The 72,089-nt window shown below is 47.4% G+C and overlaps 1 protein-coding gene across 1 annotated transcript; it reads right to left on the bottom strand.

Annotated features, from left to right (window-relative positions):
• Window positions 1-26,709: 26,709 nt before the first annotated feature.
• On the bottom strand, window positions 26,710-37,615 carry MMP13 (matrix metallopeptidase 13). Its single transcript, XM_042905298.1, has 10 exons — window positions 37,499-37,615; window positions 37,170-37,411; window positions 36,088-36,236; window positions 35,802-35,927; window positions 33,492-33,653; window positions 31,634-31,751; window positions 30,508-30,641; window positions 29,416-29,575; window positions 27,659-27,762; window positions 26,710-26,995 (listed from the first exon to the last, which is right to left on the bottom strand). The coding sequence occupies exons 1-10, from the start codon at window positions 37,613-37,615 to the stop codon at window positions 26,895-26,897; spliced, it is 1,413 nt and encodes a 470-aa protein (XP_042761232.1). The 3' UTR covers window positions 26,710-26,894.
• Window positions 37,616-72,089: the final 34,474 nt, after the last annotated feature.

The following is a 72,089-nucleotide window of genomic DNA, read 5'->3' on the forward strand; positions in this document are numbered from 1 at the left end:
AGCCTCCCAGGCTTCCTGTTCTCCCTCCCTCCACGGGAAAGACCCCCCGCAATGTAACTACTACCTGATTGGTATCAGTAAATATTTGTTTTGCCTCAATATCAATAGAATCATAATATGTACTATCTTGTGTCTGACTTCTTTCACTCATGTTGTCGCGCAGAGCTGAAATTTATTCTTTATGTTGTGTGGTATCCCATTTTATGAACATGTCATCAGTTTTTTAATCTATTCTAGATATGTCATTATGTCCAGTTTGGGGATATGGGGAATAAAGGTGGTATGGACGTTCTTCTAAATGTGTATGGGTGATCATATAACTCATCTCATTTCTCTGAACTCAGGAATGGATTGGGCTGGTTCAATTATACATACGGTATATTGATATATACAGTCAGTTATATATAGTCAATTATACATACTATCTATATAGTATCATCTATAATATGATGTCTTGGTGTCTTTTATTATCCTGAACACCAAAAATTTTGGGGGGATGTATGATGGTATCTGTCCACCTTTTCTCTTTTGGCTTTTAGGTTTCCTGTGTTGCTTATAAATCTATCTGTATGTTTGTATATATAATAAATGTACACATGTGTTACATAAATGACAAAGAATTCATATACAAAGTACATAAAAAACTCCTACCGATCAATAAGAAATTGGTAAGACAATTCAGTTTTTTAAAAAATAGGCAAAAACCTAGGACACTTCATAAAATAGAGACTATCTAAGTGGTCAATAAGCATATGAAAACCTAGCAGTCGGGAAATGCAAATTAAGATCACAGTGAAAGACGAGTACCCAAGCTACCAGGATGGTTAAGATGAAAAAATAAAAAAAAAAATAAAAGAGATAAAGTCTGTATCATACTTGGTTAGAGAATTATACCTTCTAGCATAACACCTTACACTCAGCAGGCCATCAGAAAATATTTTGTATTTAGAAGTACTTATCCTGCTTTCCTCAAAAGTTGGTTGTAAGAATTGAGATATTATATGTGAAAGTGCTCTAAATATTAAAAATTATATAATTGAAAAAAAAAAAAAAAAAAAAAAAAAAAAAAAAAATGTCTCAACACACTGCCCAAAGCCAGCTAGAGATTTGGAGCACCCCCCATCAAAGCACCACCAGCACTGTTCACAGAGGTAGAACAATGAAATTTGTATGCAATCATTAAAGTCCTCAAATAGCCAAAGCAATCCTGAAAAAGGAAAACTGGAGACATCACAGTTCCAGATTTCAAGTTATATTATGCAGTGGTAGTGATTAAAACAGTACAGTACTGACAAAAAAAAAAAAACAAAAAACGGACACATAGATCAATGGAATGGAAAAGAAACGCAGAAATGGACCCATAACTGTATGGTCAATTAATCTTTGACGAATAAGAAAGAATAACCAATGGGAAAAAGACAGTCTCTTCAACAAATGGTGCTGGGAAAACTGGACAGCAACGTGCAGAAGAATGAAACTGGACCCCTTTCTTATACCATACCCCAAATAAACTGAAAATGGATTAAAGACCTAAAAGTGAGACCTGAGGCCATAAAAATCTTAGAAGAGAACACAGGCAGTAATTTCTCTAACATCAGCTGTAGCAACATTTTTCTATATAAGTCTCCGGAGGAAAGGGAAACAAAAGCAAACATGAACTATTGAGACCTCATCAAGATAAAAAGCTTCTGCACAGTGAAGGAAACCTACGGACTACGAGAAGATATTTGCAAATGACATAGCTGATGAAGGGTCAGTATGAAAATCTATAAAGAACTGATACAACTCAATACCCAAAAAACAAATAATCCAATTACAACAATGGGCAGAAGACATGAATAGACACTTCTCCAAAGGAGACATCCAGATGCCTAACAGACACATGAAAAGATGCTCCACATCACTCATCATCAGGGAAATACACATCAAAACCACAATGAGATACCATCTCACCCCTGTCAGAATGGCTCACATTAACAACTCAGGCAACCACAGGTGTTGGCGATGATGTGGAGAAAGGGGAGCCCTCTTGCACTGTTGGTGGGAATGCAAACTGGTGCAGTCACTCTGGAAAACAGTATGGAGGTTACTCAAAAAATTAAAAATAGAACTACCCTACGACCCAGCAATTGCACTACTAGTTATTTACCCAAAGGATACAAAAATATAGATTCAAAGGGTTCCATGCCGTCCAATGTTTATAGTAGTGTTGTCAACAACAGCCAAATTATGCAAATAGCCCAGTGTCCACCGACTGATGAATGGATAAAGGAGATGTGGTATGTATACACACACACACACACACACACACACACACACACTGGAATATTACTCAGCCATCAAAAAGAATGTAATCTTGCCATTTGCAACAACATGAAAGGAGCTAGAGACTATAATGCTAAGTAAATAAATCAGTCAGATAAAGACAAATACCATATGATTTCATTCATATGTGGAATTTAAGGAACAAAACAAATGAGCAAAGGGGAAAAAAAAAGAGAGAGAGAAACCAAAAAATAGACTCTTAACTATAGAGAACACACTGATGGTGGGATGCCTGGTGCCTCAGTTGGCTAAGCGTTCAACTCTTGCTTTCGGCTCAGGTCATGAGCTCATGGTTTGTGGGACTGAGTCCCGCATTGGGCTCTGCACTGACGCGTGGAGCTTGCTTGGGGTTCTCTCTCGCTCTCTCTCTGTCCCTCCTCTGCTCTCGCTCTCTCTCAAATAAATAAACATTTAAAAAGAGAGAGAGAACACACTACCAGGGGTAGTGGGAGGGGAGGCGTATGGGGAAAATAGGGTATGGGAATTAAAGAGTACACTTTAAAAAAATTTTCAAAAGAAGAAAAAGAAAATAACCTCATAGCTCCAAAGGTTGGATATGGTTTGGAATAGTCAGAATCTCCTACTTGCCTGGGAGCTGCGTCAACAGGTACAACCATTCTGGGAACAAAATTGGTAATATCTATTAAAGCTGAACATGCCTTACGGCTGAATCATCAATAGAATTTTTCAAATTTAAAAAATACAGTGTATAGTGTATTTGACGTTTACATACCAGGAAGAAAAACAAAGCAGTGACAAAGAGCAGAGAGGACAGGGAGAAGTCTGAGATGTATTTTCAGTGACACGGCATTTGCCGCGTGGCAGGTCTCATGTAAGTAACTGGGTCTATAACAGAGGGACAGGATGAGTCACCTGTTGCTCATGCATTCCCAAGAAGAGACGGCCCGTTAACTACCCCTTGCAGCATCGTGGGACGAGTGCTCCTCTCCACCTGGCATGGCTATAAGAAGGGGCATCACGAAGGTCTGGAAAATTCAGTCCAGTCTCCAGTCTGAAACCGTGCAGGAAGGCAGAGCTTTGGAAGGAAAACTGAAAATATGAAGCCAGAGGCAACGTCACGGAGCCCGTGGAAATGTGACAGGCCACGTCCAATGCTCCCAGGCGAATTTTGACTTTTTCTCGAGGCAGAACTGACACAGTATTATGCTAGAAAACATACACAATCTTTCTTTCCAAAAGAGGGAAGGATGAAGAAGGGAATCAGTCTTGTCACAAAAGATTAGGGTCCGATGGCCCTGAGTCATGTGCCAGCCTTTCTAACGTGACAGTGTCGGTCTCCAGGTCTGCTGAGAGCGGCCAAATGCGTCTTGGAGCTGGGTGTCATGCAAAATCTGAGCTGTATCAGCCCTCCCCGGATTGAGGAGCCAGAGAGCGAGCCTTCTGCTAGGCCAGCCTCAAAGGAAGAGAGAACAGGAGCATCCTAGGCTGATCTCCAAACCATACTCTTCGGGAGCTTAAATGTTACCAAGGAATTTTCAGTCAGGCACACCATTACCCTAGAGCAGTGAGTCAACTTCTGGTTCAAACAGAAAACTCTGGATCCCTGGGACGTGGGGAGCTTCAGTGATATCTGTAATATTTTCTTTCTACCATAAATAGACTAACTATTTAGGGTAGACATAAAATTATAGAAATAACGAATGCAACGAATTATTACAATATACATTAAATATACGCATCATAATACATATCATATATAAATATATAATAGATTAGTTTTTAGAAAAATAAAGAAAACAAGAGCGTGAGGCAAATACCACCAACTCAGAGTATCTAACAACATGCCCACTGCCTGGGTTTGCAGGATATGAACTGGAGCTTGCCTTTTGTGACAGTGGATCGCGGGTGGCAGAGGCGAGGTCCGTGACTGGACAGTGGATGGTGGTGGGACGGAGACCCACGAGGAGGAAGTCGAGACTGCAGAGCGGAGGCTGGAACCAGAAGCCACCGCCCAGAGGTACAAGCACTGGCGAAGCATGAGGAAACTAAGCCACAAGCGAAGTACGATACAAACAGATGGCAGGACACTCCTCCACCAGGGCTCCGCTCTCATGTGCCGCACGGGCACCTGGTCGGCCAGGGAGAGAGCTTGGCAAACATGGAAAGCAAGGGCCATAAACTCCTGATTACAGGAGATTTATTGAAGGTTCCTGTTTGTATCTAGTTCATGTTAGGCACTGCCAGGCTGTAGCAAACCATGGACAGTAGAAATGAGTGATGCAATTAGGTTGGGGGGAGAAGGACAAAGTGTCGAAAACACCAGTCTAGTCGGCATTTCAAGCATCCCGAATGTGGATTGGAATCGACACAAATGCTCAGTCATCAGCCAGATAAGATTGTCGGGTGAGAAGAACCAATGGGAATTCTTGTCCAGGTGACAACACTCAGACGATGGAAAGCTGTCTTTTTTCTTTAGCTCTTTCGAAGCTCACTTTACGAGTTGCTGGATTATCATCATCCCTGGTGACACGGGGGGTAGACGAGGCTGAGACCGTCTGAGACCGCACCGCCCCTAACTGGCAAAATCAAGGATCTGACTGTAAGGTCTGGTTTTCTTCACTCTTTTGACAGTGGATTATCAAAGAAGAAAACTACATCCGTTCATTCAAAGAAATGTTAACGAATGTCCACTACGTATCAGACGTTTGTTTAGGCACTGAGCAGTGGTACATGTAGGATTCAACCCACTTTTTATTTAGAAATGGTGATCCCTACGTGACTTCCTCACCGTCCTGAAAAAGAGAGTGTGGCTGGAATCAATTTTGAGAATAAAGAGAAAAAAAAAAAAAAAAAGAACAGTAAAAGCAAGTATAGCCTATATATCAGAAAATTTTGTCTATGCAAGGCTATTTTCTAAGTGGAATTGAATGACAGATATATAAATTGTTTGGTGCTGAAGGACGGTTTCTAGGAGCAGTTTACAACATACTGCTGGTTTACAAATTTTTTGTGACATTAAATTTTTACAAACTTATTTTCGTCTCATTTACTGATGTATAATTTTTATACGGTAACATGTGTATTTTGGTGAATTTTGGGAAATGGACACAGAGCAGAACCACAACGAGGACGTAAACCGCGTGTGCGGCAATATCAGCCGGACGGCAGCGGGGGCACCCCCACACTCGCCCTCCCCACCTGCAGACACGGATCCAACACCACCTCCCGGGCCAGGTCCATTCGTGAGAAATCCGGAAGGCAGCTGAGTGGCTCCTGCATCCCAATGAGGGCAAAATTGGCAGGTACTCCCCAGAGGACCCCCCTCCCCGGATCGGCACGGCGGGTAAGCAGAAAAGTGCCAGCTCCCAGCGCCTCTCTTGGGAGAAAAAGACTAGACACTGTTCAGGGGGCCGCCAAGGAGCTGGTCTCTGTCTGGCTCCACTCCAAGCACTGGCAGGAAGGGGCACAGGTGTGGGGGCCCCTGAGAAGGAAGGGTGCGGTTGGGACGCTCATCACTCCGCCCACCTCTGGCTCAGTGCCCTCACATCGCAGTACTGGTGCACAAAAGACACTGATAACTGATGCCCCCCAAAGCAAACGCGACACCTGGGCAGCAGAAGCCGTCCTGAGCCACAAGCGGGTTCGGAGGGAACTCGTATCTGAAGTCAGGCGGACTTTGCTGAATGAGTCTGTCTGCTGACTCCAGACACTCTTCCTTGCCTGTCTCTGGTGGACAGAGCCCGGTCCTCTCCGAGCCCAGGTCCTTCCCCCACAAGACGGGAACGGCCGCAATGTGTGCACCTGCGACCTAGGGAAACACGGTTTGCGCTCCTGGCTGGAGTGCGGAACAAGAGCAAATATAAGCGTCTCATCCGAATCACTGGCTTCAACCCTGCCTGAGCCGGAACACGACCACTAGAATCTGAGAACACGAGCACTCGCCCGTCCTTGCCCCTGACTTTGGCCTCAGAACCTCCAGGTTTGTGCTAGAGTGTGGGCATCTAAAACACGGCGGTTGGCCCCAGGGAATAACCAGAGTTGAGAATCCCATGTTGAAATTCTCGGTTCTGAGAACTTGAATTCTCTAGTGACAGGAGACCCAAGCTTCATCTCTTCTCAGCTGTTTCTGCCTCTTTTCCCAAGATAAGGCAAAGACTTGGGGACAGGTAGCCCGTGGAGAGGCGGGTGACATCCACATCCACACTCCGTGGAAGTGGCTGCAGGGAGCCAGGAACCACGACCCTGGAGGGTCCCGGGGGGCCCATGACCCGATCCCGCTGCCCCCATGGAGGTGGGGGGCAGTCAGGAGCCAGTGACAAGCACGAAGAAAGACCGAGGTCAACTTACTGGCTTACTCTTACGCACGGCACAGGACTCACAGTGGTACGAGCCCCACGGCATTACGAAGGATGGTTAGGTCTTTGTGACCAAACTGCTGGGCTGAAAACTGGGCAGACGAGTTTGTGGGCAGCTTAATGAGCGGATTATAGAAGCTCTGTAACTCACATTATGTATGAATTCTACAAAAATAGTCACTACAAGTGCCCCAAACTATTGTGTCATGCAAAGGAATTAATCTGTTGTCTATATATAGACATGGATTTTATCCCCCGTCTTAATTTTATGGTGACCATTGGAGAGGAAGTGAAGCCATTCCCGGACACATGAGCCATTGCTGATAACAGAGTGAATTTACAGTGAAAAAGCTGACCACATCTTCCTAAATCATCTGAAACACTCTACAGCGGGTACTGAAGTTTGAAGAGTTCTTATTTTTCCTTCCTCTTTTGCAGAAGACTCCGAATGATCTAATTTAGACTCTCACACCTTTGCTTAGCTGGCGTGGTTTAGGTGGGGATGAGAATAACTGCATACATGACTTAAAGCAAGTGAGCCTTCAGCGGGCGAAGGGAGGCCGCAGGTACGGGCTGGGCGCTCTGAATGCCCAGCTCGCAGCCCCTGTGCAGCCAGCGCCCAGCATGGTTTTCTCAGCCAAGGCCGCCATGCTGCTGTGGACAACTGACCTGCCCTTGTGGCCACAGAGGTGCCACGACGCTCGCGGGCTGGCAGATGGTCTGGAGACACGGGCACTGGAGGTCTGCCCCAGCGGGGCTCCGGACGCGGGGTGCCCGGCCAACCGGCAGGATCCCCTTGGAGGCACCTTGGACGTGAGCAGCTCAGGCGGGAGTGGAATCTACAGAAGCACATGTCCAAAGGCGAGTGACTCCCTGAACAGCAGGTGACACGGAGTAATGATGCCCAGTGGCCTCCAAGGAGCCAACCAGCACAGAGTCCTGGGCTATGAAGTGAAATCCTGAGGGGGGAGCACCAGGGAGGATCCAGTGGACGCCCACCTACTCCTCGTCTAAACACTGAGAGGTTATAAATCCGCTCTGATCCCTACCCGACAGCCCGCGGCAGAGGTGGGCTCACGGGCCGTGGCCCCCCAGGTGCCAGCGGTCTGTTGGCACGAATGTGGCACACGCCTGCTGGGGCAGGATGGAAGCCGGGCTCTGGCCAGGACCCTGGGAGCCGCGGGCCCTGTCCAGACCTGCGATGGGGGCTCATGCGGCCGAGCACTTCGGGCCCCACCCCCCCAGTGCCTCACTTTCCCGACTCAAGATTTCCAGACTATGTGACACCAACAGAGGAGCAAAGGAGAGAAGGTATCTGGGGGCCATCTGCAGAGATGCACGCGTCAGAGACGAGGGGTCTCCCCACCACACTCACACACACAGCCACACCCCAGCCGTGCCTCTCCCAACGCGGGGGCCGCGTCCATGTGAGCGTTCCTCTTCAAGATGGGCTCACTCAGGGGGTAAGAGACTTTCGAAACACCTTCTAGGGATCTCATGTAGAAAGAAAGCTTCTCTATTTCAGTGTTTCCATATTCAAGACTCCCGACAGCACGGGGCCCAGTTTGGGGCCCAGACGGTGGCACTGGCTGTGTGCCCGTCTCCTCCAGCCCACAGCAAACTCCCCATGAACTAACTCCCTCTCTGGGGCACCCCAGGCTTTCCTGCACCCAGCACTCGGAGGGACCTAAGGACAGGGCACCGGATCATGAGAAGTGACACAAATCAGTTTACCTCTTTCCTGTTCAATTTGTGCACATATGTGTGTGCACACGTGTGTGTGTGAGCATATACACGGCTCTCACCTCCCTGCCATGATCCAAGTTTACGATCTTAGCTGAGAATACGGAATAGAAAACAGGCAATTATATGGGAATGCAAGCTGGCGCGGCCACTCTGGAAAACAGTATGGAGGTTCCTCAAGAAACTTAAAACAGAACTACCTACGCCCCAGCAATTGCACTACTAGGCATTTATCCAAGGGATACAGGTCTGCTGTTTCGAAGGGACACATGCACCCCCATGTTTATAGCAGCACTATCGACAATAGCCAAAGTACGGAAAGAGCCCAAATGTCCATCGATGGATGACTGGATAAAGAAGGTGTGGTATATATACAATGGAGTATTACTCAAGCAATCAAAAAGAATGAAATCTTGCCATTTGCAACTATGTGGATGGAACTGGAGGGTGTTATGCTCAGTGAAATTAGTCAGAGAAAGACAAATATCATATGACTTCACTCATGTGAGGACTTTGAGACACAGAACAGAAGAACATAAGGGAAGGGAAACAAAAATGATATAAAAACAGGGAGGGGGACAAAGCATAAGAGACTCATAAATATGGAGAACAGAGGCTTACTGGAGTGGGTGTGGGAGGGGGGATGGGCTAAATGGGGAAGGGGCATTAAGGAATCTACTCCTGAAATCATGGTTGCACTATATGCTAACTAATTTGGATGTAAATTTAAAAAATTAAATTTTAAAAAATGCAAAAAAAAAAAACCATCAGAAAACAGGCAATTATAATGAAAAAAGGAGTCACACCCTTAGCCCAGACCTAAGGTCAGGCGAGGCTTCCCAGATTAAGTGACATTGAAAGTGAGATCCGGGGGCACCTGGGGGGCTCAGTCGGTTGAGTGTCCGACTTCGGCTCAGGTCATGATCTCATGGTTCATGGGTTCCAGCCCCGCGTCAGGCTCTGTGCTGACACCTCGGAGCCTGGAACCTGCTTCGGATTCTGTGTCTCCCTCTCTCTCTGCCCCTCCCCTGCTCATGCTTGCTCACTTGCTCTCTTTCTCTCAGAAATAAACATTTAAAAACTTTTAACAAAAAAAAGAATAAAGTGAGATTGAAGGTTGAAGAGGGAGTTGAAGGTTGAAGAGGGAGAAGGTTGAAGAGGGAGTTAGCTGGGACAGAAAGAATGGCAAGTAGGGGACAGGTGTGGAGTCTTCAGGAAACTCAAGCAAGAATCAGAGAAGCATGGAGGGCGCTGGGAAGGGGGAGGGACGTTAGGGGATGGAGCGCACGGAGCCAGAGACGGCGGCAGGTGCACGGGGTCAGACCCCGTTTGTAAGCCACACGGGCGAGTGTGCCTCTAGTCCCGACAGCTGACTGGAACCACCGGTGGGTTTTAAGCAAGGGAGTGACACATCATTCAAGAAGGAGGAAGTGCCCGGACCTCCCCTCTCCTCCCTGAACAAAAGCTATGACTAGTGCCTGACTTTGGCCTCTGGTGTTTGCACTCCTGACTAACTTGGAGCTGATTTGAAATTTTGCTTTTCTGTGAATTATTAATAAAAGAAAGCAATGGATAGGCCCTCATTTTAAAGTAGAAGGAAGCAATAGTTTCACCTCTTTAGATCATGTTCTAAGTAGAATTAACTGAGCAAAACTATGCCTGAGAAAACAAAAGGTTTTAAAATTCTGTTTTATGGGGGGTTTTTTCCCAGTGTGTTTTGAATAATCTATATAAACTTGGAAAACCTTCTCCATTTTTCTGAAAGGTTCTTTCAACCTAGAAGGTACTTCCGTCTCATTCACACCCAGCCCTGACATTCACGTGACGAGCACGAAGGAACAGATTCTACCGACTTGTGGCCGATCGGGACCCCTCCGGCATACGTGTGCACATGTGAGGTCTACCTTCAGGACTCTAAGCATGTCCTGACATCGGAGATTACGATGTCATCGGAGGAAAGAAGGGCAGAGGAAGGAAGCCCGGCCAGGAAAGCACCCTCCGGGCAGGAAGCCCCATCTCACACCGCAGGAGTTGTTGCCTCTTGCTGTGAGGCCCGTGGGCGTCCACCGGACGCGAGCTCCTGGGGTGTCACCTACAATCTGCATTCCCGGTAAGGACCCCGTGTAAGACACACGCTGCCTTTCGAAAGCCACTAGCAAGTGTTACAGGAAACAAAAAGGAAGGAGTGAAGATTTCATTTTCCCATGGTCAAAGCGGAGCGCGGGGTCAGGTCGGGACGAGAGAGGGATGAGTCAGACTGTGGAGGAACCCACAGTCTTCCATGGAACCTCTCCCTTCCCTCGGATCGTCCCCTGTTTTAGATGTGGGTCAACCTGTCACGAAGGAAACCCTGATCAAGGAAATTTTCTACATTTAAAAAAAAATTTTTTTTTGTACATTTAGTTGAGAGACATAGAGAGACAGAGCACAAGTTGGGGAGGGGCACAGAGAGAAGGAGACACAGAATCCGAAGCAGGCTCCAAGCACAGAGCCTGATGCGGGGCTCGAACTCACAAACCGTGAGATCGTGATCTGAGCCGAAGTCGGATGCTTAAGTGACTGAGCCACCCAGGCGCCCCGGAAATTTTCTACTTTTGATGTCTGTGGCCCTGCTCCTGGGCTCCCACGGAAGCCCTACGTTAACATTTGACATTTTCCAATTTTTTACGTTAACATTTAACATTTACCAAGGTCAAAATGATTCCGTGAAACCTCACAGCACGGGCTCTGTTTCTGCCCCGAGCACACATTGCAGATCTGCTTTTTTATTATTTAAAAAATATTATTATTATTATTAGTTAAAAAAAATAAATAACCAAAAAGCAGCATTCTAAACACAAAGGTGAGAAAAACCAAACCCTCCCTGGCTCCCCTAAGATGACACTTGAACATACTTGCACGTATTGAAAACGTAACATAAAGTGTGTAACTTTCTGGAATGTCCCTCGTGAGGATGGTTTGTAAGTCTTTATGTAAGAGCCATACATAACCCTGTGCCAAATGTCCCCTCCCGGGGGCCTCTCCTCTTTGTGAAAACCGTGTAACCCAGGCACCTGTCCCTACCGTGGCTCGAATAACGCTCTGTTCCATTCTCTGTGACATTTTTAGAAGGTTTGTCCCCCGCGGGGATGCAGCCAGGAGCGAGACCACGGCTGTTAGTTGTGAAGGCCAGCGCACAGGGCAGGGTCGCCTGGATTCCCAAATGACCTGGATTCTGTCCGTTTCCGACTGGTTCTACCCGGATGCCTCTGGCCCCTCCCCAGGCCCGCCTTCTAGGAACACGAGTGACACGCGAGGTGTCCCTGAGGTGGGCATGTCCAGCCCGGCAGTGTCACCTCCCGGGAAGGAGTCACAGTCTCGTGGCGAGAGGCAGGTTCCGAGTTCCTCCAGCCCGGCCAGGTGGCGTCGAGGCTGGGACCGGGACTCCACCACCTTCGACCCGCAAAGGGACAGACAGCCCCCGAGGGCCTTATCTTCATGTGAACCCCAGATCCGTCTAAAACGTGTTGCTTTTACTTAACATTTCCGTCTGTTCTATGTCCGAGAGTCAAAATAACCCAGTCTTCTCTGTGCACGGAGACTTGCTGTCTACAGAAGGGCCCCACGCACAGCCCAGGTGTTTTTCACAACCTGGGACGTCCCTTAGTCCACAGACATGGGGTCCACCGGACCAGCCACCGAGGGGATTCACCTGAGGGTCATTTTGCTTTTCAGACTTCCTTTCCGCGACCGTTTGCTTCCTTGCCGCCGTCGGTAGCCTGTCCTCCCTCACATCTTGGCCAGCGCGCCTATAACCTGTGTCAGCTGCGGTTTTCTCCAGGGTAAGGGGGCTTAGTAACACAACTACCGCCAAAGTCAGACGACACGCGGGACGTAGGACGGACCCTCGGCCGGTTCGCAGCTTGCTGTGTGCTAAGTGTTCTCCAGAAACAGGAATCTTGTGAAGGTTGAAAGGTCAAACAGACTTGGTGAACGGACCCTGCCCTGGAGGGGGGGGTGCGTGCTACCCGCCTCCGTGGGGCAGATGCGAAGACACCCCTGCCAGCAGTCGCGGGCAGAGGACGGCGCTCCGGTTCGATGTTCTGTGTTTGCCTGCATACATCCTTCCCCTTCCAGAAGCAAAACGCAGCCTTCCTTCGTACAGAGCACCTCTGCTCCCTGCTCCCCGGGATCACCCAGCTGTGGAACTGAGCGTCGGTTCGGGCCCTGGGTGGCCGAGGGGTTCAGGCCAGGAGAACTGGACTCTTCCTGGCCTGTGACTCCCTGGTGGGGCAACGGAGGCTGGAAGCGGTGGGTGGAATCGTCCCTTTGCCCCCGACAAACGCCGGCCCCCTCCCTCCTGCGTCTCTCAGGACTGTGTGGGCCTTGCCGAGGTGGCGCTGGGTGGGAGGGTCCCTCTTACCTATGCCCCGCCCTCCACACGTGCCTTAGGGGGCCTCCCGGATGGTGCCCAGAGTGGTGGGGGAATCACCCTCCATCCCTCCCAGGTAAGACTGCTGCCCTAACAGGCAAAGTGCGTTTTCTCAGCGCTCACAGCTGATCAGCAGGACGGTGGCCCAGGTTTCCTAACACACAATCCACTGGTGGACCGTTAGGGCGCACGGCCCTGCACGGGTGCTGGGGCTGCGATGTGACAGACCAGGTGGGCAGGGGACAGGGTGGCCCGTCCGGGACCCGCCCGCAGTGCTAAGAACCAGGGGACTGGGCTCCACGGAGCAACGGCAGGTGCAAGGACCCTGAGGCAGACACGAGCATGCTTTGTGCCAAGAGCAGAAGGGCAGAGGACAAACAAGGGATAAATACTACGAGGCGCGTGGGGTCCGAGGAGCAGACTGGAGGGTCAGGCACCGTCCTGCTGCGTGAAGGCCGGGGTGCCAGCAAGACTGCTGAATGCCCCGGCACGCTCCTCCAGGAGTGCTGGCCCCTGGAACAAGAGGGGTGTCCCGGAGGGTCGCCAGACAGGGGTACACAGGCGGTCCTGGAAGGACTGGGTTTGAACGGCACGGGTCCACTTCTATGCTTTTCTTTCTGTAAGTGCTGCCGGCAGAAGCCACAAGGCCTTAGTTCCCAACAGCGCCTCCTCCCCACTCCGTCCGCACAAGACCTTACCAGTCCGAGAGCGCGGGGGTCCTGTGCGCTGACCCTTCGCACCGGGGAGGAGGGGCCTGGGCTGCAGGGGCCGGTTCCCAGGGGAGCTCAGGCCTGGAGACGCTGGGGGCCCGGGTCGGCGCAGCACAGGGAGGCCGGGTCCTCCCTGACTGGGTGTCTCCGGGGCTGCCGCCGCCAGGCGACCACTACACCTGCGGGCTGGCCGTGCGGGCGCCTCTGCTCATGCGCAGTGTCTGGCCCAGCCCCGCCCAGCCCGGCTGTACCGCCTTCCAGTAAATACACCCGCGGGACTGTAAACATATTTTCCTTCTTTAGGGTTGTCTTAACCACGTTTCCTCTTCTCTAGCGGACTTCGTTAGGAGCATGCAGTATATAGTACGTATAACATACAAAATGCGTTATCGTTAATTGACTGCAATGCGTTGCTACGGTCAATTGACTGCACCGTGTTGTTATTGTTAATTGACTGCATTGCATGATTGTTAACTGACTGCATATGTGATCTATCCTAAGGCTTCCGGGCAACGGTAGGGTATCAGTAGTTAAGTTTTGGGGAGGGGGAGTCAAAAGTGAGATGCAGATTTTGATTAGGGTACCCCTAACCCCCACATTGTCCAAGACCCTCCTGGTCATTCCGAATCTCCTGGATGATATTACACCCTCCTGGAAGGGGACCTTGATGGTAAAACGCGTGCTCCGGGCTGGTAGGTCAGGTATGTGGACTGCCACAAGAGACGCAGCATGGAGCACGAGTGTCTGGGTTATTCGTGAGGCATTTGCTTTAAAGCATATCTCTGTAATAAAATTGGCTTATGCTGTACATTGGTTTTCTTTTTTCCCAAATTAGTCACTTTTAACACTACAAATGAGGTACAAGCTTCAGCCTGTTCCAGGGCTGTATCATCTCCGTCCAGTTTGCCTTGGCTCAGCCATCATGCAGTAACAAAACTCGTCCTAATTCATTGTTACCACGAGATGCCCACTCGAGAGTCAGCAGGCTTTCCAGAAATAGGTTTTGCAGGACTGGAGACAGAAAGGGCAGAATATTTCTCACTGTGGGCAATACACCAGGTGCTCTTCTGTAAAGTAAATGAGCCCTAAATGCAGTGGGTGGGCTCGCTGTGTTTCTCTTCCTTCCTATCGGTCAGGGTCTGATTCCTGAGGAAAACTTGGGTTAACTGTGGGAGGAAGAAGCTAACTCATCAGAGTGAGATAGTGTAACATTAACTTCCCGGGGTGAACGCTGACCTCCCCTGTGCATGGAGCCAAGCCCTTAGCTTGCGGAGGATGTAGGATGTACGCACCCCTCCTGTGGCCCACGCTGTGGTCTAGACTCTCCCAGCACCTCCCCTGCCGAGTGTACACACACAACACGCCCCCGACAACACTCTCCACTTCTGTGCCGTTGAATCTGTCCGACTTTGGGCAGATGCATTTCCCAGGTGTCATTTGGGCACAGCTGTCTCCAGCAGGATAAAGAGCTGCAAAGAACAGAGGCCTTCTAGTCTCCAGGACCCTCATGCCCTCCACCCCTAGGACCCCCCGGATCCTGGGAGAGAGCCCCTCCTCCAGGCCACTGAGCCTATATATACACACAACATATACGAAGGTCTTTCTGAGCTTGAGCCAGGAGCCTGGGAGGCTTTGCAGTCAGTCTGATTCTCGCACAAGTAGAATGACTGCCGGATTCGACTGGCCCTGGCCTGAAATTGACGTTATCCAGTCCCCAACTCACCATCGTCCTTGGGATGGTGGCCATGGGGACCAGCAGCCATGGGGACCAGCACGCATGGGGACCAGTGACCATGGGGACCAGCAGCCATGGGGACCACCGCCCATGGGGACCACCACCCATGGAGACCACCACCCATGGGGACCAGCAGACATGGGGACCAGTGACCATGGGGACCAGCAGCCATGGGGACCACCGCCCATGGGGACCACCACCCATGGAGACCAGCACCCATGGGGACCAGCAGACATGGGGATCAGTGACCATGGGGACCAGCAGCCATGGGGACCACCGCCCATGGAGACCACCACCCATGGGGACCACCGCCCATGGGGACCACCACCCATGGGGATCAGCAGACATGGGGACCAGTGACCATGGGGACCACCGCCCATGGGGACCACCACCCATGGGGACCAGCAGACATGGGGACCAGTGACCATGGGGACCAGCAGCCATGGGGACCACCGCCCATGGGGACCACCACCCATGGGGACCAGCAGACATGGGGACGAGTGACCATGGGGACCAGCAGCCATGGGGACCACCACACATGGGGACCACTGCCCTTGGGGACCACCACCCATGGGGACCAGCAGACATGGGGACCAGCAGATATGGGGACCACCACCCATGGGGACCAGCAGACATGGGTACCAGTAGCCATGGGGACCAGCAGCCATGGGGACCACCACCCATAGGGATCACCACCCATGGAGACAACCACCCATGGGGACCACCACCCATGGGGACCAGCAGCCATGGGGACCACCACCCATGGAGACCAACAGACATGGGGACCAGTGACCATGGGGACCAGCAGCCATGGGGACCACCGCCCATGGAGACCACCACCCATGGGGACCAGCAGACATGGGGACCAGTAGCCATGGGGACCAGCAGCCATGGGGACCACCACCCATAGGGATCACCACCCATGGAGACCACCACCCATGGGGACCAACACCCATGGGGACCAGCAGACATGGGGACCAGCACCCATGGGGACCAGCAGACATGGGGACCAGTGACCATGGGGACCAGCAGCCATGGGGACCATCGTCCATGGGGACCAGCAGACATGGGGACCAGTGACCATGGGGACCACCGCCCATGAGGACCACCACCCATGGGGACCAGCAGACATGGGGACCAGTGACCATGGGGACCAGCAGCCATGGGGACCACCGCCCTTGGGGACCACCGCCCTTGGGGACCACCACCCATATGGACCACCACCCATGGGGACCAGCAGACATGGGGACCAGCAGCCATGGGGACCAGCACCCATGGGGACCAGCTGACATGGGGACCAGTGACCATGGGGACCAGCAGCCATGGGGACCACCGCCCATGGGAAGACACATTGAAGTTGCTGTCCTCTGCTGCAGATAAGGACTGAAACTGCTCAGTGCCACATAAAACCATAAGCACCTGTGTCTAGTCTGAATTTGGTGACTGCCTGGACATTACATGACAGCTCCAGGGCCCCAAGGAGCAGCTGGGTAAAGACTCACTGGCCCAATCAATTCCAGGGACACATTACTTTCCACCCTCCTCACCCCTTGAGCGCCAACTGTGTTCCCTGTGGTCAGGGGCTTTATTCACCTACTGTGCACGGCTGTCCAAACCCTCTTTTTAAAAATAACCTATATTTTGTGACTCCAACCTGCACATCAATTCACATGATTGACTATGTTTCTGTCACTTTTTACTTGAACTCCTTGCTTGGGTGGCTTGGCTCAGTTTTACATCCAAACCTAATTGCAGCTCCTGTCTGAGAAATATACCAACAGCCTCAGTAAAGCAGAAGTCGGCTATGTACACAGAGTTACCGCAGAAGAGGAACGAAGTTGAATTTTACTCTAAGAAATGTGGGTGACAGGTGGTCTGGAGGGCATCTAGCGAGGGCCTTGCCGAGCGTGACTCAACTCTGATTACTGTGATTTCGTGTTCACTAACAGGCATTCAGCGGGTGTAAAACCCAGGCTCCTGCTGGGTGTGTTTCTGCCCCCGGCACCAAAGCCTTAGCTCTTCTTCAGCACGTAAAGACTCATCAGTGATTGTACCGCCAAGGGAAACACCTTCTTCTTTCTCTTCCCAGGGAGGTGGGATTAAGGAATCGAAGGCTGGAGATGGGCACAGAGATGGGCCAGCACATCTCCCCGGCAGCGCTAGACAGGCTCCCCGTGCCGTAACTGAGGGTGAGGCCGTGTGAATGTGCTGTTTATGGAATGACTACATCTACTCCACATGGTTTTATGACAATGGGATTAGACTCCGGATTTGGTGTTCTGGGCTATGGCATGAGTGCTCAGTTGATTGAGTTCCTGGTGCGCGAATAAAGACAGGCACGTGGTTGGAAAACGTGACCGCCTTGTGCTTCCGCGGACGGGTCACGGGGCATGGCTGAGCTGTGTGGGTGCAGGAAGATACGGGTTTAGTAAAGGACCAGATGCTAACAGCCCCCGTGTGTGCCCGTCCTGAGGGCTCAACAGGGTTTGAGTCTCAGGTGTGCCGTACCCCAGAGTCAGCGTCTCCGTCACCCCATCGAGTCCTTACCCCACCTTGGGAGAAATCCTTCATGGCCGGCTCATCTCTGTGCAGTTAGAAGCCACTGGGTCTTTCCCCTAGGATAGATCTAGGAAATAACAGATCAGATTTGAAACTAGCCTAAATAACACATCTAGTTAAAAAAACAAACAAACAAACAAACAAACAAACCTATTTCCTCCAACAAGCCTTAAGACATATTTCACAGACAAATAATGGCCAAATAATAATAAATCCTTATTGGATACTCTTTCCTTTTGTCTGCATAGTGCGTTTCTGTGCAGACATCCGCTCTCGGTATAGACTGCACGATTGTTCACCCTGCCCCACCCTCGCTTTGCCCAGAACCAAAGGGAGGCAGGACTTCTGACTGTAGAGAAGTGGATGATGGATGTTTTTATTGTTAATTCCATAGTGCTCCTTCTTGGCAGTTTTAAAATAGAATTTCAGATCCTCAAGAAGCAGAGAAGATACACAAACACTCATTCAACCAGACCGAAGAGAAGTGGCCTGTACGTTGTGGGAACAGGAAGTGCTTACAAATCGCGGCTGCAAATCCGAAAGCGTGACTTCAGGTCCTGCTCTGACCATGAGCTCCACGTCCGCGTCTCTGGTTTAGCGGGAGCCGTGACTCTGCCGCCCACGGCCCACCCCCACCCCCACCCCGTCTTCCCCGGTGTTCAAGTAGCAGCCTGGTGCTTGTCCTTGCTACGTGCCTGGGGGTCCACGGAGGGCCAGACCAGGCATTATTTCAGTCTGAATATCCGGGATTTAAGTCCCAAGCCTCCCCCAACAGCTGTATGACTAAGAACAAGGCCCTTAACCTCTCTGTGCTTGGTTGCTCACTTCTAAAGTAGGAAGGGAAACGGAACTTCTGTGACAGTAAGTAAACGAACACACGTGAAACACTTCAACAGCTGTGGCACCTGGAAAAGTATCAACGTCCAGTACTGTGAGTACAACCTCCTTTACGACGGGATGTGCTCTATAGCTGAGACCCGAGAGGCCGAGTCTCCCTGCGGGCTGTGCACCAGGACCCCGGGTGGGTTAGGCGCTGCCTGGGTGCACACAGTTTCATAGATGGTACAGCACCAGCTCTGGCCTCCCCGGTACAGTGTTCCCATCACCCACTCATCCTCCAGAGGTGGGAACTTCATACTCCCATGGTTGTGCAGGTCCCTCCAACAGCCCCTTCGGGACCTCGGGAAGAGCAAAGGGTTGGTAGGCTGGGGTGACAAACTGGACAAAGGAGCTGAGGGCTCTCATCGGTTGGGATTAGATGTGGAATCACAAATCTAACTTGGAAGACAGCAGGCAGCTAATAGAGGAGAGAAACTGAAAGGACGGACAGTGAGAGGCCACAGTCTTCCACGGTGCCGGCCACGTGGCCCTCCTGCGTCCACACGCTTCCTGCCGTGTCTCCTTCACAGCCACTAGGCTACTGAGCACTGGACATGCGGTTAATCAGGACTGAGATGCGCTGTAAGAGTAAAAATACACACTGGATTCCGAAGACTTCATACGGAAAACACGATGTAAAATATCTCATCGTTAATTTTTAAAAATTTGAACTGTATTTGAAATACTGATATTTTGGATATATTGACTTAAATAAAATGTATCGAGAAATCTCATTTTATCTGTGTTTTTAATTTGTTTAATATGGCTACTACAAAATTTAAAATTATGTATGTGAATTGTGTTTTATTTCTTGTTGCACAGAATTGCTCTAGATCATGGGTCCCCTGAATTCCCTGCTGCCATGGCCTGGATGGGCTCCTGCACTGGCCTGTTCAACCAGGGTGGGCCCCTCAGTGATGTGTTTGTCCCGAGTGCTGGCCGAGGGGCTGCTGCATACAGTGGGTGGGGATGGTCCATAGGATCGGGCGTCCATACCTATGGGTTGAGATTTCCTGAAGTGCCAAACGAAGCCACTGAGAGGGAGAGAAAAGAATCTGCTAGAAAGAGAGGCTCTCACAGATGTCAGAGACAGGTATAGGGTTAAGGTGGTCGTGAGGGCATCAGAGAACCTGGATAGTTCTGGATAGTTCTAGGAGCCGACACTGATAGCTGGGAGGAGCAAAGGTTGTGATCGGCTTTGTGCTGATGCTGTCCAGAGTAAGGCTCCAGGTTGCGTGCCCGAGCATCGAGCAGGGGCAGGTCTTTGGAGCTGACAGCTATTTTCTTTGTGAAGAAGCTGAGTTGACCTCAGAGAGCAAGAGGGAGACGAAAAATTTAAGATGTTCAGGATGGACCAAACAAAGCTGAGACAGGTGTATGTATTTGTCTCAGTATTTATGTCTTCACCGAAGGAAAAGGCCAACCCCTCATTGATAAATTGGGGGACCCAACCTCAGGGTGGAGGCAAGGACCAGAACTTGAGTTACCCAAGTCTGCCAAATCACAAACAGAATGCGCTGGGCACAGAGTATTGAAAAGTGGGGACTATGGTATGGGGAGTGAAGAGGGGTACAATTTGCAGCCAAAGTAGGGACCCCAACTCAAGAAGAACACAAAAACCGAGTTGTCAAAATTAGATGCAAAGCCAAAGTTGTCCTGGCAGAGAAAATATTTTGCTGGGTCCCAGGAGGCTGAACTGGCTCTCCCTCAATCGCTCCTGACCAAGGTCAGTCAAGGTCAAATGACCTTGGCTGTGGGGAGATGATGAGCCACAAAGGCTGAGAATCTGGCCCGACAATTACGCAAAGTCATATAGATACAGCTCCCCTTGAAACATCGCATTACTGGTCTCCTTTTGGAAGAAAGAAGTGTGTTTCATGAGCTTCGACGAGTCGTGGGTGTGTCCACATGTAGTATGTGGCCCACGGAAGGCGGGGGACTTGACAAGCCGATCGGAGACAGGGCGGTGATGATTTCTATGGAAAGTCTCCAAGACAACTGTATGATCTTGGAGAGACCATTCTTTCCCTCCGGGCCTCAGTTTCTCATTTGTAAAATGACAGACTTGAATCAGATGATCTAGCCGGTTCCTCTAATTTTTTTCATCTTCGGTAAACAAAGGACACACAATATTGTCATATCCCCCCACCCCCAAATTGGCCGCATTGGAAGATTTCAGGAAATGTTTTAAACTTAACTGTAAAACATCAAACGGAAACAAAACACGTGTACACAGTGCATAACACAATTCTAGTAAAATAGCTGACTTACGAGTTCCTTCTCCAGCTAATCCTACAGAAAGTCCTGAGTCCGTGTGTCGCCCAAATAGCCTGCTTCCATTGCTGCTGCTGTAAAATATGGCCCAGCATTTCACTTCCGCGTGGCCCTGCTTCCTTGGCCTTCATTTTATCTTGCTGTTACTCAAGCCATACATCAGTTTATAAGTTCCCTATGAAACTGGGAACAAACTACTTAGCAGGGATCTTACTTATTAAGGGATAAAGCCTGATGAGTGGACTCCGAAAAGTGAGCGTGGCTAGAGGCGAAGATTCTGTTCGGTGTCCAGGCCCGCAGCTCAGCTTGAAATGGTCCAGGCCAGGACTTTCCAGAAACAGAGCCAACATAAGCATACACACAGTACCCCATGTGCTCAGAGGTACTTAGAGCTCTCAGAATCCTTTTTCCCTCTCATTGCTTTGCCAGCACAAGCCACTGGGGACCCAGCCAGCTGAGGCACAGGCAGGCTAAATCATACGACCCGGAAGGTCCATGCCTTTAACCACAGAAAGTAAGTCCTTTTCAGATAGAACTGGAAGGGTCACAGGGGTGCCTGGGTGGCTCGGTCGGTGAAGCGTCCGACTCTTGGTTTTGGCTCAGGTCATGATCTCGTGGTTCATGAGTTTGAGCCCCACATTGGACCCTCTGCTGTCGGTACAGAGCCGGCTTTGGATCCTCGGTCCCCGTCTCTGCCCCTCCTCACTGTGCTTTCCCCTAAATAACTATTTTAAAAATAATAATAATAATTAAAAAACAAATAAATGAAAACACACTTTCATTACTGATTTTTTAAGTCTTTTTGGCATAGGAGGTAGGGACATAGCTAGGGAAGCTTGGATGATGTCTTGAACTCAACGTGGAGCTCAACAAACAGGAACCGTAATATCTTCATTCCTGAACAACTATTAACATTTAGCAGGCGGATCCATGTGAACCCAGCTCCGTGACAACCAAGACTTCAGACGCTCAGCAACTGGCTGGATACCGCGTACTTAACGATGTTTCTTGTTCCGTTGACGTGTGGTGACATCATGAAAAGATTGGTTCCAGAGTGGGTTATAATGAATTTTAAACATATGGACATTTTCCTTCTCTGAGTATGTAGTCTTAGGGCATAATTCTGCCCATCGGGTGGAATCAAAGTGCTCTATGAGCAGTGAGGAATTCTAGATCGGCATTCGGCACACTCCGGAACATCAGGTATGAAAAGTCCAAAAAAATGAGAAAAACTAAGTCACGTGGGAGAAGGAAACTTTGGAAACCTCAAGCATTCTCTTCCTCCGAGAAGTGATTGTCCCAGGTGGTCGGCCCAGCAGTTTGGGGACTTCTTCCTCTTTGCTGCCGGCTGCTTTGTTTCCTCTTTAGCGGGCAGCTCCAGGTTCTGCGAACGTTGTATTTTTTTGTGGTTCGCCTTCCAGTCTACCCTCCAAGGCCTGTGACTCACAAGTCCCGGCTCCAAGCGTTGGCCACAGTCTCAGTGGCTTGGCAGGACACCCCACTCTGACTCCCATCTCCTTGAAGGAAGCCTTGTAGCTGAGGGGGTCCGTGACAGGGGCACAAATCTTATCCAAAATCGATGGCATTGTGTCAGGAATTAAACCATCCGTGATTTGGCCGTGCTTCTCATCCCCACACTAAACAACACAGCACTATTTTGGTGACTTAATCCAATTACAGTCTTTGAAAGAGTACTGTCAGTGCCACCTAGTGGAACTATTGTAAATCCCACCGCCTCGTGATGAGTCCCTAAAATCGGGTTGTCTTCCGGTTTCAAAACCGTCTGGCCTACGGATTCACGTCAAGAGGTTCTGCAGACTTGTCCCCCGATTATGTGCCACACAGAGTCTTACTAGCCGCAAGGCCACTTGAGTGATGTTGGACGGTAGCTCTTACTCGGCCTCCAACGTTTGTGGACGTGCTATTGCTTCTCAAGAAAAAGTCGCTTCGGTTCCTCGCGGCATTCACAGATATCTGTGTGCACAAGCCTGCTCTCTGTGCTTTAGCTAACATATTCTACAGCAGATCCTACGAGGACCGACTGCCCAACTCATAACGAGCTTCTCTTAAATACCATGCTTACCCCCATCGGTAAGCTCCAAATAGACATTTGGTATTTGGATTTGATGATCTGGCCCCAACGGAAGGACACTGATCCAAGTAACGCCAATCAAATTGGGAATTTGGACCTGAGACTGGAGCAGAGACAGGAGTTGGGAAACAATCCTGACAGTAGGTCTGTATCTATTTATGTCCATGTATCTATCCATCTATCTGTCATCTCTCTATCCATCCGTCTATCTATCTATCTATCTATCATCCAGCTCTCTAATCTAGAGAAGAGAAAACATACAAGCAAATGAGGAAGTTTTTTTCTGAAATCAAGTTAAAGATTCTCTTTAAAAATGAAAGGGAAAGAAAGAAAATGACCTTCCATGTTCAGATATGTTTGGGAAATCTTGTTCCACAAACTTAAACAGTTTATTCTCCACAGACCACTTATAGCCTTTCATACGCCAGCGCGCACCATGAATCTTCTGGAAGAGGGGTAGAACACTGATCTCAAGATCTTTCCAGGAAGCCGGGAGCCCCAGCAACAGTCATGCAATCTCTCAGAAGCGCTGCTCAGAGCGCTTCCTTAAGTACTTCCTGAGGGCCCGTGGAACCCCAGGGCTTACTCACACATAGATTTCTGAATCCCAGGCAGGGTCCCTCGTGCGGCAGGTCTAGGGTGGTGCAGAATGTGCTTTTCTAGCAAGTTCCCAGGTGATGATGATCTGCTGGCCTGAGGAACACATCAGAGAAGAACTCTCTAAAGCAGCCTTTCATATTCAGAGAGGAGCTGGAGTGTCCCCCAGCGCGGAGTCATCTGCTGAAGACCGAGTCCGGGGGCAGTGAGTGGCCTTGAACCACACCAGGGCAATCCACTGGCCCAGGACTAGAGAGAGGCCACCAGGAGAGACCTCGAAGCTTCTTACAGAGACAGGTGCCCACCTTCTTCCAGAATAATGTTGAAAATGCACCCATGTGCTCAACAAGTCAGGATTTCCATCAACTGGCTAAATTACTAAGAACTAGATAGTCATATGCTGATCCTTAGAATGACCTCCCTGTATTGTTTTTTCAACTAACAGGCCTTAGCACTCCATAAACTTTCGGTTTGCTTGCTTGTATGTTTGTCACAGAGAAACGTGCAGATTCCTCCGTAGCTTCGGGAAAAGTAGGAGGAACAGGGTGGAATCCAGGGGCTCCTTGGTATAGTTTACCCATTGCGGGCTGCGCAACTCATCATAAACATCCCCGTGACTCTCTACTGGGCTCCAACAAGTCCTTTTTAGTCTGGAGGGCTGACCTGGAGCCCTTTCCCTGAGTCTCTTCACCACCCCAGAGATGCTCGTGCTGGATGCTCTTGGGCGTCTCTTCCACGAGGAGGACTTCCCCGAGCTTCCCTCCTGTGGCCCTTGCCCCATCCATACAGTAGGTAAAATCCCTCTTCCTGGAGGGTCTCTGAGGACTGTGTGTCTTTTCTTTACAGCGTGTATCATAGTTGTATTTCATGCTTATTTGATTAATGCCCATCTCAGCAACCAGACTGTGAGCCCCAAGAAAATAATAAGGTTCTACTCTGCATCGTATCCACAGCATCTACTGAAGTTCCTGACACAGCAGAGGTGCTCAAGTGAAATTTACTGGGTGGATGGAGGGAGGGAAAGGGAGAGGGAGGGAAGGAGAGAGGGGAGGATGGACGGATGGATGGACAGATGGATGGATGGATGGATGGACAGATGGATGGATGGACAGATAGACGGATGGATGGATGGATGGATGGATGGATGGATGGATGGATGGACGGACACATGGACAGTTGGATGGATGGATGGATGGATGGACAGATGGATACACAGGTGGATGAACAGATGGATGAACGGGCATGTTCTACTCCGATAGCAAGGCTTAGAAATCAGGAACCCTATGGCGCAGTCAAGGAAGACAAAATGCATGAAGTCCTACTCTGAGGGGCGCCCTGGGAGGAAATAGCCAGCATTGCTTCTGCACCCGCAGCCACCGGTCATGCTCTTCTAAAATCATTTAACTTACGAGTTTTGATCATTTTGCCTCCACAGTAGGATATAAGTTCTTCAGGGGGTAGGGAGCAAGTTTTTCTTGTCAGTCTCAACGTCTCGGCTGCCTGACCTGTAGTGGACCCTTACCGAATGTTTGGGGACGGCAGTGTTTGCCCTCCTCCTGAGAGGCCCCTGCCCCCCGTATTCCCACAACCTCACCAAGTGGCACCGGTCTCGTGGTAGACATCACGACAGTCAGGCCCCAAGAGGTTCAAGGACTTGTTTAGGGTCCCCCGCCAGGGGTCATGGCAGAGTAAGTGGCAGAACTCTGTCTTCCTCGCTCCAGATCCAGGGACCCTCACACTTCATTCCCAGCAGTGCTCTCAGCAGGGAGAGTCTGAGGAACCTGTGCTCCACGCAGGGAGCTGCCCGCCCACCAACCCCGCCAGGGATCTTGTTAACACAGCCTGGGACAGGTCATTCTAAATTCTGGATTGAGTCTCCCTACAAACACACACAACAAAAAAAAGTGAGCGAACTACATTCACCGAGAAATGGGCAAGAAACAGGAATGATTTAAAAGGACCCTCTTTGTGTGAGTAAAGTCTAAAATTACACCGAAAGGCAAAATACACTGCTCTCTGTTCAAAACATGTTTTTTATTAGAAACAACATAGACGCTTCCTAACGCATTCTGCAAATATAATACACTTTATTTTCTTTGCCTGAACTTCTGTGAACAAGATGTTCCTCCCTCGGTGGTCATTCCTATATTCAGTGTGAACTCTGTGCCGGGCAGGGAAACGTGCTGAGGGATCGCAGGAATGGGAACGAAGGAGAGAGAAAGCTAGTTCACACCCTCAAGGAGACTGCGGTCGTGTTGAATGCAGAATGCTTTTATTTTGGATGTGTCCATTTTAGCATACTTCCAGTTTATAAGATATGTTCGAGTCTCTATCTTCGGAACATAGCCTGTGTATCCAAGGTAAACTGGACGATTAAAACAATGATCTGGGCGAAATCGGGCTAAAATACGACTTTGAGTCTTAATCAGATGAGTTATGAAAGAGTGATACCATGGCCTTAGATCATCGTGATAAGAATTTTAATGCTCTGATATTTTTGAGAGACCTGAAATGTTTGGATACAAAAAGAAACTGTCTCTCTTTATCTTCTATAACAGGCAAAAAACGTCTTCTTTGACAGTAGCTCTGGAATCACGGTCAAAGGGAAAATTAAACAGAACCCACAGGCACATGTATTATCCTTAGCCTTGGCCTCTGTCTCTCCTCTTTAGTGACTTTGATACATCCTAGTGTTATGAACGGGGCCATGTACATTCAGATGTTGTCAGTGCAAACCCAAAATGGCTTCTTTGGAAAGTTGTCTACAGCATCTTTATGACAGATAGTTCCCTCTGGTTTTTGTCTTTTCTTGGTGCCTTAGGCTCCTGGCAAATTCCACTTTCATACTCTTCGATTCTTTTTCATAAAGATGATTCATTAATTACGTAACTATGATTTACTTCTATACCTTTGCAAAGTTTCCTTATAAATATATTTTAAAAAATGATGCTAACTGACTCTGACACCCCATATGTCCCATTTCTGCTGCGGGAAGCACTGTTGAGTGCGACTTCTGCAGTGTGCAACAATGAGGCGATCCTTACAGAGGATCCGTTCCATCGCCTTAAGATTCGCTGTGGTTCCAGCCACGTCTAGCTATACACATCCCACCCATTCAAAGATAAGTTACTAACGCTTGTTCACAGAACGAAGCTTTCCCCTGACACCCCGTCGTCCCCCACACCCAGTATCACCGGAAGTGTTATCTCAAATGCTCTCCAGGATTTAAATAACAACAGTATTTAAACGACAATTAACACCACAACAGGGAATTTGCTGGCAGGACGCGAACAATACGGTTACTCCAGATGCTGTATTCGAACTGGATGGGCCCGTTGAAAAAATAGATGTAACCTGTAAGAAAAAGACCAAAAAGAAAATTTCACCGTGTGGAAACAATAAGGGTTTATGCCAGCTCACGTTAAAAGTGCAACCTGTTGGGTCCCATTTTTTTTAACATGGCAACATTTATGTTTAAACCCTTCTAATGCTTTACTACATTGCTTATAGTTTCAGGGAGGAAAAAATGTACAAGGTTTCCCGGGTCTCCTGAGTGGTCACCTTGAAATCGTCACCTTGCCATGAGCTCCAGTGTGGATGCTTCACGTGTCGATATTAGTTATTTAAGTGGGGAAAAATACCGCTTTTCAAGATTAAAGCAAAAACAACAATATAGTGATTGGGGTCATTTTCCTTATAAACGACACCCCACTCTGCCCCTGATTTAAATTATGACAATAATCTTTGCCTCTTGGCACGGTTAAGCACAATTCAAGATAATGTTTCAAGTTCGGCACCCTTTATTTGGAGAATTCGCAGTCATTTAAGCACCGTTTTCATTTATTCTAACTAAGCGTGTTATGTTTTGTTTGCTGCCTGTGTGAGTAGTCACAGTAATTCCTTACCTGCCACACATTTACTAGCACATCTAAGTCCTGGATAAAACTTCTGTGTAGGAGAAATGATTAGGAGGGGTACAGAAGCCCCCGTTAAGGTCCGTGTGATGGAACTCGTTACCGTTTTTCTCGTAGACGGCGTCCACTTTATCACCAATCCCTGGAAAGTCCTCTTCGATCAGCCTGGGGGAGTCTTGATCCATGGCGTGGTTGCTGTCATCATAGCTAGGTGGCGAGGAAAAGGAACTCTTCAGTAGGTCGCATTGCTTAGAAATTCTCTTAAAAATGACTCAAAGGATATCAGGACGCCTTTCAAAACTGACAAAAGTATTAACATTTTAGGCGCGTTTAAAATATCCGGGAGCCTTTTCAAATGAGTAATTACGATACTGAGTGCGCGTCAAATGAGTAATTACGATACTGAGTGCGCGATGGGTGTTTCCTGAGTATTTGCTGACTTGGCAAAGGCCATCTTTGTAAAGACAGTTACCAGCTCGTCTCCATCTGCCAAACACACCACCCCCGCACGGGCACCCCCGCCAACCACACACATCCTGAAGTCAACCTAGAGCAGCCGTCCATCATGTACTACTGTTACTGTTGCTGATGAGTCTCTTGTCCTTGAGGGACGTTCTGATTGGTGAGAGACCAGAGCCACTGACCTATGGAGACGGCTAGGACCTGGGCACACCGCAACACTAAGCAACAGAAGCTAAGCATCGTGACAAGGATGCAGAAAGTGCCATGAGAGTACATGAGGAGGGAGAGAGCCTCAAGGGTTCCAGAAAGACTTTGAGGTTAAATGGTATTTCCAGTTAATTCGAAACAGTGGGTAGAGTTTCAAAAGGGAGAGATGCAGGGAAAGACCCTCCAGCCAAAAGGGGGGATGAGAGCACGGTGCGTTTGTGATCTGGTGAGTGATACGCCCTCAATGAACCACAGACCTTGTGTCGGGCATGGGGACCGGCATGGCAGCACTAGGAGAACTTTAGAGAGTAGTGAATGTCACTGTCAGAAATACAGAAGTCAAACGGCAAAGAGGACATATACAGGGAATGCGTGTGTGTGTGTGTGTGTGTGTGTGTGCACGCGCATGCACATGTGAGTCCAGATAAAGTAGAGCTACTGATTTAAACATTTTAAGTATGGGATCCCTGGGAGATATGAATATTCTCTCTCTCTCTCTCTCTCTCTCTCTCTCTATATATATATATATATATATATGTATATATATATACATACATATATATATATAGGCATGCCCTAGCCAACTAAAGACATCCTGAAATCATATATATATATGAAATATATATATTTTCATCTATCTATATCTATATCTATATCTATATCTATATCTATATATCTGTCTATCTGGCTCTAGAATCTTCAATGTTGCCAGTATCAAAGCTGCCTTAATATCTACGTACGTTCTAAATATTCTAACTCCACCTGTCCTTCAAAAAGGGGCTGACTTCAAGAATCGTAGGCCTAGCAGCTTCCTGGCCAACCTCCCCTTGTGTCTGGGTGAGCAGACACGAGGAAGGGGCGGCCTTCTCTCTCTCAGTCTTCTCCTCCACCTGCTCTTGTGTCTTCTCCGGCCACGGAAGGTGGAGCTGCCTGTGAATTACAAGCTGACAAGAAAGAGGAGCCAGGAGAAAGACCAGTGAGAACGAAGATGTCCAAGTAAAAGATGGCTTCAGCAGGGCTGAGGTACAACAAGTGGCCAAGAGAGAAAAGAACGGCTCCGAGGAGGTGGGCACTGTGTGTATAGTGTGTATATCACACTGTGTGTGATGTGTGTTTTCAAGAGCACTGAGACGATTAAATCCCTGCCAAAGGATTTGCCCCCAGGCAAATCAGTAAACATGGCGGCCATACCTCCAGACCTGGTTTCCCGAGAAGAAGAGCGTCTTCCCTGTGTCCTCAAAGTGGACAGCAGCACTTATCTTTTTAACATCTTTTGGAAATCCCAGTTCGGATATTTTTTTGGGGTAACCTTCCAGAATGTCATAACCATTAAGAGCCCAAAATTTTCTGCCTAGAATAAGTGAAAGAACGGTTTTATTATGCAAGGGAATCTATTAGGACACATTATGTAGATACGTACGTTAACAAAGAAAGACTCATTTTATACATTTACAAATAAATTAGCATTTGTGGTCACCATGTTTACGCAGCATAGAAATAAGAGCGTTTGCCAAACAAAGACAGGATCTAAGATACTAATTTCCTAATTATGAGTATAATTAGCAATGAAACCCCATCATTTTTGGTTATTTATTACCTTTGAATGTTAATCAGGAGTTCGGTGAAAAGAACATTGAGATTTCTTCGTGAATGACGGTGGGAACAGTACATTAGATTGAAAGCTCAAATATTATACCAGATAGAAAGTTGTTACTTCCTTCTCTTAAAAGTGACTTTATTAGAATGCTAATTATAATGGTCAAACAACAGAAACAATGTTAGTAGAATGCTTGTAGCCTTTACAGATTATGATCAAGAAGACAGAGTAGTAGTTTGGAAAACTGTGATTTTATGTCAAGGGAGCAAGTAAAATATTAAAATGTACATACGCTATGACAATAAATATTCAAAAATATACACTACCTATGGCGAAGAACTACTAAAACAAGTAAGGAAATGAAATAAATCGACTTTTCAGAAGTGGGAATTATGGATAATATTTTTTCCCATTTTTCTGATCAGGTTTGCTCAGCAAATAATTTCTAAGAGGAAATAAGAAAAAACTGGCATGATTGCTATAAAACAAACAGATTTGTAACGATAAGTAATACCGCAGACTTTTCACTTGTCGCATTTGGGGACGCTTGGTAGAAAGGTTCCAGGTACGTTCGGCTTCCTATTTTGTTACCGTGGGTTCTTCTTTGGGGTACTTTGGAGGAGGGTCATTTTGCTACGGCTCTCGCAGCATCAGGCTCCTCCCTGCCTCACTGGGGAAAGGCTTACCTCTAAAGATGAAGATAAGGTCACGGGAGGAGTGCTCGTAGGCGGCGTCGATGCGGTTGGGAAGTTCCGGCCAAAAGGATTTTGTTAAAAACAGCTCTGCGTCCACCTGCTGGGGGTGCAGGCGCCAGAAGAATCTAACGGAAAAGGAGAAGCGCACAGTTTGCTGTCACAGTCTTGAAGTGTAGATATTTCTGGTCCTGCTAGCCGCGCCCCCCCCCCGCCCCTGTCTCCACATCCACACAGGGAAGTTGGGGCGATCATCCCCCTCACTTGTGGACGTTTCCCTTCCGTGCCAGCTGGAAAAGCTGCTGTCTAAAGTAGGAAGGTTTGAAATCTCACAGACCCTCGAAGGCCCCGCGGCCTTCGTGAGTTACGGCCACGCTTTGTTCAGTTTTGCAAATGGTGCAAGTGGTGAGCGAATGCGCCAGGCGCTGTGTTAGGCTCTGGAAAGAAACCCGGGGTTACAAAAACTATGTCTTCCAAGATTTTGTGGCCTAGACACAGATGCCTGAGAAAATGCCTGGGCTACAGTGTAACCAGAGCTCTACTAGGGGAGGTAGGAAGGCTATTGGACCACAGATAAGGGATCGGTTAATTGATGGATGAATAAATGAACAAGTTAACAAATCAGCATATGAGAACAATGTTCTAAGGTGAAGTTAAAAATTCATTGTTCGCTCCCCACAGGGAGGTCTAGGTTTTAAATAACTCGCTCTCCCAAATTCCCACATACGTTACCAGAAAAAAAGTCTTCCCAAACCAAAAGGAATTCACGTGGACACTGTAACCGCTTACTAATACAGGGATTGATTTCAAAATGTGTGTTTTTAAAGTAAACAACCTGGTTTTCTACATTTACTTGGTTATCTTTGCAGGAACGAATGTAACCAAAGTCATAAAGAGAGGCTGCGTTAGGCCAAGAGTCCCCATTGAAAAGTAAGGTGTATATCTATCAGTCATTCATTTCATCCGAAACACGTAAAAAAAACACCAAAAACCGAAAAAGAAAAAAAACCAAACTGCCCAAAGATGTCTTATTTTCGCTGTTAACTTCATGTGTGGAAATCTGCCTGGATGTGCGGCAATGCACGGGTCTAGCTGATGAACGTCTGTGACCCTCAAGCACCTGTCTTTAAAGATCATGGTCTCTCCTCGGAGACTGGTGATGGCGTCGAGGGTCAGGGACGGGTCACATTTGTCCGGCGTTTTGGGATGTTTCGGGTTGGGGTCCTCATCTCCCGGGCCTGCAGTCGTGACACAAAGGGCAGAAGGTGACAAGGATGGCCTCTCGGATGACCCAACCCCTCTAACGCACAGCAGGCGGGTCCCCTCCAGGGAGGGCGACAGGTTCTCAGCCTCTGAGTCATGATGCACACACGATGTGACCCTGCTCCCTGCCCCCACTCTTGTGGCTCCTCCTGCTCTCGTCCTTCCAGACCCCTGGACACCCTTCTCAAGTACAAGTTCGGGTTTGAGGCTGGTGTTAGGGATGGGTGGGCTGCGGGAGGGCACCCCCCGCGGGCTTTGCCCCAGCTGCAGACGGGCTGCTGCCGAGAGACACATTCAAGCCACTCCTGGTGGCTCGTCATCCCCGAGGGAGCCTCGCCCCAGCTGTCACCTGCTGGCAGCGTCCCGTCCGCGCTGGCTGCCTCCCCAGTCCACCCCAGCACCGCTCTCCGTGCCCAGCCAGGCCCCCCGGCCACACTCGCGTGCCACGAGCGTGTGGCCCCCGCATCCCCCGGCTCACGTGCATGCCGGGCACAGTGACAACTCTGAGCTGCCTTCTCCCCACTGAGTTCATCCTTTGCCCCATCAAGCGCCTCACTCCCAACCCTGGAGAAGTAAGGAGAAAGGCTGGCCCACGCCCACACTGGCTACCCCCACAGACTTGAGCGCACAGGGGGAAACAGGAAGTGTCCCGAGCTCTGTGCTCAGAAGCGTTTACACCGACGACCCTCCACTGCGGCTTTAGCCCTCTTTATTTATTTTTTTTTTAATTTTTTTTTTAACGTTTATTTATTTTTGAGACAGAGAGGGACAGAGCATGAACAGGGGAGGGGCAGAGAGAGAGGGAGACACAGAATCGGAAGCAGGCTCCAGGCTCTGAGCTGTCAGCACAGAGCCTGACGCGGGGCTCGAACCCACGGACCGTGAGATCATGACCTGAGCCGAAGTCGGACGCTTAACCGACCGAGTCACCCAGGTGCCCCGTTTTAGCCCTCAGGGAAGTGTGCTTGTTTCGGGAGAGGTTTAATTACTTTGTAAACGTGGCTGAAAATTTGGAAGGAAGAAAGAGGAGATTCTTACGACAGTCACTGTAGATGTTGGTTAAGTCACCACAGGCCACTTGAATGGTTTCTATGGTGGCAAACTGAAGGGGTTGAAGGAACGCCCAAGATTTACGGAAGCCGGTCAAGACCTCACTGTCACCCTTGGCCCCTGTCCTGCAGATTCTCTATTTAAGCTCCGGGGCTTAGTTGCTTCATTGGCCAAATGGGGAATTAATTAAATATTTTCCTTCCTTATGTCAGAGGTGTCTTAAGGGTATCAAAATACAAAATACAAATAAGAATCTGCAAAATCTTTGGAGAATAGAACATTTTCTACTTGAGCAGGTAGTCTGATTCAGAAAAAAAAGAAAAAAAGGGTATGTTTTTCCAGGTTCTAATAACAACCAGGAGGTGCCTGGGTAGCTCAGTCAGTTAAGCATCTGACTCTGGTTCAGGTCATCATCTCACGGTTTGTGGGTTCTGGCTCTGTGCTGATACTCAGAGCTCGGAGCCTGCTTCAGATTCTGTGTCTCCCTCTCTCTCTGTCCCTCCCCTGCTCGTACTCTGCACCCCCTTTCTCTCTCAAAAATGAATAAACGTTAAAAAAAAAAAACAGAACCAGGACAGTAATATTGGTCATGAGAAATTCACTAATGATTTTGAAAATAAGTGCCTGTACCTATTCTGTTTCTAAACTGATAAATTAAGAGTTACCATAGAGAGACTGGATCCCTTGTACGTCGTCATCAGGAAGCATGAAGTGGCTTTGGCCAGTGTAGGTGTAGATGGGAAACATGAGTGCTCCTGGGTCCTTGGAGTGGTCGAGACCTAAGGAGTGGCCAAACTCGTGGGCAGCGACAAGAAACAAGTTGTAACCTGTAAGGAAACAAGGAAACTATGAGAAAACCAGGTCGTCTGATGACCAGTGGACAGAATGCTATTTTCTTCACGTATTTCTCTTTCTTGGTAATTTTACCGTTTTTTTTTTTTTCAATGTTTTTTATTTATTTTTGGGACAGAGAGAGACAGAGCATGAATGGGGGAGGGGCAGAGAGAGAGGGAGACACAGAATCGGAAACAGGTTCCAGGCTCCGAGCCATCAGCCCAGAGCCTGACGCGGGGCTCGAACTCACGGACCGCGAGATCGTGACCTGGCTGAAGTCGGACGCTTAACCGACTGCGCCACCCAGGCGCCCCCTGTTTTTTTAACATTAATATTCAGTTGATTGAAGGAAGATTCAAAATATGGATTTAATCCTTATAAAGAATTGAGTGTTTTCTTTGATTATCGCTGCCTACATAATTAGAGTATCAACAGACTGCTCTCGAATAAGTAGTCATCAGTGAGGATTTACTGCGAAGACACTAAAAATCATTGTTCTCTCAGGCCAGGTGAGGAAAGGGGACAGTGGTGGCCTTAAAGGAGGAGTCACGGGAAGTCACATAGGGCGGTACAGATCAAGGGTGTTTCTAGAACATCATCAGAACAAGAGGCACCATGACAAGGGATAACGGCCAAGTATGGCGGATGCACTAAATAGCGTCTCTGGGAATCTACATGGGAACAAATCCCAACCAAACGATCCTTTCCAGAATGTCTGTAGACGCTACAATTTAAGAAATACAGGCCCTGGAGATGATCAGTCCGCTGTCCCCTATTTTAGCAGATCACTGTGTCACAGTTTCTACATGACTTCCTCTAGTCATTCTTTCTGCCAATATCTGAGCCTCTTCGTACTAGTATTTTAAACTGGAAAAAATATATATATATAAAAGGTTGGAAAAAACACATGGAAGCTGGAGTCGGTGGTTTCAGTTTGACCTGAAACACCACTTGCCATCAGAGCCTGTACTCAAAGAAAAGGTACAACCAACTTAGTAACACGTGCAGACCGTAGGAGCAATGAAAGCTCACGTGATCTGAGTGACAAGAAATTCTTCACTGAAACGACCAGCGGTAGAGCCATTCCTGGCCTTCCCATGAAACATTAATCATGGTTTGTGTGTGAATATTTTCCTTCATTTCAGCTAAATATTTCAAACCCAGGATTTATGCAGGAACCCAAAACTCAGGTTCAGTGTGGTTCTATCTTAACAGCACTAGATGTTATTCTTTCTGCCTAAAATCATTCTTACCTGTGTAATAATTCAGAACACAAATATGCAAAGTCTCACCTTTCCTTCCAAAGATAGCTTGGAGGCATCGGAGCTCAGGCATTGGTCAGGCAAGGCCCAGTTTTACTCTTTGGAAAAACAATCCATCTGATTTAAGTGAAGAACTTTAGCCTCTATGAGGACTACCTCTAATTATCACAACCAACAGTCAATATAGCTCCATACTTAAGTCCTAGTTGGAACAATCTGGCTTTTCTTCCTAAATTAATATTTTGAATTCTTTTCAGTTTTGAAGATTCAACTACTGACTGAATTCATTCAACAACGGGTTTCATTTTGCTCTTATATGCTCTGTATATGTATCTGTTTCATGCCGTTTCGAGTAAGACATATCTTGATCTGTTGTAAGGGTGTTTGTAAAATCAGTGACATACACATGTCTCAAACAAGTAACGCATATAACAGAAAACAGAAAATTGACTGCACTTGTGCTATTTCTGTCAAGGAAAAAAAAACTATTTTGACTCACATCCAACTCATCTATGACTTGCCTATCCAGCCCTAATAGTTTTTAGGTACGTGTTTGTAACAAACTGTACTTCCTTAACATGCCAAAAGGTAATCTGTAGTAACACCACCTTGGCTGACAGAAAGACATGTTGGTCCTAATTTAAAGTTAGCTAGTATCCCTCAGGCCACTAAACTGAACTGCTCACTTCTAATATTTCACACAGGTTTGTAGAAATGTCACTTATAGAGACTAATAAACATAAGACACATTTGTAATGGTTTTGAAAAATAGAAGCAACTATCAAATATAATTTACGGTATGCTCCGTAATTTCTTGTCAATGGGATCACTGTCTCATCTAATCTAGTAATCGTGACATATCTTCATCAGAAATATTACCTTTGGAAGTACTTGTCCATGTTTCGTCATCATCAAAATGGGCGTCGCCTCCATAATTTGGCCCAGGAGGAAAAGCATGAGCCAGCAGACCAGAGGGTCCATCAAATGGGTAGAAGTCGCCATGCTCTACACACAAAAGCAAGAGTTCAGAATCTAATTATACCCACTAGTGCCCGGCACAATGCTGGGTGGATTCTGTAAAAAGAGATGAATGACCGAAAGGAGGGAAAAAAGAATGGAGACAAGTAAGGAGCAGCATGTAAAAATGTCTCCACAATGTCATCACCTTTAGTTCCAAAAGAGATCATGATGTCAGCAGTGCCATCATGGAGTCTGGTGAAGTTCAGTGGTGTCACATCAGACCAAACTTTGAGGGCTTTTTTGAATGCCTTTTCGACTTCAGAATGAGTCAGATCAGGGGTATAATTCACAATCCTATTTAACAGAGAAAGTTTCGATTACATTTCTGGAAGGCAAAGGGTATTTGATAACATATTTTCTTGGAATACTGCTTTTTGACTCAAATGCCATGCCTTCTCTGAAAGTTCTGGTAGAGGCCCATCATTTCAAAGAACTTAGCAATTATGAGGCCATACAAAGGTAACAAAATGAATTCAGTCAGACATTTGACTATCTCCAAATATCTGACCACTTGGAATCTTACATTTAAAGTATTCACATATTTAATTAAAAAATTTTTTTAATGTTTATTTATTTTTAAGAGAGAGAGAGAGACAGAGCATGAGCAGGGGAGGGGCAGAGAGAGAGGGAGACACAGAATCTCAGCAGGCTCCAGGCTCCCAGCTGTCAACACAGAGCCCGAGGCAGCACTCGAGCTCACGAACTGTGAGATCATAACCTGAGTTGAAGTTGAATGCTCAACTGATTGAGCCCCCCAGGCATCTCAAAGTATTCATATACTTAATAAAACTTATACTGAATGATACAAGTTTGCAATTGTATCGCTATACCCCAAAAATGCAATAGCTCTGTGAAGTTCCTAGAGACAGCAGGACTCTCCACTTTTAAGCACTGTTAGTAAATATGCCTGATGTAGTACATTTGCATAATTTATTAAACCTACTTTTACTTCTAATTTGACCTCTTTTCTAAAAAAAAAAATACTTTGAGGTTTTTAACATACAGTAATTCTGGGTTAAGGAAACAATAATAGATGTTAGGGGACGTTCTCACCAATAGTATTAACGTCATCAGTGGAATTCTTTAACTTCTAGTTAAATATTTAAAGCCTATCTTTAAAAAAACGGGACCAACATGTTCTGTCCCCTACAGCCTGTGCTGAAAATTAGGCATTTCATGCTGTTTTCCAAAGTAGCAAATCTTAAAGAAAGATAACCTCTGACGTACCTGTAGGTTAAGTTCGTCTTGGACCACTTGAGCGTTCGGGGGAAAACGTTGTACTCGCCCACATCGGGGACCCCACATCTCGGTTTCTTCATGACGTCTAAGGTGTTGTCATCGAGCTTGCCGGTGACCTCTAAGCCAAAAAAGGCTTGCATTTCTCGGAGCCTGTCGGCCACGGAGCTCGTGGCCGCTTTCTTCAGGATTCCAGCGGGATTCATCGGGTAGTAGTAGGATTTCAGGTAGCGCTGGAAGAGAGAACAGAGGCACCTGCTGGAAAAGGGAAGGGCGTCGGGGAGACGGGGCGCGGCGCTGGGACCGGCCGGATACTGTACCTCTGCCAACTGGAAGTCTTCCTCGGACAGGTCGTCGTCACCATCACTGGGAAGGGGCAGGGACCGACAGCGAGCCCAGCTCCAGAGGAGGAGGGCGGCGAGGAAGGCCCGGTGCATCCTGACGGTTGTGCCCGGAGGCTGCTGGCCCCTGCAGACGCGCACCTTTATTTTATAGACCTGCAGGGGTGACTCATCGTCTGAGGACACGCTCCGCTTCCTAGGGAGCTGAAAGTAAACATGCTTACAGGGCGACTTTTGCTTTCCTCCCAAGAAGTGTGGTTTGTGGGAGAATTTGAGGGAAATAGGAAATGAGGCCATCTCTCATTTCACCGGGGGCCCAAAAACCATCTGGCCAAACAAACGGCCTCAGCACATTTAGGGATGCTGTGGGAAGAAACAGACTAGTGAGTTGTTCACTCCACTGGGAAAAAGGTTGTTCCCTCCTAGGAAAGCAGCCACTTTTATTGTTTTTGGAGAAGAAAATCAAGACGCTGCACTCCTTCCTTACAGGCACACTGAGTCCTGCTTCTACAGCATCTGTACCCCTGTGACCTGCAAACATCACTGTCCCCAAAGCAATTACAGAGGGCAACGCTGTCTACCTGAGGCCGCAGACTGGACCAGACCCACGCTCGGAGCCCCGGAGGCACCAGGGGACATCCACGGCATTGATGCGACGGTTGAAATCTAAAGGCTCTGGTGTGACCCCTAACAGACGTGGAGTCCCGCTCAAATGCCCGGCAGGTCCAGGACGAGGGAGGAGAAGATACTGGAAGACAGCGTAACGGCTACCACGTATTGAGGGATCACTACCCGCGAGGCTTAAAAGGCATGATCTCATTTAATCTGTATGACAGCCGCGTGAAGTAGGGACCGCTGGAAGGCTTGTTTCCACCGTACAGATGAATAATCTGAGACACAGACAAGTTAAATGCTTGCTTTGGGTCACAGAGTTAATAGACGGTCCTCTCGGCATTCCAATCCAAGCCACTAGACTCAAGACTTCGTGTTCTTCACCACCATCCAGCCTGGCCTCTACCCCATTAATTCTCAGAAACCGAACTGCTTTGTTCCCACACGTCTGGGAGTATCCAGGAAAACTGGGGGGGCTAGGGAAGCTCATGGCCATTGTCAAGTTTCTCAATTTTTATTTTTAAGTTTGCACAGTAGAAGTGCCTTAGGTCCAACACTCAGGAAAGCCGTCCTCGAGGTCTATTTCTATTATCCCCTTCAGAACCTCTATTACCCCCTTCAGAACCTCACACAGTGAGTTCCATGAAATCAGAACGCTGTCTTTGGTCCCCCGGCGATGTAAATGGATGGAAGAATATGAGTCATGATCTTCAGATCGAACGACAGAAATTGATGCACGTTAATTTAAGTGACCAAGAGTCAGGGCTCAGGTCCGGAACAGGAAGAGAAAAAGAAGGAGCGTGAATACAGATTTGGGTGGGTCAGGAAGGGGCACCCGTGTGTGAGTAAAAACGTCATCACCTCCACTGGCCGGTACCTCAGGGTGAGCAGAAAGCCTGTGAAATGTGGGCGATCAGTTGAGGAATTTGTTTTCTTTTTTGAAAGAGAGAAAGAAAGTGCATGCAAGTGGGGGAAGAGCAGAGAGAGAGAGAGGGACAGAGACAGAGACAGAGACAGAGACAGACAATCTTAGGCGGGTTCCACACTCAGCACAGAGCCCCATGTGGGGCTCGATCTAATGACCCTGGGATGATGACCGGAGCCAAAATCAAGAGTCAGATGCTTAACTGACTGAACCACCCAGCTGCTCCACTTGAGGGAAATTTATGCTTTTCCCAAAACAGAGCCAAATAGATCCTTACAATAAATATTTCTAATGAGTCCAAGATTAGGTTTGGGCTCAACCAGCAATGCAAAACAATAACTTCAGTCTCTTTACAACAGCTTATTTTAGATTAAGTGATAATTATCCAAAACTTTGATTCATCTACTAAGCGTCTAGGAAATCAGTTCATTAGGTACCGTTTATTTTTACCAATAAAATAAGGCTTTTCAAGTTTCAGATATTTAAAAAGAAGCCCGAAAGACCTCTGGAAACAAATGACATTTTATGTAACATGTGGAAGGGGGAGAGACACATCACATAGGTTAAGTACTTGCAGGTTCTCATATATCTGTAGACATGTTACCACGTTAAGCTAGAATGTTTTAGTATGTAGGGGTGTCTGGGTCGGTCGGTTAAGTGGCCGACTTCGGCTGGGGTCATGATCTCATGGTTCATGGGTTCGAGTCCCGCGTCGGGCTCTGTGCTGACAGCTCGGAGCCTGGAGCCTGCTTCAGATTCTGTGTCTTCCTCTCTCTCTGCCCCTCTCCTGCTCATGATCTGTCTGTGTCTCAGAAATGAATAAACGTTAAAAGAAAAAATGTAGAGTGTTTTAGTCTATAAGCAATGAATCATGGGAATCTACCCTCAAAACAAAGAGCACACTGTATACACTGTATGTTAGCCAATTTGACAATAAATTATACTTTTAAAAAAAGAAACAAACAAACAAACAAATAAACCAGAATGTCTTAAAAAGCCGCTTTAGTTATTAAACCAGCAACTACTGATTGGGCATCAACTCTGCGGGATACCGTGCTAGTCCCTGCGCAGGTAGAATGAAGATAAGAGCCTTTTTCTTGGGTTAGTTAAAATATTACCTCCCTGCAAAGACACATTTTTTAATGAGAAATGACAATAAGTAAATGTCATGGTATTTCAACTTCACAAATAATGTTAATTACAAACACGTTAGTATTTTATTGGTCTCATTCCACTTAAGAATATAAACAGCGCAAAATAAGAAACAGGTTGATGAGAACACACTGTTCACTTTCTGTAGTGTTCTTGGTAAGGTAAATAAAAATTGCTCAGAAGGTTAAAATAGAAATTGATTCCTTAAGAAAACAATCAGACTGCTTATCCGTGGGCTACTGTTCACAGAGGAGTGCACTTGGCCGGTGATTAGGATGTGTCATCACAGGGAAATGTGTGGGCAAATTGCTTGTCAACACGAGTCCTTATCTCTGGCTGTTAAGCGTTGGAATGAAAGCCAGTCCTAACCACCGGTGAAGTGGTTTATGGTGTCAAATGAGACCTTTAACACAATTAGCTGAGCTGGTATTCACAAGTGGTTCTAACGAGCCTGCTGGACACTGGAAATTGGAAAAGCTGTAGAATGAGCAAACAACAGTGGACCCAGTGAGAAATGTGTATCTACTGCTGATTCAGACAGAAGCAATATGGGACTTTTTAAGACCTACATCATCATCTAAGCTCAAGACATCACCCAGGACAGAACCAGAGATGTCCATGACCAACCCCTGAGTAAAGCACAGGAAGATTCCAGAACAGGAAAACCGGGAACAAAGGGTCAGCTGCGTTGGATTACAATTCTGAAAATTCTAGAAGTCAATCTTTAAGACAAAAAGTCTGGTTTCAGTTTAGAGCGTGGTAAATCAACAATGCTGGTGGTGACGCTTGGTGTGTTTATTCTTCTGCAAGTTAAGGATTTGAGTGTGCAGAAGCAGGAAGCAATGGTTGGTGGAAACACATCCGATGGTTGCCTAGTTTCTGACCCCCCTGCAGCCCCACGGCATGGGTTCCATGCCTTTAAAAACAGAATTTCTGATTTAAAAAATAATACACAAAAAAAGTAAATAAACGTACCGCATGGTGGCTGGAAACTAAGGAGAAACCTAGAAGGGAATATTACCATAATACCTCGAGATTTTTTAGATAATCCCCTACATATATTCTGAAAGTTGATTTATTTAGACAATAGTCAATCTCAAAGGTTTTCTTTTAAAAAAAAAACAGTAGTTTCTGGAATAGAAAAAACTTGCCATGTTGTTGCTTTGTTGAATCTGCCTTTATTTTCAATTCCAGGAAGGCGATGGGAATGAATCAGGTACGTGCTCCCTGGTTCGCCCTTCCCTGAACCTGTCACAAAACTGAGAAGGAGCTCAAAACTGCACACGATGTATCTTAATAATACTATGTGTTAAAGAGGTTAATACCTGAAAAGTTTTCATAAACTCCAGTTGGATAATTCCGGAAAACCGTAGGCAGGAAGTATACACTGTCAATGGTGACTCCCCGTGAGTCCCGCTACCAGGCTGGTTTCACACCTCCACGCGCAGGAAGAAAGCAGTCATCCCGGCCTTAGGATCGGGGCCAGCGTCCGGGCCTCGGGTGTGCACTAACTTCACTCATTTCCTTGGGGCGTCCATCAGCGCGATGTGAGGGCCCCCAACTTTTTCCCTGTTAATGACAATGAGTCAAAGAAAGGCCTTAAACCTGGCGGGAAGGTTATGACCAAGCAATTAAAACACGTCTCAGGCAAGGAACATTATAAGCTGACATCTAAATGGAAAAGGAATCCTTTTGAGCCATGGACTGCAGGATGGGTGTTTGTTTCTTTTCCCTCTCCGTCCATTCCGCTCTTCGCTAAGTCTGCAGAGACCATGCAGAGGGGCCTTGACGACCGTTACACCCGCCCCAATCCCAACCCTGCCATGCATTAGCCCTGTCACACGTGCCACTTGTTGGCTGTCACTGATACAGCAGTGAACAAAACACGTCGGAATCCCGGTCCTTAAGTGGCTAACACTCTACTAGGGGGAGAGAGGTAATTAGAGAGAAAAACAGAGCAGGAAAGAGAGAGAGCGCAAGTCGGGGGTCAAGGGGGAGTGTTGCAATTTATATAAGGTGGCAAAGGGGCTCACTGAGAAAGGGACTTGTGAGCAAGAATCTGAGGGAGATGAAGGTTATTGAGTGATCTGGGGCAAGAATGTTCTCAGCAGAAAGGAGACAAGTGCAAAGGCCCTGAGGTGAGAATGCGGCTGGCATACTTGAGGAAAGCGTCAGGAAGTCCAGTGTGGCTGGAGCAGAGTGGGGAGGAAAGGTATTTTCTTCACTTTACAAATGGGATCATCACAGGACCTATCTTACAGGTTACATGATCACTGAAGGACGTATGGACTGAAGACCGTTTGCTACCTTGCCTGGCACATAGTAAGCGCTTGATACATTTAACTAATTCGCAGTAAGTAACCACAGAGCACCCAGCAAAACCTGGGCTCAGCACAGGGGCCACATCATCACCAGTGTCCGCGGGGAGATATTTCAAGGAGGTATGTTTACAACCAAGCCTGGAACGACACCCGCACCTACAGATCCACAGGTCCGACCCACCCCCCTCCCCTGAACATCTGTAGGTCCAGCACCACCACCCCACCCCCCATGCCCCCCACCTGCAGATCGCTCAGCCTTGGACTTGGTCATGTCACCTGCTCCCGGGTCCCCAAGGCCCCAGGGGCTGCTGGGGCTTTTGACGTTTCTAATTTCTAGGTTGATTCACTCTTTCCTGTTTATCTTCTTAGCTCTTCCGTCACCTGTGAAACTCAGTCCTCTGTTTAATGTCTAGAGTGGCTTCTGGTCCTGGTTGGATCCCAACTGATACAGGTGACAAAATGAGGAATAAAATGGGAAACAGAGGTACGTTTTCAGTCCCAATCAGCACTGACTTACTGTATCTTCTTGTATAATGTAATGTACATCTTCATGTACAAATTAGATTTATTTTCAGATATGAATAAGGATAATAATAGCTCCCTGTTCTTAAATTTCAGAGAGTGAGAAAACCATATGAAATAAAGGTTTTATTTTGAAGTCAAATATAATTCTGTTCTACCTTATCCCCAAATCGTACGAGCAAGGAACATCTTATCCTGGTCTGGCCAAAGACCGAGGCCGTGTTCCTCAGTAAAAACATTGCACATTAAGTCAGCCATGCATTCCCGAGATGGGAAAAGGACTCAGAGAGGCTTAGACCAGATGTATAAAGATCATTTAATGAGTACAAAATAAGTTCTTTGAGACTAGTTAAAAGTTGGGAGGGAAAATAAATGGAGGCCAAGCTGCTAAGCCTGATTCCCTCAGATCCAGACGTCCCAAAGTCAGGGAGAAAGACTCCTCACTGGTGTATGTCTTAGGACTGCATTTCCCACAGGGGTGCTTTGAACCCCAATTCCATGCGATGTCAGAGGTGTTCTGCTAATATTGATAGTAGGAGGAAAGGAAGAGGGGAATTTCTATGGTCGAGCAAGTTTAGGAGGTATTCAGTCACACAACCATGAGCAGTTTTTTCCTGGAGGACTCCTCGGGGCTTCAACACGGCATGCAAATCTAGGAGGGGCCTAGAGCTTAGAACACGCTTTCAACATGCAATGAAAATTTAGGAGAAGGCTAGAGCTTGGAACATGCTTTCAACACGGCGTGCAAATATAGGAGGGGCCTAGAGCTTAGAACATGCTTTCAACATGCCATGAAAATTTAGAAGGCTAGAGCTTGGAACATGCTTTCAACACGGCGTGCAAATCTAGGAGGGGCGAGAGCTTGGAACACGCTTTCCAGGTAGCTTCTCGCAGCACTGGGGCCCGGCGGCACACAGACCGGAGGAAGCTGTTTTAGGGGATTCGCAAGGGAAATGAATCTTCAAGAATGGGAAGAGTCAAACGGTAGCAAACCACAGAGAGCTAGAGGCCTTTGACATCAACCCCGAGAAGATCCTTCTCTTGCCAGGGTGCGTGTGCACCGAGCGGTACCTCTGAGCCTTGTGGTCCCTGCAGTGACGGGAGCCCACGGCGTGGCCAAATCCAAGCACAGCAACAGCCAACAGGTATAAGTCCACAGACACACCGTGGATGATCTACACAAAAGCCACCCAAAACCAGCTCTTCTAAAAGATACTTTCAGACGTCTTTTCCAGGCCTTAATTACGGCCCTCCCATATTGCACATTTAGGGAAGGGGGACAAAAGGCAAAACCTGTAAGGACACCCCCCTCGGTGGCCTGTGGGAGTGACCCTGACCCGGCATAGTGTCCAAGGGGTGCAGGTTGGAGCCGCTGAGACTGCATCGCTGAGGTGTGCGTCCGGACGGCTCAGTCGTTAGGCAGTAGTGAACGAGAGAACAGTCATGGCCGCTGGTCTACTTCCAGCGAAAAAGTGGACCACATGGGCACCACAAGCTTTAAATTATATTTAAACAAACTGAATTCGTTTGAAGTATGTAAAAGAAGCAGCCAACCCTGTGCTGGTAACAGGTATGGGCCCTTTAGCCAGGGAGGCCAGAGTGCATTTCCTCATTTGTGCAGGGGGGATAATAAAATCAGCCTTATAGGATTAGTGACGGGATTTAGTTGTCAAGCACACGGCACATTATAAGACTTCAATTAGCTTTTGTTGCTACCTATATTATTAATACCCAAAGCACCCGGCAGTTAGTAAATGCTCAGTGTAAACTGTCCGCAGAGATTAAAATCCGAACTGAGTGACTACGGAGTTTCTCTTTTGGTGCTATGTTTTAAAGCAACACTAACATTTGCATAAAAATGATACACATGCCAATTGCAAGAATTTCTGTTGATTCAGGAAAGCCTTCTGGCAGAAAGCACTTGGCAAATATAAATATTAGTACGCGGTGGATAAAAACACACACACCTTCCTAATTCCACGCTTGCCCAAGTTAGGGAAATTTTTATACCCGGTTTCCTGAAGCTGGCTAGGTTACTATGTGGGATGTGTCTTCTGTGCCAGCTGGGGCCACAATGACACGTTCTGTTTCTAACAAACAAGTAGAGAGGTCGCAGGGAGACATTTAATGCCTCTATTGCCTAACTCTCAATAATATAATATTTAGTCAATATTTGATGAAGGGAAGGAAAGTGATAGCAGCGAAACATGCAATAAATATCCTCGTTTTATGTCTGAATGACGACATGTTCTATTAGCAAATTGCTATAAATAATTTTCACCGCATGAAGTTTAAATGACCAACAATTGGTAAACTCTGTTACACTGTTTTCAACCACAGGGGGAAACCGGGTCAGGTTGAACTTTCTAGTGTGACCACACACCTCCTGGTGTCAGCTCAACCCTCCAAGACCCCAGAGAGCATGTAGGTTGATTCTGTTTTATTGCTGTTTGGGGACAGGAGAGGGAAAACACAATGTTTTGACCCCTTATGTACATGAAACGAGCAAAGCAATTTTCTCCCAAGGGGGAGAATCTGTAACTTTGACCATTCTCCATGTTCGGTGACTACCCAAGCCCAGTGACCGGGATCACACAGTCTTAACCGAAGAACGTTCACCGTTACCTGAGGAATCACTTGCCTGGAGTTCACTGTCATCCCAGTGAACCCTGTCTCCCAGGGGGGCACCTGGAGGAAAGGTGGGAGCCGGCTGTCCAAAGGACCCGCCAAATGGGACAGGAAGCTCCATGTTGTAACAGGAACACAACTCAGAAAGCAGCTGGGAGAATTGTCAAAACAAGAACATAACCTATCTCTTCGAGGAGCGTGCGTTAGAAAATTGGGAAGTCTTCAATAAAGACAATCCGTTCGCCATCACTCTCTGTCTCCAAAGAAGGTGTTGATGCCGGCAGTGTCCCGGAAAACTCTAGAGCAATTGGCTTGGGTCTCATCTCCACAACCTTGAGGCTTGGACGGCAAAGACCTGGAATGCCACTCGCTATTCTGACAAACACACGTGCACACAGAGTTGTTTCAGGAAGCCCCCGAGTGTCACCTTTTAAAGACAGTTGCGCTTTGAGCATCTATCCTTTTGATGATTCTTTTTTATTTCCTTATGGAATCAAAAATCTAAGATATACCACGGTATAGTAAAGATGGCCTCAAGTTTGATGTGTTTACAAGTATTCTTGGTTAAAAAGAAATCCAAACTGTACTGTCATCATCCAAGACATAACCACTGTGAGACATTAATGATGTTAAATAAGAATGGGAAAATTCCAGTTATGATAAAACATGTGAATTTTGTTTTAATTTCATCAAGGTGTCAGGCCAGAGATAACTGAGAACAACTAATAAATTAGTCTTCAACCTACCCCACGACCAGTAAGTGATACATTAGAAGACTGAACAGGTGGTCCTAGAGTTCTGAGTCACCATCTCAAAGAAATACTGTTTTAAAAAGCTGAAAATCTTTCCATTTATAGATTCTTAGAAAGAATCAGCTCCTGAACGCTCACTCACTTTCCCTTTCAAGTACGACGAAACGTTAGCACATAAAGACACTGACGTGTTTCTTTCTCCAACATTTTGCTGACTGAGACTTACACACACTATGTGTGTAAATGTATGTAACCATGTTATGTGTTTAACTATGTATGGATTTAAATGTATGTATTTAACTATGTTATCAGCCTTTAAGTCTATGCAGGTTTACTTTAAAAGGCATTCACCAGTAGAGAAATATCTTTCAGATGCATTTGAAATTGAACACAAAGTTTCTTACCGATCTTTACATCCTTAAGGATTTGGCTCATGCTTCTCACACGTTAGGAGCTCAATTAAGATGTCAATGGATGAACAGATGAAAAGAAAAATGAGTGGACAGAGATAAAAGACAGGTTCAGGGTGATTATCTACAGCTTTCTTGCTGAATTATCTCAGTCCTAACTGTTTGCTTCCCTTGAGGTGTGATTTAGCTCACTTGAGAAGGAACCCAGCACAGAGGGGCTGTGGCACGTAGCTGTCCCACGCCCTGCAGACACCTTTGTCTGGGGGTGTGGGTTTGGGGGGAGAGAACTTGAACAGCCGCCTCCCTGAGCCGCTTTTACAGGGTCAAAACTTAGCATATGATTTGTTTCTTGTCCAGATTTTGTTTGCATTACTTTCTGTTCAAGGACGGGGCAAGTCTAGCACATTTGTTTTTATCCAAAGGAGAAGCTTATCAATAAATACAGAGGCTTCAGTCCCTGTTTCATGACCTTAAATTGTAGAACGTAGCTCTGCTTTTTTTTTTTTTTCTGGAGGATTTTATCTGTCAAATTGGTTATGCAACAGGGAGCTTGTTATTTGCTCTGTGATGGAGGAAGGGAGGGAGGAAGGGAGGGAGGAAGGGAAGGGAGAAGGAAGGGAGGGGAGAAAAGAAATGGCATTTATTCCAAAACAGCCAAGGGCCAAACACTGTCCTTCTGTCTTCCCTCTTACTCACTGGAGAGTGGCCAAGAACCTGAGTGGGGCCGTCCCAGCACCCGGGTGAGGATAGGAACTAGACAGGACTGCAGGGCTCGAGGAACTGTCCCAGCAAGTGTCACTGGTAGTGTGGCTCAACATGGACCCCATCTAATCACCTTGTCGCGAGGACCATCTTCACCATGGGCCCAGCCCTCAATGGGATAACTTCATCCAGATGTAGGAAATGAGCCATTTGCCCGGTAAAGCATCGTTAAGGCTATGTGTCAAGTTTTTCCAAAACCAAAATTCTTTCCAGAATTTCCAAAACACTGACAAACACAAATGATTAAGTGAAAATGTCCAGCTGATGAGATTGATCAAGAAAGAGGTTAAATACTGAATTTGATCTATTCTTCTTCCAATGATATACACATTTACACATTTTGGAAAGTTCTACACCCGCTGGCTTCCGGCTACCTTGTAAGTGCTTTCAGCTCGAAGGGTCAAATATGTTGCATAACTTGTAAGAATGGAAATATTCATCCTATTTATTTCATTTGCTCCCAGGGTATTTTTCCATATCCGGATTAAATACACGATCTGAACCCGTGTGCCCCATCATTAACCAGGATCTTATTACAGAACCACGTCAGTTGATAGGGATGGAGGCAGGTCACAAGCCCCCAAATTAAGATGACCCTCTCCTCCAAAGTGAGGCATGAAATCAGGAAGCGGTTCCCAGAAACCAGTGGTGGTCACACATGGCTTGCTGGTGAGAGCTGGGTTCACTCATCCATTCTCAACCTATTTTCTGCCGTCCCAAGGGACGGCAGACGGTCAGATGCACATTTCCTCGAACTGTACAAGGCACTGCCTCTTTCTCTCCGTTGCAGTGACAGTGACATTATCATAAATGATAACCCAGAAAATGACACAACAAATTTTAAAATGTCAGTCATTTTATTATTATAATGTCAGCACTTTATTATTATTATTCCCCATGACTGACCTCACATAATTAATGGAGACAACTTATTGAATTATAGCCAACATCAAAGTGGAAGATTTCCCCCCAAATGTAGGATATGAAGATGAGACTATTGAAAATCAATGTGGGAAAACTTGATCTATAAATGGTGAAATGAAAGACTATGCAAATAATTTGGTCTTTTATTTTAATAATGCCCTTTTAAACTATTTATTTTGATAATTTATTTTGGAAAGATAACACATATTTCAGTGTTAATACATTTTATGTTCTATAATGTTCATACATTTTTAAAGTAAAATACATTGGGGTGCCTGGGTGGCTCTGTCGGTTAAGTGTCTGACTTTGGCTTAGGTCATGATCTTGAAGTTCGTGAGTTCGAGCCCTGCATCGGGCTCTGTGCTGACAGCTACTCAGAGCCTGGACCCTGCTTCGGATTCTGTGTCTCCCTCTCTCTCTGTCCCTCCCCCACTTGTGCTCTGTCTCCCTCTGTCTCTTGAAAATAAATAAATGTAAAAAAAAAAAAAATTTAAACTCTCTCTGCCCTCCTCCACTCGCACTCTGTCTCTGTCTCTCAAAAATGAATAAATGTTAAAAAAATTTTTTAAAAATTTAAAGTAAAATGCATTAACTATTTAATTTCAATGATTTTTAAATGTTATGAATTCTGAACACATTTTTAAAAATATGAGTATTAAACAGAATTTTACAAACCAAGTATTCTCATTTTGTTCATTTTAGAAATTTATTGAAACCTCTCATGTGCTAATGGATCCTCCTAATCTCTTGGGTTCCATTGGGCTTTACAAATCTTATTCCTTCTATATCATTTTTAAAGAGGAAGGTTTATATATAGGCAAATTTGCCTGCAGCATTAGCTGCGGTCTTCGGCCCGGGTGCCTAGTCTGTCAGGGAGAAGATCAGGTCTGAAGGAGGCATCCCATAAGGTCATGCAGGGCCCTTTGCTCTGCCTCCAGATAAGCTATAAAAACCCTACTCTTGGTTCTATTTCTCACATATGTATCTGTCAGTGGAAAAGAACATGCAGATTACTGGATAGAATTTTCCATTAGTCGTATTTGTCCCTAGCAATTGCATTCCTCGGTCCATATGAACACTGAGGTGCTGACCCGTCAGCTGCTGGTGAATATTTCGGGTCCACGTTGCGCTGCTATGATGTGAAGATGATTTTCAGGGTAAGGGATGTTAGAGCAGAGGAGACACAAGAAGATGTTGAGGTCCCGTGTAGACCAGCCTGACCTACGTTCCCTGTGCAGAAGCGTATTTACGTGCCCTGCCACAGAAGTGTGACCGCCCGTGTGGTTCACATACACGTGAGCTTCAGGAAAACTGACAGCGGACTGTGACACAGCTCCCTGGTCAGGACACGAGTAATCAGCAGGAGTCTGAGAGACTGATTGTCGCTGTCTGAAGAGAGTCCTCTGTGAACCTCCTGATGATTCATAATCGTCTTCCCATGGGCTGTATACTGTTTGTAATTATTTTTTTAAGTCTTGAATTATGAAGTCGGTGCTCAAGAAGGACTTGGTCGATAGATGGATTAAACGTAAAAATCACCTAGGCCCAATTTCCATTTAAGTTGTAATTAACGTAATATCCAAAATATATAGGGCACTTATACAACTCAACAGAAAATAACCCAATCCGATTAAAACACGGGCAGAGGACCTGGATAGGCATTTTTCCAAAGAAGACACCCAGATGGCCAACTGACACATGAAAACATGCTCAACATCACTGATCATCTGGGAAAGAGAAATCAAAACCACGATGACATATCACCTCACACCTGTCAGAGTGGCTAACATGAACAACTCAGGAAACAACAGGTGTTGGTGAGGATGCGGAGAAAGGGGAGCCCTCTTGCACACTTGGTGGGAAGGCAAACTGGCGCAGCCGCTCTGGAAAACAGTATGGAGATTCCTCAAAAAATTAAAAGTAAAATTACCATACGATCCATTAGTTCCACTACTGGGTATTTACCCAAAGAAAACAAAAACGCTAATTCAGAAAGATACATGCACCCCTCTGTGTGCCTTATTTACAACGGCCAGGATATGGAAGCAACCGAAGTGTCCATCAACAGAGGAATGGATAATATACGTACATGCGCACACACACACACACACACACACACACACACACACAGATATGCATCCTTACCAAGAAGGATGCGATTGTGCCATGGGCTGCGACATGGATGGAGCTACAGGGTGTTAGGCTAAGTGATACAACTCAGACCAAGAGAGAGGCAAATACCATGTGATTTCACTGGTAAGTAGAATCTAAAAAAAACCATGAATAGACAAACAAAAAGCGGACTCAGACCTATAAATACAGAGAACAACCTGAGGGTTGCCAGAGGGAAGGAGGTGGGGGTTGCCCAGCATGGGTGGAGGGCAGTGGCAGGCCCAGCCTTCCAGTCACGGCATGAAGTCAGGGGCACGGAAGGCACAGCACGGAGAGCACAGTCCGTGGCACTGGAAGCATGTTGCACGGTGACAGGTGTGGCACACGGGTGGTGAGCACGGCATAGCCTGCACACGTGCGAACCACGATGTCATACGCCCGAAACGGTTGTGACCCTGTGCGTCAACAGACTCGAGTCAAAATGATCGATCCAGAAGTAAGCCAATTGTAAGTAACCCCCTTGATGAGAGTGTTCGTGACCTAAATGCTGGTTTTACACTATTGACACGAACACGTACGCTTTGAAACAGCTGTCTATAATGTCTTGTACGTTGATAAGATTCAAGGCACCCAGAGTCACCGCACAATATGAGTCACGTTGTGTGACTTCGGCTCCAGACAGTATTTGTGGTTTGCACTGAAGGCAGGTATGAACACTCTGCGGGCCGCGCCCTTGGGGTAGGCAGCACAGAGCTGCACGCCTTTAGTAGAAACTTTGAGGTTGCTTTTATGTGTCTGAATCACCACTGGACTTTCCAGAACTGCAAAATAGGAAGAGAACTCTAGATAACAAATCAATGATTTTCTGTTTCCTTCCAAGCCATTGAAGGAAGAGACATCTTAGCTCAGAAAAGCAGAATAGGGGCGCCTGGGTGGCGCAGTCGGTTAAGCGGCCGACTTCAGCCAGGTCACGATCTCGCGGTCCGTGAGTTCGAGCCCCGCGTCAGGCTCTGGGCTGATGGCTCAGAGCCTGGAGCCTGTTTCCGATTCTGTGTCTCCCTCTCTCTCTGCCCCTCCCCCGTTCGTGCTCTGTCTCTCTCTGTCCCAAAAATAAATAAAAAAAAAAAAAAAAAAAAAAAAAAAAAAAGAAAAGCAGAATAGTTTCAAGACAACGCGTAACGTCGTTGAGCTCACGTTTCAGTCTCCAGGTCACAGCAGCAGCACCTGAGACACAGAGTCCCCTCAGGAGAGCACGGAAAACATGAGCCATCCGTGTGCAAGAGAAGCAGGCACCGAGTTTACTCTCGATCGGGGCACTCGAAAGCTGTGCCACTGTGGCAAAATCACGGAACCTTTCTGACTTTCATTTTCCCCATCTGCAAACTAGGAATGAAAAATACCCTTCTTTCAGATCAACATGAGGAACAGAGACGAGGTAAGTAGAGCCAAGCAGCGTATCTGACACAGGGCAGGGTCCCCACGTTACGTCGTTGGCGTCACTTACTGCTGCTATCTGTTACAGCGAACACTGGTCACCGCACGTGGGGCGTCAATCATGCACGAAGCACGGGACTTGAGGTTTCAGAAGCCACGCGCGAAAGAGAAGACGGAGCTTCTCAGACACAAAACAAGGGAAAACACGGGTGGACGGAATCCTCTTTGCAAAGCAGGATTTCTCTTACCACATTCCTTGATACGGGACGGCAGGAATAACCAAGAGCTGGCACACGCAGGGGCAGGCCTGCCGGCTGGAGGCTGTGAATTCCCATCACGTTCTGCGGGGATCTGGAGGGGGGTTCGGACCGCCGGACAAAAGGGCCAAGAGCATTTTAGGTGGACAAAACGGCACACGTGGCCGTGTACGGAGATAAACGAGATGTCTTCCGGTTGATAAATCACGTGCTTTCTTGTTTTAAGGCAGTCACAGGAGTCTCCCCCTTGACCTTTCTCCTCCCAGTCTGTACCTTGAGCTCACGGTGCACGGGGGTTTCAGCCAAGGCCAATCCGGGAGGTGACTAAAGGTCAGGGTCAGCTAGGTGAACCTGCCAGATGCTTGAACACGGAGGCCCACAGGCGATGGCAGTCTGCTGGCCAAAGAAAGGAAGTAAGGAAATTACAGAACGTGGTCACCTGTGAGGGCCAGCACTACCCAGAGACTGACGGTCTCTCTCCGTCTTTCCCCTCTCCCTCTCCCTCTCCTTCCTTCTTTCTCTCTCTCTCCCCTCCCTCCTTCTCTCTCTCCCTCCCCCTCGAGCTCTCTGTCCCTCCCTGATATACTCTGAGAGAATCCGATTGGTTCTTTTAGATAGTCTCCAACATAGAATCGCTCCTCCTGCATGAAGTTTTCCGCAAGCCTATAAATGGCTCCCTTTGGCTCAGGGTCCTGCTAAAGCAGGTGGCCCAGATGCCGTCATGGCGGTCGACATAAGGTGTGGCAATGACTCTGTTGGGCGTCAGTCTTGGGCAGACCGCTCTGGGCATAGTCATGAACTCCCCTAAGATTCTGCGGCTTCTCAGTCTTCACTGGGGCTGGCCGGTCTTCCTGTTAGAATACAGAAGATGGGGTAAGATGACCAAAGAGGGAGGGTCAGGTTAACAATTCCTAGAGAGACAGCCCTTACACCAGGCTCGTTTGTGCTGAGGAATTTTCTCATTGTCTAATGTGTCCCCACAGTGGTGCTGCGTTAGACACACTCATAGAAATTAAATAAGGGTGATGACAATAGCCGCTGATGCTTATTTAGTCACTAGGCCAGAGAATCTCATTCTATTTACGTGACAACATATAACTGCACTTTGTTATTACTTTTGTCCCTTTCTCATGGATAGTAACACTGGAATTCGGAGAGGTCAGTCACACGTGTCAAAGCTAACAAGTGCAGGTGTAGGATTTGAGCCTCGCTCTCTCTGGCACCGAAGCCCACGGGCTTAATCGGTATCTTACGGTGTTTCGAAGCTGAAAGGAAGAATATGGGGTGGGGGGAGCATATCTCACAGAAGAAACCTGAGACTAGAGATCGAAGGGGAGGAATACGAAGAGATAAACACTCAAGACTGGGAGATTCAAAAGATCTCTCCACAACACTCGGTCAGCGCCATCGATCTGGTCGGGGGTAAACACCAGTCCAGTCGCTTTGTGCTCATGATCCACAATGTATACGGGTGACTCGCTTACCCGTTTGCTTTGAGAGTCCTGAGGCAGCAAACAACAGCCCGCATCGACGGCCAAGCTGCGAAAAAATGAAATGTGTCCCAGATTCACGATTCCCTAATAGGTGTTACCCCAGTACCCCGCACCCACGGGTATACACTAACGCATTTTACCACGATCACAAGTAGCTGTCTTGAAGACATAATGCACACCTAAGTGTGCTGCATAATTCTGAGCTTGATTGTGTCTTCCCTACGTCAGATTTTGTCTTGTAGGAAGCCAAATGTGTCCACATCAAAATTAACATCCCCCGTGGCAATGACACACAACGCTACCTGTCAGCCTTTGGGGAAACCTGCCCCAAATAATCACCAGGTAAGAGCTCTTCCAACTCCGGGCAGAAAAAAATTCCAAGTCAAAATAAAGAGGGCTTGTCGCCCAGGTCCCATTCTCTGTAAAATCACCAGCAACAAACCGACCAGGAGAAAAACACGAGACTGACAACAAGCAAAAGGCATGAAAGATTCATCAAGGTCCCATTACAAGGTCTAGAATATTGTTACTGAGTCAAACATTTCACTGCTTCTGTTTTGAAGAAAGTGTCACATTAGGGAAACAGTTTAACATAATATTTTTCTTTAGGTTCCTGGAAGCCACTGTGCCACGAAAACCTGGCATCACTGTACTGCGGGATGAGATGCCCCCCATTTATGGCTTTTCCTCTTTTCCATACACCACAGCATATAATTGTCACCATACAGACATTGGGCAATGCAATGGGTCTCTGTTTGTCTGGGAAGAAACCTGACAAAATTTCTGTATTTGCTAAACCATTGGAGGGTCTCTCTGAACTCCTGATTCCAGACAACTGATGAAGCTAATGGAAATTGGGGTGTAAACCACCCAGCAGCTCTCCCTGTTGACTGTTCGCCTCTTGTCCCAGCCCTTGGGAGGCCACATTCCTTGGGCTTTTCTTTTTTTAAGCCAGAGGGTAAGAATTCAATACCGACACTAAACTGATCTCCTGACCTCATTCTAGCCCTAGCCCTGCTAACTGTGAAAAACAAAACATTCCTGACCTGAATCTTCACCATGTTGACCCAGTTCCTATTAGCGGTCACCTGTCTTCTCACTGGACAAAGCCACAAGAGATCCATTCAGCCACTGGGTAGGAAAGTCCCCCGGGGGAAAAGTCAGGATCTGAACCATCAATCAGGAGACAAAACCTGGGGGTGGCAAGTCACTTTCAGGAGGCTGAACACGGGGGTGGCCAACTGATAGGACATTGCTCATTGCAAGTCTGAAGACCTGAAAAACAGTCTAATGGGGCCTGTCTCGGGGTTGGCCCATTCCATTGAGATAGCAAAGAAAGGTTACAGAGCAAAGGATTATGACTCACATCCTGGCATCAACATTAGACAACACCTCAGGGTTAATTAAGGAAATAAAAAACAAGTACTCAGGCAATGTCATAGTGTATTTTCAATTTGCCTTGGCAGGTTGGGCATATTCTCGTTCTCATCTTACGAATTACTTTCTTTTTTGAAGAGTTGACATGAACACAACGTCTATACAGCAAAATGGCCCTAGTTCCTGGTTCAGTTCTCTTGTCCCCTTTGTTAAACGTGTACTAGGGACAGACAGGAGTCTACTGCTCCGCCTTTGTGTCTTCTCTTCGCACACTACGGGGTGTGTGTGTGTGTGTGTGTGTGTGTGTGTGTGTCACATTGGGTCAGACACCCTCCGCCACGTCCTCAACTGTAGATGTGTGAGTTCTTTAGCCCAAAGAGGCAGTCCTTCTTACCTTCTCGCTACTGCCCATCATTATTTCTACACATATTAGGTCAAAACATACGAAATTGCCATGTTTCCTAGGTAAAAAAGGGTCAGTGCGGGTGGTGGGTGAGCCTGTGTACGGATTATATAATGTGTGTGTTTGCACGTGTACGTGTGTGTGACGCGGAAGCCCTGTGCATCCTTTACTTCAGTGACTTTTCACAACATCCCATCAGGCCGGTCAGTTTCTCTAAGGTACACGTGTGAAAACAAGAGCTGGGAAAACACAGTAACTTGTCTATCTCTCGCATTCCAAGTTCCAGCCCCGGGTCACATACTCCCTCTTGGTTCCCCATATGGAGCCGAGAGCAGGGTCTATTTGGTTCAGACTACGGAATCCTCTCGACTTCAGAGGCATCTTGAGAAGATACCTGGCCGAGAGCTCCCAAGCTTGCAGACCTCTCTTCCCCCATCTTTTCCCAGGATGTGGCATCACACAGGGGGATACGTCAGCATGTTCCCTGTGTGCTTGGCCCACTCGCAAACACTGCTAAAACTAGTTTGCAATGTTTCTATGACTGAATGCTTATTTCTACAAGAACCTGGGAATAAGTTCTTTAGATCGCTTTTTGGGGGAGGCCCAGGTTTGGGCAAAATCTTGCATTTACTTCAGAAGAATGCTAGTTTTCCCAGAAACTTGAAGGGGAAAAAATGTGCTTAGGATATAGTTGAGCAAAGGTGTCCAAACACTGTGAAATCTAGTTTCTGTCTTCTCCCAAATTACAGAGCGTGAGAAGTGGTTTCCTTGGCTTCCGGTTCCTGCTCTGTGCATTTTGGGAAGTGAGACCACAGAGTCTAGATTTACATTTTTGGGAGGTTTTTTGTTGTTGTTTTTTTCAGTAAATTCTGTACAAATCCATCCTTTCCTGTTGGCTTTTGACTAGTTTGCAACTCACATTCTTGGCTGAACTGAAGTGATTAAAGAAAAAAACCCTTTCACTAGGTTACGAGAACATTGCATTAAACACCACTCGTGGCTCACGTTTTTAGGACCACTGGCAGCAAGAAAGCTGCGTTTGCAGGAGAAATCACACCATCTTGAGGATTCTCTGAGCAGGGAGTAGGACAAGAAGAGGTCAACATAACACAGACGAGCACAGCAGAGTGATGACACCAGGTATCTCTGTCCCAATGATCTCGTTCACGAACTGAAAAGTCAGGAAGAGAGAGAGTCACCCCCAATGCAAACCTTCGGAACCACACTGTTGTCAAACTGAGTTCGCTGCATGCTCGCTGGTTTGTTCTTAGGGGTCTGCAAGGTCCCTGAGAGATTTTGTGTGTGTGTTCATTTTAATGGGCACCTAAAAGTAATCAGCATAAGTATATCCTGGATGATCTGGATGACTGACCTCCTCGTAACCAAGAACTAGGCAGGATTTCGGGGCCCATGTTTGAAGCTGTTCTTACAAATGACTGAGAATCGTTGAAAAAAAGAACAGGGAGAATTGAATAGGGCCAAACAGTGTCAGGAGCATTATGGAGGAAGTTTCGAGGGGAGCAGAAAGGTGACAGAAATGCATCCCCGCCCCGTACACTGAGGAAAGTCAGAAACATAGAGGGGGCGTCATGACATGGTTGCGGCAAAATTATACCAATTGTCACACTAATTTAATGTAGATTATTTAGAACTGGTTGGACTTATAACGTTAAGTGCATGCATGTTATACATTTGTGTTGCTTTGATGGGTATGAAAGGGCCGTAAGCATATGGAGTGTGTGACCAGTACCAGTCTGTGCAGCCATAAATGTACTCGTTTGCTAGAGCGGCTCTAACGAAGCGGCTCGGGCTGGGCAGCTCTGGCTACAGAACATCGCATCTCACAGTTCAGGGGGTTAGAAGTCCAAACCAACGCGTTGGCCCTGAATCGGCCCTGAAGGCGTCGGGGAAGGATCTGTTCCAGCTCTGCCTCCCGAGTCTCGTAGTTCCTTGGCTTATGATAGCGTAAGTCCGGTCTTCACATGAGGCTCTCCCTGTGTGCACGTCTGCGCCCAAATTCCCCCTTTCTAGAAGGATGCCCAGTCACACTGGAGTAGGGACGCACCCTGCTCCTTTGAGCATGACCTCATCTTAACTAATTACATCCTCCACGATGCTATTTCCAAATAAGGCCACACTCAGAAGTACCAGCATCAGGACTTCACCAAATGGATTGGGGGGGGGGGGGGGAGGGTCACAATTTATCTATAACAGGAAATCACACAATAAAAATAATTTAAAACATCATTAAAGAGCCCAAATATTTTTCCCTTTAAAAGTAGTCTACATATTCCTCATTTTGAGAAACCAGGAATTATAACTTCTCATTTGCCCACAAGAAACCTTATAACAAATCTTTAGCCATTAAAAATAAATTCCTGATGGGGGCGCCTGGGTGGCGCAGTCGGTTAAGCGTCCGACTTCAGCCAGGTCACGATCTCGAGGTCCGTGAGTTCGAGCCCCGCGTCAGGCTCTGGGCTGATGGCTCGGAGCCTGGAGCCTGTTTCCGATTCTGTGTCTCCCTCTCTTTCTGCTCCTCCCCCGTTCATGCTCTGTCTCTCTCTGTCCCAAAAATAAATAAAAAACGTTGAAAAAAAATTTTAAAAAATAAAAAATAAAAAAATAAAAAATAAATTCCTGATGGATCAATTCATAAAAAATCTGGAAAAAATATAGAATTGAACATTCAGTCAGACCTCTTCAAAAGGATGAATCTCTCAGCCTAGAGGGAAAAGAAGAAATTATGATGGAAAAAGACAAAGAAGCTTAATGGTATAAAAGTTTTGAGGGCGCCTGGGTGGCTCAGTCAGTTGAGCTGTCAGCACAGAGTCTGACGTGGGGCTCGAACCCACGAACTGTGACATCGTGACCTGAGCTGAAGTCGGACGCTCAACCGACTGAGCCCCCCCAGGCGCCCAGTGCTCCAGCACAGCTTAAAGGTCACATTTGCTTCATTCCATCCAGAGAACACACATCGAGCACCTACCATGTTAATCCCTGAGCCAGATGCAGTAGAGACAAGATGACTCTGACACAGTCTCGGCTCTGAAAGTTAACAAATAATGTTGAGAAGACAGGAATGAAGGAAGCCCAGTAAGTGGCACGTCTCCTCCGCGAAGCTTCAGAACAAACTGAGAAATAGCATCAACAATAAAAAGTAGGTAGGTAATGTGTCAGCTGTATCAACAACAAAGACTGGGTTGAGAGCTAAACTGGGTGCAGCTTTTTTTTTTTTTCTCACTGCGTTCTGCCATTCCTTTCTCCTGTAGTCTAGACCTTGGAACAGCCCAACAGAGGGGAAGCTTGAGCCTGCAAAGTAGTCACACACACTTCAAGTCTTACCTCCTACTGGTCCAAGTGGACAGGAAATGAGACAAGAGACCAAACAGGCACCCTCAGGACCACTGGTAGGTGCACTCCGTCCAGCTAAGATACATGGACCAAAACTGGCACCCAGTGAGCAGGACTTCCTCCATGAGGAAGAAAGTCGGGGAGCAGCAAGGAGCCAGGAATGTTAAGGGAAAAATCCTTCTTGGTGGAAACGAGGAGTGGAAAAGAGACCTTCACCCCCACGAAGACATACACACAACTCTGTACCTCCGGTCTGACTATGATGTCTGTTCTACAAGTGGTATAAGCAATGCCCTTTGGAGACACAGAAAGGAAAGGAATCCATGCTGACGGGGGGAGCAGTACTGTGTGCAGAGGAGGGGGCTGTCTAACTGCATGGAAAAGATGAGTGGGGTTGGGACAGGTCCGACCAGGACGGCAATGGTGGGGGGAGGGGCGGACTGCAAGGCACAGGGAGCAAGGTGACTCAAGGTTCACATGTGAACGCTCCTGGAGAGCTAAAGACACAAGTATCCAGAGGAATGGACGGGGTCATTTCAGGAGGCCAATTTCATCTGGACCGTTACGGGCTTGACCTAAAAAGCAAACTTCTTTCAACTTTTTAAATTGTTGAGCAATGGGCAAATGGACTTCTCATGACACAGGACGGGGTTAGGTTCGAGGCTGGGGGAGACTCAATTAGGGACGTGGGAACCAGAACTAGGGATGGGAGAATCTGTTGTCCAGGTGACTGGATGATGAAAAAACAATGATGGATGTTATGATGTGGCCATTTTGAAAGTGGATTGGTCAAAACGTCTCTGACCGCCCGGAATAACCTTTAAGCGAGTTTATAGTTTGTTCCATAGAAAACAGGAAGCAAGAGAGGAGTTTTGAACAGTTATTATATGGCAAGTGCCATACTAGTCACTGGCCAGCCTCCCAAGCATTCGTATTCTCATCAGGATCCACACGTACGGCAGTGATTTACGTGCACGTGCGTGGAGGCGTAGGGTGACGCATCAGGCACGTGTCAGAAATAGCCCTCTGGTGACAGGGAGAGCCCTTGGTCGGAACGGGGACCAGAGGCAAGGACTCTGCACAGAAAGCAATCGCGACGGCCCAGGCAGGGATCGAGAGGATCGCGCAGTGGGCTGGGGAAATGAAACCAAACGATAACCCCACGTCATGTCACCTTTCAGATGTGCATGACTTAAAAGGCCCTTTTCACGTTTTGACTCAACAGGCTCTTCTTCAGAGGTTGCGATGGAAAGTATTCAGACCAACTGCTCAGATTCCAAGCAAACAACCTCCTTTTGTGTTGATTTAACTCCAATCTGACCCAGCTGTGAAAGAGCAACTGCGTTGGCCAGGCTGTCTGTTTGTACACTTAGAAAACTATAGGTTTGGTTCCCAGAGGTTTTTATTTTGCCAGGAATCAGAACCACAGTGGATGTAAAATTATGAAACTTGGCGGTCAGGAGGGAAAGTGGCAAGCTCATCGTGAGAGGACGGGGGGAAGGAAGCACACGTGTCCGTGGGAATCAAAGGTGGCAGACCCCCCCCCCCGCCCGCCCCCCCGTGGATGCTTGGACAGAAGCCACTGTCCGCAGGTGTCTCTTCAGCTTCCCCTGAACAGCTCACAGCATCAACCGCCCGCGGTGACCCCACCCGTTCAAATCTCAAATGCCGGTGGAATGCCGACAGTGATTCAGGCATTCTTCCAGGGATAAATAGAACAGTGAATGAATACTAGACCAAACTTGCCCTCGAGGAACTTATATTTCAGGAAAGAAGGCAGATGAGCGAACCTGGATAATGGCAGGAATAACCAGTATGGGGAGGGTGGTGATGATTATGGAGGAAACAGCACGGAAGGTTGGAGGGGACGGCCACTGCCGGGGTGAATGGCGCGTGGAGAATCTTCCCTGGGAGGCTGACATTGGCACAAAGACCTGAGGGACGTGAGAGAGTGAATAGGCGATGCTCCTCCGCCCGAGCACCCAAAGGCACCCGAGAGTCTGCAGGCCCAGGACTGGGCTCACCCCTCCCTTCACGGTGAAAATCAGGGGCGTTCCCTGGGTTAGCGACAGGCACCAACACATGCTGGCTCCCAAGCGGTCCTGACCTTGACCGTTCCGTTAGCTCCACACTCGGGCTTCCATCAAGGCCTGCCTACTGCGTCCTGAGCCCCTCTCTGCTTTGTCCCGTCATCCTAAGTCAGCATCAGTCTGTCCAACCACAAAGGCCCCCAAGCGTCTCGCAGGTCTATGCTCCACGCCACAGCCTGACTGATGCCGCCCTGTCGAAGCTAAATCCCCACCGCGCCACCGCCTTGCGTAGGAGGCCGACCCACGTCCCCATTACCTCTGAGACATCGTGAAGCCCTCGGCCACGGCCCACGAGGCCTCGCAGAGGCGAACCCTTGCAAGTTCTCCACCCAGGTCTTCTTCTAAACAAGTAAGTGCTCCTTCCCAACACACACCATGCTCCAACACTGCGGCCTACTTTTGTTCCTGTGACGCCCTCTGCTTGACTTTGCTCCGTCCGTCCACGTCTGCCTGTCGAGAGCTTCCACAGCCAGCTTGAGGACCACTTCTTACAGACTGTTTATGCGCATCTGCTTTTTGCATTCTCCGGGCTGCAGTGTTGCTCTCTGAAGATGTGCCCATCTCCCCGCAGAGCTCAGCAGTCCACGGGCAGGTGGACACATACCCTTCCTCACAGCTCGTAGCATATTCCCTGTTGAACTTCTCAAATGAACTCATTCAGGGCTAAGGCTCCTACGGTACAGGAAGTGCTTATACTTTAGACCAAAGTTGGAGGTTTTCTCTACTTGTAACCCTGTCTACAAAACAACCTCAGGGGGGGTGCAGAACGGTTCGTTCTTCCCAGTGCCGGAAGCGGGAGAACGCTGTTGTTCGTAACTCTCCCCTTGGGCTCAAACCAGAGGCCACTCTGTGGCCTGCATGTGGGCAGCGCTGGTCTGTGCAGGGCAAGGGAGAGAATTTCCTATTCCAGAACTAAGATCGGAGCGGTTGAGGGGTTGAGGGGTGTCCGGATGGCTCAGTCGGTCAGGCGTCCGACTCTTGGTTTTGGCCCAGGACATGATCTCACGGGTGTGGGATCGAGGCCCCTGTCGGACCCTGCGGTGACACTGTGGAGCCTACTTGGGGTTCTCTTTCTCTCCTTCTCTCTCTGCCCCTCTCCCGCAGGTACATGCTCTCTCGTTCTCTCTCAGGAACAAAAGCAAATAAACATTAAAAAAAAAGAATCGGAGTAGTTGGCCACTTCAGGTTGAGCTGGGAGAGAGAGGAAGACGGAAGCCAGGGGGTGGCAGAAGGCCTTAGGTGTTCACCGTGAAAGTCTTGGTAACTTTTCTTTTTTTTTTTTTAATTTTTTTTTTTTTAACGTTTATTTATTTTTGAGACAGAGACAGAGCATGAACGGGGGAGGGGCAGAGAGAGAGGGAGACACAGAATCGGAAGCAGGCTCCAGGCTCCGAGCCATCAGCCCAGAGCCCGACGCGGGGCTCGAACTCGCGGACTCACAGAGCGTGAGATCGTGACCTGAGCTGAAGTCGGACGCTTAACCGACTGAGCCACCCAGGCGCCCCTCTCGGTAGCGTTTCAAATCTTACCGTGTCTATAAAATGCGCGGTGCGCAAGTAGGCGGAGCGTGTGCACGTGAACATGCATGTCTGCACGTACAGGTGGGCACAGTTTGGGAGAGGGGCGTGGGCTCGTGTGCGGTGACGAGGGGCACGGGAGACACTGGGTGGAAGCGTGCAGGAGTGCAGACGCGGGGGGCCCCGGCGCTGGCAGCGTTTGGTGTGTTTGAAGCAGGGCAGGCCCCACGGTCTGTAGTGATGCGGGCCTTTGGGTCAGAACCAGGCGGGTTCGGGTCCCCACCCGGCTTCCATCAGCCGCTTAACGTCTCTGGGACTTCCCCCACATAAAGGGGATAAATCAGACTGCCCTGGGCTGCTAGAGAGACGAACCAAGCACTCGGTGCTCTGCCACGGTGGTGGCTTTCGGCAGCTCTGTGCTGCGGGGCGGTGCATCTGGTGGCGGTGCCACCGCGGACGGAAGCCTGGAGAAAGTACAGACACGTGACGAGGCGGCAGCGAGCAATCCCTCCTGAAAGAGAGGGTTAGGTAGCCAGACGAAGACAGCCGGTAAGGGCAGGACTCGGCCGACCATGTAAGCATACCCAAGAGCAAGGAGGGTCTTCCAGGGAGCCACGGTGCTGTGCATCTGTGACATGCTGGCTGTTCACCCACGCTGCATCCCCCGTGTTGGCAGAGCCCCCCTCCGATGTTGGCAGAGCCCCTCTGTGTTGGCAGAGCACCCTCTGTATTGACTTGGATCCCCGTGTTGGCAGAGCCCCTCTGTGTTGGCAACACACCCCTGGTGTTGGCAGAGCCCCCCCAGGGTTGGCAGAGCCCCTCTGTGTTGGCAACATACCCCCGGTGTTGGCAGAGCACCCCCGTGTTGGCAGAGCACCCTCTGTATTGACTTAGCCCCCCGTGTTGGCAGAGCCCCTCTGTGTTGGCAACACACCCCTGGTGTTGGCAGAGCCCCCCCAGGGTTGGCAGAGCCCCTCTGTGTTGGCAACATACCCCCAGTGTTGGCAGAGCCGCCCCATGTCGGCAGAGCACCCTCTGTATTGACTTAGCACCCCCCATGTTGGCAGAGCCCCTCTGTGTTGGCAACACACTCCTGGTGTTGACAGAGCCCCCCCCAGGGTTGGCAGAGCCCCTCTGTGTTGGCAGAACCCATGTTGGCAGAGCCGCCCCCGTGTTGGCAGAGCCCCCCATGTTGGCAGAGCCCCTCTGTGTTGGCAGAACCCATGTTGGCAGAGCCGCCCCCGTGTTGGCAGAGCCCCCCGTGTTGGCAGAGCCCCCCATGTTGGCAGAGCCTCTCTGTGTTGGCAGAGCACCCTCTGTATTGACTTAGCCGCCCCCCCCGTGTTGGCAGAGCCCCTCTGTGTTGGCAGAGCACCCTCTGTATTGACTTAGCCCCCCCATGTTGGCAGAGCCCCCTCTGTATTGACTTAGCCCCCCCATGTTGGCAGAGCCCCTCTGTGTTGGCAGAGCACTCTCTGTATTGACTTAGCCCCCCCCGTGTTGGCAGAGCCCCTCTGTGTTGGCAACACATCCCTGGTGTTGGCAGAGCACCCCCGTGTTGGCAGAGCCCCCCCATGTTGGCAGAGCCTTCTGTCTGGCACCTGCTGTCCTTCGCTCCCTCCCGGAGACCCCTCTTGGCCCCTCCAGGCTTAGCTCTTCATTCCCCAATCAGTTCTGCCCTCCAGTTGCTTAAGGACTGGGTACATGACTATGCTTCCTTCTTTGGGTTTTATATCTGACGTGTGAACTAAATTTCCCGTGCTCTGTGCTGAGAACCAAATCTCAACCATTTTTCTGTCATTATTGCAGCCGGATGGTCCACACCTACTCGCGGCTTCTGTGCCCTCACATTGACCGCTTCCTTTGTTCTGGACCTTCCCCAAATACTTGAGAGTAAGCATATAAATCTGCATGCATGGGAGCTTCATAAAGAAGAGAGGAAGTTTAAGCAAGGTCAGAGGAGAAGCAGGACGGAAGCCCCAGAGAACAGACAAAAGTGGCTCGGTACAGATATTTTGTACTGACCACCACAGGCCCCATCATGACGACCTCCACTAAGGTTTACTAGACACCTGCTATTTCTCAGGTACAGGGAGCACCCCATCTAAACCTCCCAGTAACCCCGTAAGGTGGGTACTAACACCATCTTCATTTCACGGACCAAGAAATGAGACCTGACTTCCAAATGTTAACAGCTAGTGAGCGTTGGGAGATAGACACTCTCGATATTGTCATCCGACTCGTTGAGTTGTGCTGGTGACCAGATTAAAATAACTACTGAGGAGGGAGGTGAATGTAAGCCAGAGCCAGGGTGGTGGAGAGAAGGAGCCTAGGAGTCACAGGGCTGGATCGCTAGACCTCCGTGTCCCTCATCTGGAAAATTAAGGGGCCACAACAGACAACCCTCTAAGATGCATCCCAGCCCCACAGTTCTCTGTAGAAACATCACCTACTCCTTGATGTGATCAGAGCAGCACTTTTGAAGACAGATGCTTATATTCTAAGGGGTTATTGGAATTATTAGGAGAAGGTTAATCTGGGAAGGTCCTGTAAAGTTTTGAGAAGTGTTTTGAAACCAGAAAGGAAATGGCATGAAGTACAGACATAACAAAAGGTCAGGCGAGGATATGATCAGAAAAATGACTAAAAGGAAGGGATGGATGAGTCATGTGCACAGGATAACCAGCAGAATCTCCGGTGGCAGTGGGGTCCACCGTCGCATCAGGAAAAGGATCAGGTGGTCAACAGTCACGAAACTGAGGCACTGAGGTCAAAACTAGTAATTGGGGAAAAAATCTCTACCCAGCAAGGATTTTGAACTTGCACCAGTAAAAGATCATTAGATACATTAATTTCTTCATCCGTTAATTTATTACCTGGGTATAACAGGAAGACAGCTATCTAACAGGAGCCTTTGAAAATGAAAGGTAGGGAAGGGGACACTGCTCTGGTGTCATATTCTACAAGCCACCGGAGCCAAATAAAACGCTCTGGGGACGCAAGGCTTAGCCCTCCTCAGGGCATGTTTACGAAAGTGTGTGTGTCCGGAGGGCAGGGTGGACAGCATTGTCTGAGTCTGGTACATGCACAAATATGAGGGGAAACTGCTGAGGTCTGCGTGCTAGGGGGGTGGCTTTTTTTAAATGATGGCTGGCACATTTCTTACTTTATTTCCAGAAGGTGAACTTCCCCAATGCACCACAAGTTTAAACTTGGCTTTACCTTTCTAAAATCTTAGGAGTCAGTAAAAGGATCTTTATCCAAGAGGAATAAAATTAATGAAACTATGAATTTTTTTGGAAGATCGCTCTTCTTTTCAATTTAAAATCCTAATAAAATGTTTCGTTTTGATAATAAACTAGATACGCTAGTTCTTATCAGACTCAAACATTCTTCCTGGAAAAATACATCATAAAAATAGTTACTTTCTGCCCTCCTGTTTCTGAAATACATTTTCTTAAATTATATATGTGACATAGACACACTTAAGATTTGGATTTTCACTCAGATGTGAGATTTAAGAAACAAAAGAAATGAACATATGGGGGTGGGGACAAATGGGGAAACAGGCTCTTAACTGTAGAGAACACACTGAAAGTCACCAGAGGGGAGGTGGTGTGGGCTGGGAAAGAGGCGATGGGGATTAAGGAGGGGACCTGTGACGAGAACCAGGTGAGGTACGGAAGTGCCCAGTCACTACATCCCACATCTAACGTTAATATCACACTGTATGTTAACTAACTGGAGTTAAATTGTTGGGTTTTTTTTTTTAGTGTTTTTATTTATTTTTGAGACAGAGAGAGAGACAGAGCATGAGCAGGGGAGGGGCAGAGAGAGGGGAAGACACAGAATCCGAGGCAGGCTCCAGGCTCTGAGCTGTCAGCACAGAGCCCGACGTGGGGCTCGAATCCACGGCGTGTGAGATCATGACCTGAGCTGAAGTCGATGCTTAACCGACTGAGCCACCCAGGCGCCCCTGGAGTTAAGATTTAAAAAACAAAAGAAGGGAAAGATTTAGATGGCCCAGTGTGTGTATGGGAAGGGTTCTGGGCCAAGCTGAGCTGTGTTGGACTGGGAAAGGAAAGGCGCGAACCTGAGGGTGCGTTGACGTGCCTGGCACCAGGCTGGACACTTCTTTCACACAAGTTCAGTGAATCGCCGTGATGCTCCTACAGGTGAGAGCAGAGCCCTTGAGGTGCTAGTCTGAGTCGCACACCGTGTAGATGAAGCTGTAAGAACGCAGACAAGTCCCGTCTACCCAACTTCAGGCCCATGACCCTTCAACCAGCAACGGATTCGTACTTCCAAGCACCCCATTTTGCCACCCAGGTGGCAAACGGGGAGCGCCTGTCTGTCAGTAAAATTCTTTGGTGTTAAAAATAATATATGTTGTATATCATGTTATAAAAAGATATAATATGACATTAAATGCATGCAATACATAGGTGCTTTATAAGGGTTATTTAGGACCAATTCCAACGAGCTTTCTCATTTGCTCATTTGCTCCCTTCGGGGTGGGAATGCGGGCTGTGGCCATGAGCAGATGAGTCACCAGATCTCCCTTAAATCTCATGGCGGGAATCGGCTCCCTCCTCGTGGCCGCCGTTGCTACGGCCTGGACCCCGCCTCCCCACCCCTCTTGCCCGGATTGGCGCCACAGTTCTCCAGCTGATCCGCCTCATTCAGGCTTGGTCTCCTGTTTACCGGGCAGAGCATCCCGGAGGGACCCTTGAACGGCCGTAACACGAGCTCCTCCACGCGGACTCCTCGGTGGCTTTGCTCTCACCAGAGTAAGACGCAAAGTGCTCGAGGGGCTGGAAGATCCCACTTGATGTGGCCGGCAGGCGTCTCTCTGACCTCATCCCCTGCAGATCCTCCCCGCCCCCCCCCCCCCCCCCCCCCCCCAGCTTTCCTCTCTGCCAAACAGGTCTTCCCCTCCCAGGATGCAGGCATGCTCCTCTTCAGGGCTTCTGCCCTTGGCTTTCCTCCCTGCTGCCCAGCTCACTCTTCCTCAAGGTTGGCATGGCTTGCTCCTTCCTCTATCTCTTTCAGCTCTTCCTGAAATGCTAGCAGCCGAGTAAGACTTTCTCCGACGACCCTGTCTTAAATTCCAGCCCCACCCCCAGCCCTGCCGCTCGTCCTGTCTATCCTTCCCTGATTTACTCTCCTCCGTAGCACTATGTCCTTCCATTCACTACGTTTCAGCTGATCGCCTTTGTTTGTACTATTTTATTTTTGCATTTAAAAGTGCTTTATTTGGGGGGCATTTGGGTGGCTCAGCGGGGTCACTTGATTTCCGCTCAGGTCATGATCCCAGGGTCATGGGATGGAGCCCGCGGCAGGGGCACGGAGCATGGAGCCTGCTTGAGATTCTCTCTCTCCCTCTGCCCCTCTCCCCACTTATGTTCCCTCTCTCTCTAAAAAACAAATAAACAAAATTACAAAATGTTTAAAAAATATGTTATTTCTGCATTTAAAAATATTCCCAGAAGGGACCCAATACTAAGTTGCCAACAGAATTCATGGCACAAAATCACTAAGAATCCCTGACCTACAGGTTCTACTTTTTATTTTATTTTTATTTTTGCATTAAAAATATTCCAAGAAGGGATCCAACACTAGGTTGCCAATGGAATTCATGGCACAAGATCCCCAAGGATCCCTGAACTACATGTTCTACTCTTGAAAAACAGCTTTATCGACCTATAACTCACATACTATAAAATATACCCATTTAGAGTGTAAAATTCAGTGGTTTCCAGTATATTAACAAAGTTATGCAAATGTCACCAAAATCAAGTTTTGAAGATTTCATCACTCCAAAAAGAAATCCCATGCTCATTAGTCACTCTTCCTCCTCTTCCCCCCACTTCTTGGCCATCACTAATCCACTTTTGGTCTCTACAGATTTGCCTGTTCTGGGCATGTCATATAAAATAAGTCATGCAATGTATGACCTTTCGTGACTGGCTTTTTAGTATAATGTTTTCAAGGTTCACCCACCTTGTAGAATACATCAGTACATCACTCATTTTTCTGGCCAAATCATATTCTATTTCAGGAGGATATTATATTTGTTTACCTGCTCATCGGTTGATGGACATCTGGGTTGTTTCCATTTTTTGGCCATAATGCAGGTGTGAACATTGATATGCAAGTTCTTGTGTGTACATGTGTTTTCATTTCTCCGGGGCAAACACCTGGGAGCGGAATTGCTGGGTCATAGGGCAGCTCTACGCTTCAAGTTTCTAAGGAACTGCCATATTGTTTTCCAAAAGTGGTTGCACCGCTCTCCAGTCCCAATACCGATGTATGAGGGCTCCGAATTCTCCAAATCCTCTCCACACTTGCTATTATCTGTCTTTCTTATCACAGCTATTCCAGTGGATGTGAAGTGGTGTTTTGTAGTTTTGATTTACATTTCCCCCATGACTATGGATGTTGAGCATATTTTCATGTGCTTATTGACCACTTGTATAATCTTTCAGGGGAAATATCTATTCAAATCCTTTGCCCATTTAATTGGTTTATTTATTTATTTATTATTGAGTAGCAGGAGTTCTTTTTTTATTAAATATGAAATTTATTGTCAAATTGGTTTCCATACAACACCCAGTGCTCATCCCAACAGGTGCCCGCCTCAATACCCTTCACCCACCCTCCCCTCCCTCCCACCCCCCATCAAACCTCAGATTGCTCTCAGTTTTTAAGAGTCTCTTATGGTTTGGCTCCCTCCCTCTCTAGCCTTTTTTTTTCCTTCCCCTCCCCCATGGTCTTCTGTTAAGTTTCTCAGGATCCACATAAGAGTGAAAACATATGGTATCTGCCTTTCTCTGTATGACTTACTTCACTTAGCATAAACTCTCCAATTCCATCCACGTTATTACAAAGGGCCAGATTTCATTCTTTCTCATTGCCAAGTAGTATTTCATTGTATATGTAAACCACAACTTCTTTATCCATTCATCAGTTGATGGACATTTAGGCTCTTTCCATAATTTGGCTATTGTTGAAAGTGCTGCTATAAACATTGGGGTACAAGTGCCCCTATGCGTCACCACTCCTGTATCCCTTGGGTAAATTCCTAGCAGTGCTATTCCTGGGTCATAGAGTAAATCTCTTTTTAATTTTTTGAGGAAGCTCCACACTGTTTTCCAGAGAGGCTGCACCAGTTTCCATTCCCACCAACAGTGCAAGAGGGTTCCCGTTTCTCCACATCCTCTCCAGCATCTATAGTCTCCTGATTTGTTCATTTTGGCCACTCTGACTGGCGTGAGGTAATATCTGAGTGTGGTTTTGATTTGTATTTCCCTGGTGAGAAGCGATGTTGAGCATCTTTTCATGTGCCTGTTGGCCATCTGGATGTCCTCTTTAGAGAAGTGTCTATTCATGTTTTCTGCCCATTTCTTGACTGGATTATTTGTTTTTTGGGTGTGGAGTTTGGTGAGCTCTTTACAGATTTTGGATACTAGCCCTTTGTCCGATATGTCATTTGCAAATATCTTTTCCCATTCCGTTGGTTGCCTTTTACTTTTGTTGGTTGTTTCCTTTGCTGTGCAGAAGCTTTTTATCTTCATAAGGTCCCAGTAGTTCATTTTCGCTTTTAATTCCCTTGCCTTTGGGATGTTTCAAGTAAGAAATTGCCGTGGCTGAGGTCAGAGAGGTTTTTTTCCTGCTTTCTCCTCTAGGGTTTTGATGGTTTCCTGTCTCACATTCAGGTACTTTATCCATTTTGAGTTTATTTCTGTGAATGGTGTAGGAAAGTGGGCTAGGTTCATTCTTCTGCATGTTGCTGTCCAGTTCTGCCAGCACCATTTGTTGAAGGGACTGTCTTTTTTCCATTGGATAGTCTTTCCTGCTTTGTCAAAGATTAGACCCATATTTTTGTGAGTCTAATTCTGGGGTTTCTATTCTATTCCTTTGGTCTATGTGTCTGTTTTTGTGCCAATACCATGCTGTCTTGATGATGACAGCTTTGTAGTAGAGGCTAAAGTCTGGGATTGTGATGCCTCCTGCTTTGGTCTTCTTCTTCAATATTACTTTGGCTATTCGGGGTCTTTTGTGGTTCCATACAAATTTTAGGATTGCTTGTTCTAGCTCTGAGAAGAATGCTGGTGCAATTTTGATTGGGATTGTACTGAATGTGTAGATAGCTTTGGGTAGTATTGACATTTTGACAATATTTATTCTTCCAACCCATGAGCACGGAATATTTTTCCATTTTTTAATATCTTCTTCAATTTCCTTCATAAGCTTTCTATAGTTTTCAGCATACAGATATTTTACATCTTTAGTTAGGTTTATTCCCAGGTATTTTATGCTTCTTGGTGCAATTGTGAATAGGATCCATTTCTTTATTTGTCTTTCTATTGCTTCATTATTAGTGTATAAGAATGCAACTGATTGCTGTACCTTGATTTTGTATCCTGCGACTTTGCTGAATTCATGTATCAGTTCCAGCAGACTTTTGGTGGAGTCTATCGGGTTTTCCATGTATGATATCATGTCATCTGCAAAAAGTGAAAGCTTGACTTCATCTTTGCCAATTTTGGTGCCTTTGATTTCCTTTTGTTGTCTGGTTGCTGATGCTAGCACTTCCAACATTATGTTAAACAACAGTGGTGACAGTGGACATCCCTTTCGTGTTACTGATCTCAAGGAGAAAGCTCTCAGTTTTTCCCCATTGAGGATGATATTAGCTGTGGGCTTTTCATAAATGGCTTTTATGATGTTTAAGTATGTTCCTTCTACCCTGAACTTTCTTGGGGGTTTTTATTAAGAAAGGATGCTGAATTTTGTCAAATGCTTTTTCTGCATCGATTGACAGGATCATACGGTTCTTATCTTTTCTTTTATTAATGTGATGTATCACGTTGATTGATTTGTGAATATTGAACCAGCCCTGCACCCCAGGAATGAATCCCACTTGATCATGGTGAATAATTCTTTTTATATGCTATTGAATTTGATTTGCTAGTATCTTATTGAGAATATTTGCATCCATATTCATCAGGGATATTGGCCTATAGTTCTCTTTTTTTGCTAGGTCTCTGTCTGGTTTAGGAATCAAAGTAATGCTGGCTTCATAGAATGAGTCTGGAAGTTTCCCTTCCCTTTCTAGGTTTTGGAACAGCTTGAGAAGGATAGGTATTATCTCTGCTTTAAATGTCTGGTAGAATTCCCCAGGGAAGCCATCTGGTCCTGGACTCTTATTTGTTGGGAGATTTTTGATAACTGATTCCATTTCTTTGCTGGTGATGGGTCTATTCAAGTTTTCTATTTCTTCCTGTTTGAGTTTTGGAAGTGTGTGGGTGCTTAGGAATTTGTGCATTTCTTCCAGGTTGTCCAGTTTGTTGGCATATAATTTTTCATAGTATTCCCTGATAATTGTATTTCTGAGGGACTGGTTGTAATAATTCCATTTTCATTCATGATTTTATCTATTTGGGTCATCTCCCTTTTCTTTTTGAGAAGCCTGGCTAGAGGTTTATCAATTCTGTTTATTTTTTCAAAAAACCAACTCTTGAT

Source organism: Panthera leo, chromosome D1, assembly GCF_018350215.1.
Source record: "Panthera leo isolate Ple1 chromosome D1, P.leo_Ple1_pat1.1, whole genome shotgun sequence".
Taxonomy (NCBI): Eukaryota; Metazoa; Chordata; class Mammalia; order Carnivora; family Felidae; genus Panthera; species Panthera leo.

Excerpts from the sequence above, each read along its gene's own strand:
- MMP13 (XM_042905298.1), bottom strand. The coding sequence starts at position 37,615 with ATGCACCGGGCCTTCCTCGCCGCCCTCCTCCTCTGGAGCTGGGCTCGC. Across the intron at positions 33,654-35,801 it reads ATGGACAAGTACTTCCAAAG|GTTACAACTTGTTTCTTGTC; the intron begins GTAATATTTCTG and ends GTTTCCTTACAG. Across the intron at positions 26,996-27,658 it reads CGCCGTCTACGAGAAAAACG|GTTACATCTATTTTTTCAAC; the intron begins GTAACGAGTTCC and ends TTTTTCTTACAG.